We start from the raw sequence: 67,472 nt of genomic DNA, 5'->3' as shown, positions 1-67,472 counted from the left end.
TCTTATAGGATGTAAGTTTTTTACCGCCGTTCTGATGATAGGATGTGATTTTGGTAAGCCCGTCATGTTTTTTGGATCTGATTTTTTTAAATCCGTCCTGTTAGTGGGATGTGATTTTGATAAATCCGTCTTGTTGAGAGGATGTGATTTTGTTAACTCTTCCGCGAGAACTGGGTGTGATTTTCTTAACACATCAGTGAAAATATTGTGTGAAAGGCCAACGGCAACAGTGTGTTGCTTTTTGTTGTCAGATAAGAAACGATCACCTTCGCCGCTGTAGGCATTTTGAAAATGCTTATGGTTTCTGCTCAGAAATGCATACCATATGCTTGAAGATATAACTGCTATCATCATCAGCCATGTGAGGCATTTAAGCTTCTTCAGCTGCATCGTTCTCGGTGTCTTGTATGTGGTCTCTCCTTGACACAGGTTCCCCTGCTGTGCCTACAGTAAAAAAGAGGCCATTATGTTAAACTATTCCAAAACAATATTTTATTGATTTCTGCAAAACAGCTTTTCTCTTACCGACATTTGAAGACATATTATCAAAATGCATTTATAATAAAACCGTTGCTACCGTCAGTTATCCACTTACCTCACCCTTCATCTCAGTTTCAGTTTATGTACAAAGGACTATGCCACTCTACCAATATACTCTCCACAAAAACAAAAGCATAATGAAAAAAAATGCAATGCCATGTAGCAATTAATTAGAACGTAATTCATTTTTTATAAAAAACGCTTGCTCTGTTTGAGTACTGTGTTTTTTATGTCTTGAAACATCACAACAAGACGCACCTTCTGTAAAATACCCGTATTTATCACCATGGTTTTCAATTACGGCGTGTAGTGTCACAGAATACACATTTCACATGCGATGACCGTGAAAGTTGGGGATCAAATGGGGATCGCTGTCTGTCGATTATTGATTGTATTTGGAATATTGTTGAAGAACGTAAATGGCACGTCTAAGTGAATCCAACCATCATATTGCCATTGGTATCGTTGAAGGTGAGCAGTGTCAACGTGCAGTTGCCCGATACATGAATATTCACCAAAACACCATTTCACAGCTCTGGTAGAGATATCGCCGGAAGAAATCGGTAGCAATTCCGACTCGCAGTGGGCGACCAAATTTTGACAACTACATCGTCGACATCGAGTTCAGTGTTGCACCAACGTTCAGGCCTGGAACCTACCGAATCGGTGTAGAATCTGGTTCAGTGACGAATCACTATTTCTGCTGGAACGACGAGATGGAAGAATAGTGGTGTACAGACGTCGACGTGGACGTTTCACCGACGCTTCCGTTCCCTACAGTTTCGTTTGAGGCGGTGTTATGATGTGGGGATCGAAAGATCACCTGCCGTTAGTAGGGGAAGTGACTTGGGGATGATCCAGGGCAACCTGACAGCTCAAAGGTACAGTGAAGACATCCAACTCCCTCCTTCGCCAGAGGGAGTTTTTTCAACAGGACAATGCCTGGCCCCACACAGCACTTCAGACTAGAGACTTCCTCCGGAATCACAATTTCAATGTGCTCTCCTGGCCCACTAGATCAGACACTTCAGCAACTTCAGCCCCAGACACTTCAGCAACTCGCACAGGCACTACAGGCAGAGTGGGCTGCAATTGGCCAACACGAGATTCTAAGACGTATTCGTTAGATGCCGAGGCAATGCCCACGATGGTCACACTAGGCATTGACTTCAGAGTCACCACACGTCTCCATGTGACACTCAAACTGGCTTTCCTCGACTTTGTGCCAAAGACGTATCAGACTGCATTCCCAGTGTCCAATTGCGCTATATTTCATTGAGTCATTTAGCCTACAGGATGTTTCAAAATATATTAGATAAAAATACAGTTGAAATATGCTTTTCATTTTTCGGGGAGAGTATATATCAAAATGCAAAGAAGTGTCCTTACAACAGGTGACAGAGTCTTACATATTTTACATGAGTATACAGTAAATCTGAAAATGGTGTCTGGTGAATATCAAACTGAAGAAGGGAGTGTTTTAGTTGTTTCTAATCATTGGAACACCATTTTAACTATATTTCTTGATTCTGTGTGGAAGGATGTGGCCACAATCATTTGAGTGTCTTATTCCGACCTTGCACACACATACGTGTAACATACTTTCAATATAGTGTATCTACCAGATCTACAAGATTAACTAGATGAAAACAAATTGTTTTTGAAGAGGAGAGAATGTATACATGTCTATATTGCTTACAACGCCTGTACAGCAACATCCTCTATACATTGGATTTCTCAAGAATCAGTTTTTGAAAGGTCATTACAAACGTGGTTGTGAACAGTTATTCAGTAAAATCACAGGTTACCTGCATGCAGCACCACGCGTCCTTTTCCATTGTTTACAGGGACACCTGCTCATGATGGTCATTTAGAGATTTTATGTGTGCCTCGAGACGTGCTCACGAGATCATTGACCGACAGAGTGGTTGACCGAAAGATATGACTGATATGACAATGTGAACATTATGGTTGCAAAATACATTTTGGTAGAAATCTGGAAACTTACCAGAAGCGGCAGAGGGCTATCTTTGCGGTTGTTCGGCTAGTATTAGGATTTGTTTTTCTCTTTTTTTCTTTTTGGGTGTCCTTTTTCTTTTGCTTCGGGGGTTTATGAGTAAGACTTTGAATGTTTGTTTATTATTGGACTTAAGAGTGTTTGTTGTGTTAGATAAGTTTGTGTTAATGATTAATATTATTTGGATCATCACAAAACACTAGTCCGTCTAGCCACCGGGCAAACTGCTCAGAATCAAGTAACAAAGCACATACAGTTAGCAGAATTTTGTTGTGTCAATCTGAGGTGTAAATATAGACTCATACACTGCGAGAAGCATGAAGCATGAAATCCATGAAGGCGACACGTGTTTCTATTGAGTATTGTAGCACACCAACATAGACCCTTGAACACCATTTTCAGCTGTTTAATTAGTACTATATTATATTGTAACTAACAGTGAGCAAAAGGGCGTGGCAGAAACTGTCATCATTCCTTCCGTTGCGTCTTTCACGGTGAAAAGAAGAGTTATATAGACCTCTGCGTGAACCCGCGAGGGTACCGGTGCATTACCCAAAACTTCTGTGTCACTGTATTTTATATAGTTATATCCTAGTAGTCACGGGGACGTGAATTGTGTCGCTTAGAAAAGGTGTTAGAAAGACACAGATGTATATACCCTACCCTAGTACTATATGAAAGGAAACAGATGTAACGATGAAACCATCCCCTCATCAATCAAAGTTAGATTTCACAACGGAAATATCGTTAAGGCCCCACCAAGGCCAAAGGATCAGAAGTCAAATGATTCCCCTACAACATCAGCTATAGCTAGTCACAATCTAGCACCTACGTAGGATTAGACTTGATTGGCAACATTGTATTGTAACATCTAAATATAATTTCCCCGACAGTAAGCAGGCATTTGTTCCCAAATCATCGGCAGTTTTACTTACTAGTCGGCCATAGATGGCCTTGACATTCATGTGATCTGAGGGGATCCGCACTTTTTTGGACCATCCGACTGGTGGAAAAAATAATACAATGTATTTTCAGGAAATGATATTGCTAAACCTTTAACCGTTGAAATTATTCTTACCAATTTACTGTCACTTGAATATCATGGTCATCTATGTCCGACAAGAGAGTATGGTTGTCAATGGTTGTGGACAAAACGCCAGTGTACTGATAGTCGTTTGAATGAAGGTCTTACAACCTACATAAAGTCGACATTCTTGAGAAAAGTAGACGGTGCGAGTATCCTTGATGCTACAAGTTGGAGACCCACCAGTTCACAGCATTGTCCTCATGATATTCTATGTTGAGATGGGATTATGTGATGAACATATTTGGGAACTGGTGAGAATGGTTAATGAATAAAATTTTAATGTATTATCAGTGTATTAATATCGATTGCAAACCCTTTCAAATGATATTATTGACATAAAAATGTATGTCGCCAATAACAATGAATTCAGAGTCAGTTGTCAAGGTGCATTTACGTACTTTCTGCTATTCAGTGCACGCACGGTAATTGGTACATACGATGACAGACGCTTTAGAATTTTGCTCGGAAAACCTTGACATCGTATATACTTATTGACAGTGGTGGGTGACCTCGTCTGGACGGATTCTGCAAGACCACCTGTCGCTCATTTGCCGATGACTCATGACCACGTCGTCCTTCAGGCAGAGAGTTTACAATAGTCATCACATCATGGAACTGACTCACTCGAATAGCTTTGACCGATGATGAACGCCGACAATACAACGTCAGTACCTATAATATTGACAGACATCACCTAGACGAACATAAGCATGGCGGCTGTAGTCATGTGCAATGTTCCAACAGACATCATGAAGCTATGGGCTGTGATCAGCAGTGTGAAGGACATCTTCTGCTTGCCCAGGTCTACATATCTATTTTCCAATATACGAATGCTAATTTTAGTGGGAGAGTATTCTCTTCAATGGGTTTCCCTCCTTGCAAAAAAAACACATTTGCTCTGTATCGCCGGGACACATGCCAGTTGTCTGTTTTATCCTACAAACCTTCGGCCCAACCCCTTTCTGTAATCCAAAGATTTCAGCCTATAAGCCCACTGGTTCTGAATCTTTGATCTGACTCGTGATATTTCAGTATATATGGAGTTATATATTTCTATCACACTTTTCAGAGACTTGGGCTTTGTATAATGTGGCAGGAACCTGTAATTATGGATCCAAACATGCCCCACATATGCGTATTGGTTTTTCAAGAGCATATCTATGTTTCCAAATTTCTCTCACATTACACAGCTGCTGTTAGAGCCAATATACAACGTACACGCTCTGTATGCTTTTTATCGTATTGGGTTGTATGTGAGTGTTCTTGGTTTTTTTTGTTTGGTTGGGTTTTTTTTTTTTTTTTCATTTGTATGGACTCGGATGTGTAAGATGATATCCATCTAAGCAGGTTTCACTCACCATTTTCTAACTGACACAGAAGCAGTAACACAGAAATAATCTTTGTTTGTACCATAACGTTCCTTTGAAGACTTCTTGTTGTCGTTCTCCTTATTGGTGATATGACAATCCCAATCATCCCAATCACTATACATTGGAATCGGACAACTCTGTGCAATCCGGTTACCTCCATAATGCGGACTACTCTCTCAGTCTCGACAAGACTGTTCTTATAAAAGCTTATTTTACTATCCGGGCTCTATCAGTTGTATTTAATCATGGGTATGTTTTAATACTGTTTGCACTACAAACCAATCAACATGTACATGCATGATGGGCATTTCATTCACTAACTGACTCTCTTCAAGTGATGTGACTGAATCAGAAAAAAACATAGTTGTGGACAAGATTATTTTTAATTTGTAAAGTTCAACTCATATTTTTTTTCATCAAATGCCCTTTCTATGAAAACTGACCAAAATATTTTGCGATCATACATCTAATGTTATTGTCCACCATTGTTAGCCATGGTCTGACCTACTAGTTTGATGAATATTGATCAATCCAATCCAGAGTTATTAAATAAAATCATCCAGCTATCATTTAAAATATTACATAATATTAGCTAACGTGACACGTTGCAAATTAAAAGTACCGCTGCATGATAGTCACCCATGGTACCCGATGACAACCAATTAAAGTTAAATTAAAGTATCGCTAAATGATTGTCCTCCTGAGAAGGCGCATAAGTCCTACCTACATTCAAATTAGATATAAAACTACAAATTTTGTAATTATAGAATATGTGTCATGGCCTTATGTGTGTTCAGTCACCGGTCACCAAACACCCGTACAGCTTTTGAAGCTAACGCTGAGGTGAAATTAGTGAATCGTTTGAACTCCGGTTTCGCAGATGCTTTTTCATCGCGTTGTTATTAAACATGATAATCTGAATTTACTTTATTAATTAATTAATTTATTACTTTACTTTAATAATGTTACCTTAAGTCCATATCGAAAGGTATTTTTGTGTTTTACGATGCAGGTGACCTTTCATCAAAATTTCACTTTATGCGATTAAAACACCTTGCCGTATGTGTCTTGATACCTAAAGATCGGGTTTTGTGGTATCAGTTAACATTTCATGATATCTTAAGATATATTTGCATGCATATATTTCATGTCTTTGTATAAAAGGATGGCATACACCATATGGGAAATAATGGAATAGATGATAAAATCTATCCCTTGATTTTGTCAGTGTAATACGACTGTGCGCTGATTATAATGTTGGTTGCTGGGCAAGCAATGAAATAGAGCGTAACACAAAATACAGATATACTGATTTTTCTTCAGAGAAATATCACTGCTAACTACTATTGTAGAAAGGTGCAAAGAATATTTCCAAGGCCTAAACCATTTATTTTGTCAACAATAACATACCGACGTTAATTCCTTCTACAAATTGTTTTATGAGATCCGAGAACATATCGCGCGTGGACATGGCACTAATTGTGATTGATGTCCTTTTCTGAGATAAATACTAGTGTCATAAGAATGTAATAGAGCTGATTCAAAATAGTGTAAAACGCATAAAAATAAGTTTAAAAAAGAAACAGATGATAACGTCCTGACACTTTCACCCTCCGCAAACCATTATGCAGTTTAATATGACGCTCTTTTTCCAAATAACCATCAACAAAACATTTCTGAATCCGATGTTTCAAAGCTAAGTCACAAAGTTGCAATATTAAATGGGCAAGTATCACATGATGAAATACTTCTAGCTCTTGAAAATACACACAAAAAATGGCAAAAGCCCAGGCCAGGATGGCTTTACAGTAGATTTTATCAAATTCATATGGAACGATTTAGAGAAGATCTGGGGAAAAATCATATAACTATGGATACAGATATTGAAAAAGGTTTTTTGTCATCTTTCCATGCTTTCTTTGTGGCTTAAAACCCAGCCCATCTTTTCTTTGATCTGTTTATGAACATTACAAACAAATTTAACCATACCTATATGTCTTTATCAACGCTAATATCTTTCTACTTATAAGTGTTTCTACGTTTACTCGACTATCGTACTGATTATGAAATGAGACGTGATTTATGTACCGTGTCTACAAGTTGAAAAACGATACGAAGATAATCTTAGCCCTTCCACTTTTATTACTGCACCGTTCCCAGTGTGTTTAGACATGCCGCGGGGCTTCATAGCTGGCACATACAAATAAGAGTTCACGACAATTTTGAAGATGCACTTGAAACGACTTTCATACAGAAGAAACAAAATCAATATCGTAATCTCAGTTTACAACAAACATCAAAAGCAACAACAATGATATTTTACAATATGCTCATATCGTTTGTGTGTTCCAGGTAAAGCAATGTAGTCTGAGGACGAACGCCTTCGCTTACCTATCGTCATCTACTTTGACTTACGCCGTGCCTTTTCGAATCCTATGTCTGCAGCAGCTCAGCCTCCTATAAACTCTGCCAGCAACAATGGCTTGATGGTCGATTTAAAAGCCATTTAAACATTAGCAATCGAATAATTTGTGACGACCACAGACGTGACCTATTTTTACTCTATTTATTGGTGTGAACAGTATGTTTTCGATTTCCCTCGTTTTACCCGTTTGTCACATTTACATGTGGTAGGCAGACTTTGGTCGCGTTTGTGCAAACGTCTGTTACGAGGATTATTTCACAGCAAAACATCTGTAGGCATAACTCTAGTACTTGCAAATTGGCCTCAGCGGAGATTTCATGTAACCTTTGAAGTGTTTTCATCGCACTGCTTAACGTAATGCATCACAGATACGATGCAAAAGCCATTAGGTGCAATTATAACATGTCTTATGCTTGCTTTGTATAAAGTCAACACCCTTATTTCTAAGGAGTGGTAGACTGATTATTGTTTAACACAAGTCGTGCAGCTGTTAACGAAATGATCATGGTTCCCAATTTCTGTTGTCCATAAGTAATATTCAAAGTAATATTCATACTGCTAGATGACATAATGCAATCTGATTTTACATAATTTGCTATGGTAGGAAAATTCCTCCGCGGTAAAGTTTGCATTGGGCAGGGCTCCAAGTGGGCAAAGCGTTACTTGGCAAGGTTTCTCTGTGGATAAATTTCTCAAATATAGGGTGCACCTCAGTACCAACAGACGCTTGGACTGTTAGACGCACAACTAGTTGAAACCTACGACCGGTCAGTGTGCTAAAGTTATTACCCACACGTATTGCAAGAGACATACAATGTACCCATATAGCTCTTCAACGGATAAACTAATCAGTTGCATATAGGATGCCTGCACAGTATCATTATGGCATTATCTAATGGCTGAGACGTCACCATGCTATTACACCAGTTACAATGACGCAATATGAACACAAGGCTAGTTAGATACCAAAAATCATTGGTACAACATTTTGATGATAACGCTACAGTACAATATCAACTGCAATTATTGCAGAAATACTAAAACTCATTTTAATGCTGAAATTCCTTCAATCTATATAAGACATAGTAGATGTTTCTTACTCAGGAAGCGAGTGACTTCACCTGAGCAGAGTTTCATATTCTGTGTATGGGTTGATGGCGATGGAAAGTTTCACACTTGATGCGGTGTACACGTTCAGCCAGTCAGTGAATAAACAGGAGAGACGAGATTCCGGATGCCGTTTTGGAGAGCCTTACCTATTTTACTGTCAGTTGGGCGGTCTTTGTTGTGCCGAAATGCAGAATAGACTCTTTACACCCTGCACTGATAACAGGTTGGCGCTACAACGTCACACAAAATGTGCCAACTCACTACACTTCAAACACTTGGACAGTTGGGGGCCCAATGTTTGGAAATGTAGGATCACGCTTAAGATAGGGTCTTTGCTATGATTTGTTAATTGAAACAGGTAGATATATTGGTGTAAACAAAGATAAAATATGTACAAACGTGTGATTTGAATCCAGTTTAAGGTGATTATCACGTTCTTTGTGTCTTCTAGCCTACCACACTTAGAGAAATAAGTATTTAAAGAAATACTTACTTTGTACATCATAATGAATTTTATTTATAAAGTTATATCTCTATCAATAAAAAGCCACTTCGTCGCTGGTGCCTTGGAGACACTGGCATCAGGCCCGGGGGAGGTTTGGATTAGCAGGTGTCACCCTGATTATGCAGCGATCTTCCGGGCAGATCTTAACAGATAAGTACATAAAAGATTCTATGTGTAGTTATGTGAGACAGTTGTCCTGAATAGTGAAAGAACAACGGTTATTTATGAACACTGGCAGAGTATTCACTCCCAACTGCGACCCCAGGAACGTACGAGCACCATCATTTCTGACCAGGTGTTACAATCTAGTACATCTTTCTGCAATGGTCAGGATGCCTTCATGTAGGAATGACAGGAATACATCATCTTCTTCCGTCCACATTTAAACAAAGATGTCTACGTCAAGAACGTCAAAGATTCTTTCAAACAGAGAATTTATTTCTATAAAGTTATGCTGCTGGTTAGGTGCCCACTTCATTTCCCCACGGTGAATACATATTTCTTCAAAGTACCCTAACTTATAAAATGAATACTATTTTACATGTATCGCGATGTAATATATGCTTGTGAAAAAAACATCCGCTAAACATTTCATGTTTTCAGAACGTTTTATTGAAATGAATTTATATGGTTCAAGATGCAGTGTGTTCTATGAATTTGGTTTTACAATTCAGTAACCAACAAAAAGGCTTTTGAAAAGGTTATATTCATGTGAATGTTTACGGTTTAGGAAACCATGTAATATAACATATTCTGTCAAAATGCTGGTTTACATTTTCAGTTAAACTCTAATCATTACGAGGTTGCATGCCCCTGGGAAATGGACATTCTTGCTCTTAACAGTGAAATAAAACAAAAAGAACGAAAAGAATGGCAGACATGAATCAACACTCTTTATATTTTTTCTCAAAAGACCCGTAAACTTTTCGAGAGTATTTCAGAATCTCCTCTTTGTCTTGATCCATTTTCCTGAAATACAGAAAGAATGTATACCAAATGACTAAGTGAATTAAGTCAACACAAGAGACCATAATCAGTTCAGTTGTGCCTCATAATCACCTCATTTGTGCCTCATAATCACCTCAGTTGTGTTTATGCAGGTGTTGAACGCCTGAAAAGAATGGAAAAAATGGAATTGAGCGCAAATCCTTGAATGTTTAATTTGGTAACAGTATCAGATCACACTGAATAACAATGACAACCCCATTATTTTGTTAGTCAGAGTGTAGTACAAATCCAATTTTGCAATGAAGAGCCAAAACGCCATCAGATGCACTTGCCTTTACTGATTCGCAGCTCCTGGATTATTTGATGTAATCCTCAATAAATCCGCCACTTCTGTTTCTTACAGATGGGATATATGTGTCTCATTTGTGCCTTTTCTGCAACTAAAATAACAATGTTCAACGCTTTAACAAGTTATAAAATGGTCAAGCATATAATATTTTAGTTAGTCCGATGCTGAAATATGTTGTATAGTCAGCTATACTCAAGCACTCATTTACTTAACATAAGACATTTACTTGACCCTCCACCTAGTAAATTTTATAATCAATACTGTTTCATGAATAATCATAGAGCTCTAATACCGAATGAACATTCATCGCCAGCGCCGTTATAACGCAGGAAACACGTTTATTTCAGGCTCTCGATCAAGAATTAAACAATCAAACAATACACAATATATAAACCCTTTACTTCAATAATACGGATCTAGCCATTTATTGAAAATAATGTGGGAAAAACTCTAACATTGAACAATCATGCAAAAGATTAATATTGTTCCATTAACGTAGGGGTTTATCTTTCGTCGTGACACTAAAGCAACTTTTATCTAATCCCAGATTTCCTTGACACATAACAAAAAACAACAGATTATAATCCCTGCCTTAAGCTTGATCTCATCTGTATGCTCCATGCAGTAATCTGTGGGTCAGTTCATTATGCGAGACAGGCAAATACTGTGTTGTCTTAAGTAATTGTAGGGGTACTAGGGTGTAGGAGTAGTGGCATGTAGGGGTTTTGGGGTACAACCAACCGGAAGCGTTTGATTAGGAATGAATAACGTATCGCAAGATGTAATGGTCATTGTTAGAACAAACAATGAACAATAACACATATTGCATTTATCAGTGTTTTTCCTAAAACTGCGAAGTGTAAGCAGACCATGGACATGATTACAATATAATTTATAAAGAGTTTTTTTCTCAATGCCGCCATTGTCCAAACTTACATGCGGAGAAGACTTCATAGGTGTTGTTTTGGAGTGAGGCCTGTGAGAATAAAGTAGTAGAAATGGCAATCTCTATACTTGCTACACTTTCTTAAGACATATCTCACAATTGGAGCAGAGAACAGGGGAATTAGAGCGATTGCCAAGTAGATTTCAGATGAAACTGGAATCCATTTAATTTATTTAATGAACTCATTTGCATCGAATTAAACATTGTCGGTAGCAACGTTTGTTTTACAGTAATGGTTAGCTCGCATTTCGATTTCGCTCACGGTTATTAATGTGAACATTACACTTTGGAATAAAATCTGTAACAAACACCGTGACTGTAGATAATATCTGAACATTCAGTTAAGGTGTAACTATAAGACAAGTGTGCTTTCTTGATCTTCATTAAAAAATACCTGTACGCGGGGTCTGAAATAGTAATATGCAGCAAAGTAACGAGTATTGGTAAAATAAGTTGTTCACGATAATTAGGCGGAAATATTACCAACCGATATGTTATTCGACCGACCGACCGACCGATCCATTGATCCATCCATCCATCTGTTTTTGCACAAAAGGCCATTGGCCCATATACAATAGTGTTACATGTACTTCGGAACCTAAGAAACGTTTGGCCTAATATCTAATCACGGTGTATTTTTATTAGTGACACTGTGTTTTGAAAAGGGCTTACGGGACGGTACATACTTTCAAAATACCATGTGACGAATTTATTACTCTTAAGATGTTTTAATTTAGTTATTTAAGGATAACTTCTGACACACAGAATGTTTCACCATGATATTTGAACGGTCATAAAGGGAGATAACTTGGGATGTCTTAACTTAAGATTGAAAAGATAGAATTTGAGGTTTTGTTAAACGACAAGTGAAATATAGAAACATTTTATTGTTGATACATTTATTGACGCAAACAAACCAGACATTTTGGCAACAATTGTATTACATAATTGTACACAACTCTAAAATTTCAACTCTAACATTCAATCAAAGGTCAAAGTCATTCGTACAACCTGTATAGTGTGTCACGTGACAGATGTGACGAGGTTTATGGTTCATATACCCTGGCAAATCCGCTTACATGGTTCCGTGTGTTTTGTGAACACTGCTGCAGTGTTGTCATACCTACGTTGTAGGTAGAAAAGATGTTACAGTAGCATCTGATATTTTACACTGATAATATGATTACTTTTTTCTTCTAGGATGCAAACGTAGAAACTGCCTTGCAGAAAAGCTGTAAAGTTTGATTTGATCGACGACTTGTAAGCGTGTAACAAGACGAGGAGGCTTATATCATCACTGATGTCATGTGTTGTAAACGCCTCGGCAAGTGTCGCACGGGACTTACAAAGGTGTTTGTTCTTTTATCTGGTTTGTGCTGGTGGTAGAAGGAGAAGCACGATTCTGTCCCCCACCTTGTCTCACAGTATTTCCAGTGTTCTCCACGCTACACTTAAATAACTCATGGCTCCGATGTGTAGTTAACAGGTATTTTCAGACATTGACGAATCTTTCTTCCAGTGACTACCATCCAAGCTTCCCAAGTTTCCCAATCGAAGCTTAGTATTTTAGGGGTAGTTGTGTACTTTGTTGTGTTCTTGTTCCGTAACACCAAGACCGAATTCTGCGGTAAAATATGTTTCAAGTCATTCCTTTCATTTCTTGATTACACACAAGCTTTGATCAAGATTCTTACTTTAGTGTTTTCTTCAGTGCGTGTGGAAAAGCAATTTTAGATGCTCTACGATTGCTTGTGTGTGAAAAAATGTGAAATGATGTGTGATGCTCAACTTCAGATCGGAAAGCAATGCCCACGTACTTATATTTTTGTTTCATGAACCAGCTCCATGTAAATGTAGAAAAAACACGCATTGTATTAAGCAAAGGAAAAGAACTATTTATCCCAAACAGTTAATGTACACATGGTCATCAGCACACATGACCAGTCGGACATTCAGAGCAAGTGAAACACAGATTATACAAATTACACATATACGAAATGCCAGAAGAAGCGTTACCCGTCTGCCTTTATGAATTACTTAAAAAGCTATCAAAGATATGTTAGAAGATGTTACTTAACAAGAAAGCTATTTTGACCAAGCCATAATAAAACAATAACAGTGATTTAGATGTCCATAAGAAATGTTGAAATAAACTTTTGCTTTGAATCAAAGATAAACCACGTAAAGTCACCATGTTTCGACTTAGAAGATTTAAAAGAAGAAACAATTGTAGGATGTGAAATTGTACAAAGATTCATTCTGATATCTTTTAAAACATGTTCTACCGATTTTGCAGTAGTGAAATAAGTATAAAGCGTCTTTGATATTGTGAAAGGGGTTTAGGAGAATCTGAAGTTATCCTTGTTAACGCTTTTGTTTGCAAAGTAACATTTTCTTTGCATTTTTACACAGAGCAACAGCAATCGCCAAAACGTTGAATAACAGTTTCTTTATTTCCTCACAGTTTCTTGTACAGTTCTCAAACTGGGAATTTCTTAAGAAGTTGTTCATTATTAACAATTGCGTAATCAACTGTTTTGCACAAAATGGATCTTCATGAGATCCACTACTCCGGGGGTATAGTAGTAAGCATTTATTTCCTTTTTTGACAAATGTACATGTTCAGCTATAACAATAAAATATGGATTCTAGTGAACAAACCCACTTATACCTGCATTGGAAGCATCAAAGACCCGAACATGCTGCTAGAAGTATTGATTCTAGATACAATTTAGAATGATAATTTTCACTTTAAAGTGAAGAAACCAATTTAGCCCTTGTCCTGCTCTCAGAGTCATCAGAGGCTCGACCATAAAAACATAACTGTACATCAGATATCGCTACGGTTCCATGTAATCCTCTATCTTAAGTCCTTTAACACACCAGTTAATGTTAAGAACAATTTATTGAAAATGTATCTAAATTATTAATCTGAAAACCGCATACACTAACTGTTGCCAAGGTCCCCAGAGGCCCCGTCAGATCCCATCGACATATAAATTTAGCTATAGAATTGTCCATGTGGGTATTTCTACACATACCCTAAGGCAGTCTCTGTGAAGCGTTGACAGAAGAACAGCAGCACTTTGGGCTATTTTAGCAAGTCTACAAGAGCATGATGCTCATATGCAAATTTCTGAAGATAGGTGTTTCGACATTTACTATGTAGAAATAATTCTGATATTAAATCGACACCTTTTGACAGTGAACATTCTGTGTCTGATAAGAAAAAGATATGGGGATCAAGGGACTTTTTAACGAAAAAGATGGTAGCATCCGGTCTTTAAGTCCACCACCACACGGATGTGTTGCACAGACAAATATTTTGCATGGGCCACTGCAGAAAAGTTGTAAAGGTGGATCATGTTACAAATGAAGTTAATATGCTTCAGTTGTATATTTCAGAGGAAATGGTAAATGGTATTGATACATATACGAAGACTGAAGAAAATTTCTTGAGATGAATGAAAGCCAGAAACTGCATGGGACGTTACAGATGTTGATGAAATTCATGCCATTTTAGGGATTCTTATCACACGTGGCCAGAAAGACGTTCTGCTTAACTTCAATGACCGGCTCCATTTCACAAAGGTTGGCACCAAACCATTCCCTGTTCTTCCTTTCCCTCTTGCCAAAGGCTGGGATGGCGGTATCATTGACATCATCTCTGATCGTTTCACTCCGTTGTGGCGTCATGTTCTGGCAAGTCTTGCAGTATCTCTTTGACGACAGCTACAAATTCCGGTGTACGATCGAGCTCTCCTGTTCGTGCAGCGATAATGACCTTTAGCTTTGGAGTTGTTGTAGTCTGGTTTTGCTGCACCTGCACATGAGTCCCCCATTCTCCTCACTAGGCTCCAGGCACTGGTAGCTCAGGAGTACCCAGAGTCACACCGTGTCAGCTGTAGGAGAAGTGCGGTGGGAAGGGCAAGCCACTGTATCTAGATTTCATTGTCCTAACAACGTCTTCCTTTTTCAGCAGGATCTTTCAGATCAACTGCATGGTGGCTTCCTTCCACAAGGACATGAAGCGCACAGTTATGCTGGATGAGCCTTGGTCACACACCTCCATCTCCTCACATAATGAGAGGCCTTGCTGAGATTCCATGGACAGGTTTGCTCATGCCGGAGAAGAATGTGGACTCACGATCAGTTTGAAGAAGAAGTATGTCAGCAGAGGATGCAAGCCATCCATCAGCATCAACAACTACATCCTGGAAATGACAGAGGACTTCACATACCTTGGCTCGAACATCGCATCCAGCGTGTCATTTGACATAGGAATCAACCGCCGGATAAGAGAAGCTGCAGAAACCATGACCAAGCTGCCCAAAAGGATGTGACAAGAAGCTTACAGACAATAACAGGATGCGTGTCTATCAAGCCTGCGTCCTCTGCAGCGAAGCAAAACCCTTGCCTTAACACCTTCTACATGCGCTGCCTGATATACATTCTGGGCATCACCTGGCACTACAGACTATAACTTCCTGGCCCAGGCAGTTATGCCAAGCATGTTCACCATGATGATTCAAGAGACGTCTACAATTGTTCCGTCATGTAAGACAAATGGAAGACGGTGGTGGCGTCAAGTTGTGCAGAGAAGAGTCACACGAGCAGCAAATGGGGGAACCCGACAGGCGTCAGAGAAACGAACACATGGCAAACAGCGAGCAGCCCCTGCTTCTTACCAGTCATCCTGCTTCGTCTGCGCCAACTGCAACAAAGACTGACACTAGCTTATGGGGTTACAGTTGTCATTGGTAACAACACTGAGAAGAAAAATCTGATAACCTTTACACATGATATTTTACAGAATTAAGAAAATTAGTAAAATATACTCAGTCTGTGATTACTACCGTCGAGCACTAATTGTTGACTAGTGTGTCTGTTTTCTTTCTTCTCTCTTTGAGCTGGTAATTGCTGTAACCAGACCTTATTCAAAGAATGCTCAGGGAGTAAAACTTCCTAGACCCAAGAGTAATAGTTATCAGCAGGCAAAAATGGTAGCAGGACAAGTTTGAGATTGACAAGTAGGAAGGTGGTTTAAAATGTGTGTGTCTGAATATCGTCATGATAGCAAAACATGGCGTAACTGAAGATATATTGAGCCAGAATCCTTATAACATAAACATATAAGGAAAACGTTTCAGACTCGTATTACAATTTGTTATTTTCTGTTATTTTTCATAGATAGAATTGACATAAAACCAAACATATGTAGACCCAACATTAACTTTTGTAGTAACGATATGAATTAGCATTCTTCCTTTATTACCTCCTGCATCAGTGGCAAAGGCACATCATGACATGTTAGAACATCTTCTGATTTCAAAATACACGTGTTTTTCTTAAAGTCTCCAGTGTAGTGAAATGCTTGCTTGCACATGATGTTCACCCTTCCGAGGGCTTTAACACACATACCAAAATACACGTCTTCGAACTTCACGAACGGCACATTGCGTGATATGTTATGTACTTGTTTTGTAACGGCCATGCTTGTAACATAGCCAGACCGCAAAAGGTATTGTGGATAAAGAGTCAATGGATATTTGTTGAATGTAATGTACCACTTTGAGTTGTTGCCCCTATACGGTTTTCCACGTAGACACTTTCCTGCGACACCTGACTGCAAAACTAACCGATTCCGACTGACCAGCCGTAGTATTTGTGGCACATTAACCCACATGTCATCATCCGTTTTCATGACAAATTTGGCATTGTCACAAAATGAGGAGGCCCATTTCAAACCCATAATTGTTTTGTACGTCAGGCTGGAATATGAGTCTCTGAAGTCCTCCATCAACATGTCCTTGTAATGCAATGCCTCGATATTTACGTTTTCCATCAACTCATGACGAGGATGTGTGCTTAGTAAGAAGACGTAGCGAACATTTCCAGTCTTGTTCCTGGAGACTGAAGCCCACGTTGATCGTATGATATTCCTATTGTATATACAAGTGTGTCTTGTCAGGATGAGTATTATAAGATCAACTGCGTCCTTGTTTGTCTCGTTACATATGTCTTCATTCTGTATGAGATACAAGAAGTCGTGTCTGAAACAGTTGGTACACGTATTCTGACGAACGTGTCCGCTGTTTGCAGAAATGTGTTTATTTGTTAACTCCATTGCAATCATAGAGTTTGACTTTGTTAACTCCGTCCTCTTGCTAGTGTGTGATTTTGGTAAGTCCATGATGTTTGTAGGATCTGATTTTTTTATCTCTGTCCTGTTAGTGGGATGTGATTTTGTTAATTCCGTGATGTTGAGAGGATGTGATTCTGTTAACTCCTCGGCGAGAACTGGGTGTGATTTTCTTAACGCATCAGTGACAATATTGTGTGAAAGGCCAACGGCAACAGTGTGTTGCTTTTTGTTGTCAGATAAGAAACGATCGCCTTCGCCGCTGTATGCATTTTGAAAATGCTTATGGTTTCTGCTCAGAAATGCATACCAAATGGTTGAAGACATAACTGCTATCATCATCAGCCATTTGAGGCATTTAAGCTTCTTCAGCTGCATCCTTCTCGTTGTCTTGCATATGGTCTCTTCCTGACACAGGTTCCCCTGCAGTGCCTGCAATAAAAAAAACAAAAACAAAAAACAAACAAACAAAAATTATGTTAAACCATTCTAAAACAATATTTCATTGATTTATGCAAAATAACTTTTCTCTTTCCGACTTTTGAAGATGTATTATCAAAATGCATTTATAATAAAACCTTGTCAAAAACCGAGTATTTTCAGTTATCCTGACCATTCATCTCTGCTTCAATTTATTTACAAAGGAAAATACTACTCTACCGACATACTCTTCCAATAAGAATGAAAAATAATGGAACAAAATTGCTATGTCATGTAGCTATGAATTAAAACATGATTCATTTTGTTTAATTTTGTCTTTTAAAGAAACAAGAAAAACAAGCGTGCTCTGTTTTGAATCCTGTGCTCATTAAGTCTTGAAACATCACAACAAAACGCACCATCTGTAAAATGCCCGTATTTAACAGCTTGGTTTTCAATTTCGGCGTGTAGTGTCACAGAATGCACGTGAAAGTTGTGAATCAGATGGGCATCACTGTCTGTCGATTATTCGCTGTATTTGGAATATTGTTGACAAACCTAAAATGTCACGTCTGAGTGAAACCAACCGTCATGTTACCAATGATATCCTTGAAGATGGGCAATCTCAACGTGCAGTTGCCCGACGCATTAATGTTCACCAAAACACCATTTCACGGCTCCGGGAGAGTTGTTGCCGTCAGAATTCGGTAGCAGATGCCCCTTACAGTGGGCGACCTTATTTTGGTCCTGTACTTCTACAACAACATCACTGACATCGACTCCAGTGGTGCACCAACGTTCAGGCCTGGAACCTGCCGAATTGGTGTAGAATCTAGTTCAGTGATGAATCACGATTTCTACTAAAATGGAAGAATGGTGGTGTCGATGGCGTCGATGTGAACGTATCGCCGACGCTTGCATTCCCTAGGTGGACAGGTTCGGCCAAGGCGGAGTTCTGATGTGGGGATCGAAAGACAACCTGCTGTAGGAGAAGTGATTTGGTGAAGATCCAGGGCAACCTGACAGCTCAAAGGTACTGTGACGAAATCCTACACCCACACCACCTTGGGCAGAAGGAGTTTGTTTCAACAGGACACTGCCGTCACGCTAGAGACAACATCAATGTGCTCTCCTGGCCCACCAGATCACCGGGCTTAAACCCGATCCAACATCTGTGGTATGCCCTGTATGCGACGCTGTAACTCTCAGCCCAAGACACTTCAGTAACTCGCACAGGCACTACGGACAGAGTGTGCTGCAATTGGGCAACACGATATCCTAAGGCCTATTCGTTTGATACTGAAGCAATGCCGTGCAGTTCTGGATGCCCACGGTGGTCACAATAGGTATTGACTTCAGCGCCACCACATATCTCAATGTGACACTGAAACTGACTTTCCTCGAGTTTGTGCCAAATACATCTGCATTCCCAGTGTGCAGTTTGGCTATATCACATTGACTCTTATAGCCTAGAAGATGTTTCAAAACAAAAACATAAATACAGTTGAAATATGCGTTTCTTTTCTAGGACAGTTTATGTCAAAATATAAAGAAGTGTCCTTACAACAGGTAACTGAAAATGGTGTCTAATGAATGTCAAACTGAAGAAGGGAGTATATCAGGGATGAAACCAGCCCCTCGTCAATCAAAGTTAGCTTTCACCACGTAAAATACCGTTAAGGCCCCACAAAGACCAGGGGATCAAAAGTCAGATAATTTCCCTACAACATGAGCTACAAATAGTCACAATCGAATACTTATTCCATAGGGAATACGCCGCGGCTCATTGAAAACAGCTACCTCCGCAATTCCACTCCAAAATCACGGAACACCGGAACAAGACAGCAAAAAATCACCTTTTAAATTCGTTTATTAATTTTAACCCCGTTGACAGCACCTATGTAGGACTTACGTCTAAAAACTTATTGCAACATCTACATATAATTTCCTTGACAGTAAGCAGGTATTTTTATTCTCAAATCATCGGCAATCATACCTACTTAGTCGACCATTGATGGCCTTGACATTCATATGTTCTCAGGAGATCAGCACAAACTTATTTAGGCCATCCGATTGGTGGACAAAATAAAGTACTCTAAGATTTTGTCCGTGTACAATATTCCTTTTATTTTGGTTGTACTTAACTGTAAATTGAAAGAATAATGTTATAGTTTATAAAAATGCATTTTGAGGAAATAATATTTATAAACCTTTAACCGTTTAAATTATTCGTACCAATTTATTGTCACTTGAATGTCACACACTCATGTCACTTGAATGTCAGAGTCATCAAGAGAGTATGGTTGTCAATGGTTATGGCAAAAATGCCTGCGTACTGATAGTCGTCTGAATGAAGGTCTTACAACCTACAGGAAGTCGACATTCTTAAGAAAAGTAGACGGTGCGAGTATCCTTGGTGCTACAAGTTGGAGATCCACCTGTTCATAACGTTGTCCTGACGATACTCCATGGTGAGTTCGGATTATGTGATGAACTTTTAAACACTAACCATGTTAAAGTCCGACCACATCTATTACCTACTGGAGATGACTCCTTTAAAACGTAAATGCTACGCAAAACTCAAATTTGCAGATTCTGATACCTTTAGGTATGAACTTACAGCAACAAATTCTCAAACAAAATCCACAGTAACTCGTTACATAAAAGATACATGTAGATTTGTGATTAGCGGTCACTGTAACAGACAAAACGCAATGTCTGTTTTATTTACACCTGCAATACACAATATCAATCACTGACCACATGCAGTTTGAACGTTACACTCTCAGGTTGTACGCCATAAACAAAGAGCCCCAAGCGTATCGGCAAATAAACAAGCCAATACTCTTTGTTACACTCGAGTGCCCGTCTGTGCCGTCCACTTGTTTCGCTTTGCGATTGTATCAGCAATGTATATTGTATGTCAGGAATAAATAATTTGGATGGTTTAATTATGTTTAGGTTTTGGTTGCATCTAGGCTTTTGTCGATTTTTTTAAAAGGCATACAAAGTATTGCAGGAGACATTAAAAACCTTACACCTTTGCTGATAGGTTCTCTATTTGTTCAATGCAACTGACAACTAACCTCCTATCAACGAAATCATTTGTTGGCATTGTCATATCAGCACCACCAACAAAGACGTATTGAGAGACCGCCAAGACGTTTTGCTGATTATGGAACTCGATATTGTCTCCAAAATGAAGGAACAAGGTGGGATGTACGTAAAACTTGTCACTATTCGTAAAAAACAACGCGACATTACAAACCAGCACCAACACATATTTGTTTTCATACCTCAGTCTGTCTGCTCCTAAATCGATAAAGGCTTGTAATTAGTAAAAACATTCATACAAAATATTAGTTTTCCTGAAGCCAAGCAGTTTATCCAAAGATCCGAAGTAAATAAGCGCATGTTTCCAAAACCAGAACACCATGATACAACCATTAACATTACTTACTCACGTATTCACTTGGGTGAAAACCGATTTTCCACGGATTTGCACATTTAAAATATCCACTCCGACTGCTGTGCCAATTCCTAACATGTACTAACGTCAGTCAGAGCCAGCTTCTGATCATGATTCATCATCTCACTCAACCACAAGATTTCAATCGTTATCTAACAAACTATCTAACAGGAATCTAACCAAATTCCTGAAGGAGAATATAAACCCAACACCAAAGAGTCAGAGCCCTAACAAGGCCCGAACATAAAATTAATTTTTATAGCAAGTATGGATAAATCGATAAATATAAATATATCATACAGTGGGATTGCAGAGAACTACGGAATGACCACGATGATTTACAGTTATTGTTCCATCAGCATTCTGTCCGCATGAGACATATCTAAAACAAATAGATGCTGTTTGTTTGTTGTTGTTTTTCCACCTACGCCATTTCAATATAAATATAAATCATTATTTCTCATTCCTGGGTGATAGAGCCACTTGATGATCTTCAGTCCTCATCAAACAGAATGTTATTCATAGCCCCATAACACTTACTCCTATTCTTCAGTAATTTGCACTTACGTTACATGTTACGTTTACAGTATATGCTAATTGTGTATCGCAACGCCCTTAACCCTTAGAAGACTGATCTTCACACTCTACATGACCAACTACAAAACCCTGTATTATTATATGGGAGACTTAAACGGGCACAACATACTCTTAGGTGTTACAATTCCCGATGCTTAAGGTAAACAATATGAAGAGTTGTGTTCAGACAATGATTTGTGCACATATAATGACGTTTCCGACCCATATTTACATCCTGGAAGTGATATTAACACCCGCGAACCCATGAAATACTACCATATTCTCTACAAGGAACGTACTGGCTCTTTTATCAAATTCTGTTTTGTAGCAGACTTGAACTTGTTAGACCTGAACGTTTTATAGAGGTTTTTGATGCCACAAAGGATTTCTCTGGTGAACAAAATAATACAGCTAATGAGTGTATCCCACTCGGGAATCTGCGGCAAGTTCAACGATCAGTGTAAACAGGCTAGGGAGGCTGGGAAGAAAGCTGACCATTATTTCCGTTGCCATCCTGTGGTCCATAACCTCGATAATTTAAACAGTTTCAAGCAACGATGAATTTGATGTTTCTTGCCGTGGCAAAAGTATGTATACTATTGAAAAACAGCTACTGTATAAATATAATCAACATATGGTGCTTAAAACAGATTTAAATTTTCAAACTCAAAAGCGTATTTTAAACCACGTTTGTTAAAACTTTACTGGACCCAGTATTAAATTTAGATGCTACACCTATTAAAATTGTTAAAGAGGCCAAGTTCCTATGTATAATTTTCGATCAACATTTGACCTTTTGGCTACATCTAAAATATCTGAAATTAAATGCCAGAAGACATTAGACGTATTGAGAGTAGATTCCAAATCAAAGTTAGGAGGTGACCAGAAGACACCGTTCCAACTGTACACAGCACTGGTGGCTTCAAAACTCGATTATGGCTAAGACTATGTCTTGGATTATTCAGAACTGCACCTACTGACGTTTTTTAAGTCGAGGTCGATGATCTATCTTTAAAATAACGCGGTATCAAAATATCTTTACAGTATATGACACAGCTACATTAGAATGAATCTAACCCTTAGTACATATCTGTATTTACTCCTCTTTCTGGGGACATGTACAGTACAAAACCTTCACTTGTTCAACCTCTTGGGATACGAAATTCATCTAAACCATTCATTTCTGATCCTGATATTTAGGTGGGAATCATATTTCCTTTCTGTCTTCCTTTTCACCTCATTGGATATTAGTGAGACTCGAAGGAGACCTTACCTTGGTCACATTAATGAATCCCATTATCAACGAGAATATAATCAATTAAAAGGGAAATGCGTAATACATGCAACTTTTACTTTTTTTTGGGTGGTGGGTGGGGGTGCTTCTACGGGCAGTAGTGCGCTGGCATCTGCCTCTGTCATTGGGGCCAGGAACGTATCTTCTAGGTTACCTGGCAGTTGTTATATTTCCAAAGCCGAAGCAAATGCCATATAAACAGCGTTTTAATATATTGAAAAAAGCATCATAAAAATAGATGGGACGTAATGTTAACTCATGAGTATTTACTGAAAGCTGAAGATCCTCCGTTTTGTATCCCTTGTGATGAAAGAATCACTGTCAGGTATGGCAGTTAATCATTTTCAGCTAAACAATGAACTGAATGCAAAAGGTTTGAACGATGGAATAAAAAGAAAGTGAATATGTGATGAAGTTCTGGCAAACGACAGGGGTGTGATATTTCTCAATCAGGAATCATTTAGCTTTGATGTAAAGCCGGTTGTCATTACCGACCGTGCATGACTATCATGCATCCTTTTAAGTGCCACATGTCACGTAAGTTAGTTATTTTGACTGATAGGAAGATGTTATATGGATTAGACGATTTTTATCACAATAGTAGTTTTGGAATGATCAGATCATGATTGTTCATAATGATGATCATCGCAAAACTATTTTAGTAAGATCAAGGTAAACAGAATTATATTGATAGAATGACATTTGATGAGAGTATATTTTCTATCTAAAGAAAATATTTTCTTTCTAAAGTCATGTTCATCTGACAGAGCTATATGATTTGTAAGGTTATATATACCTTTAATTGGCATTATATTCACGGAAACAAAGGCAGCTACTTTGTACTTATATCAGCAAACATTACATAATGTCTGGTCAGCATTAACAACTGCATCCTTTATGTAGAATCAGGGAGCCTACTTAGAGGGGAGAAGAAGCTCCCCGAAAGCCGCTCAACGTATGTCTCGGGTTGTTACGTAACCAGTGTAGCCAAAATAGTGGCAGCGTAGTATTTAAGATTGAGCCCGGTTTATTTTCAACAGCTGATTAAATTCGTTGAGTGTTGTAACAACTGAAATCCTACACGTAGAAGATAGGTTAACTATACTGTCACTGGTTTAAGTGAAATATTTGGTATTAGTGTCCGTATTAGGACAGTAGATTTATAGTAAAGTTTCAAGTCTGTATCTTATAGGTCACTGGCTTCTATTCTCGATTCACAGCGAAGAGAGACTAAACTGTGCCGATACAAACCTCTTTCACACATTCGTTTAATTTTTCGAAGGAAAACATACCTTTAGTGGAAATGTGTTTGCAAGTAATAGTGATCGTTTCATAATCTAAAACAAACTGTTAAGGTGTGTTTGAGGTGTGTGAAAAATATGACATATCACCGATCTGATCTGATTTGCCATTGATGCTTATAGTTCAATAACTTCTTTCTTTCTTGTTGATGTTATTATTTGACAAAACTGGAAAGGTGTTTTAGAACGCTTTGTGACAGTTTTACACTTTATTTTGAGGGCAGTGTGACAGTGTCAGTTAACATGTTGTTAGTGCCCATTCCATTCCCCACATGCAAAAAGATATCTGAATTAATTATTAATGTAAACAATAATGTCTCAAAGTAGATTGTTTTGGAAGGGCAGCTGATGTTACGTGTTCACGAGATACATTTGCGTTCTTTAACATGTTTTGGGAGGGAAGGCCTCATTTATTCTTTTATTCATTCACATATGTATTTCTTTCTTTTTATTTTTTTTCTTTCTTTCTTTCATTCATTCACATAATTCTTGTCCTTAATTCTTGCTATAATTCATTCATTCATTCATTGTAAAATTCCGACTGATGCAATAAACTCTGTTAAACACAACTGAAGCTGCACCGGGAACGAGCCAAGTCACTGTGTGCATTGGAGCATGACGAAGCACACGTGAATTAGTACAAATGGTAAAGAAAGCAAGCGAGTGACCTATCTCTGTTGTAGATTATCCCTGGTAGAATGAACGATAATAAAATCTGTCGAAGATACTGTTGGACTATCATTAAAATTATACAACATAACAGACAGCTCTTAAATGTATAATTCTGTTATTCAAGATGTCTTTCTGAGAATGCTGAGTGAGTCATGTCATAACGCAAGCAACATTTCCTTCATATCATTTTTCCTCCACATCTTCCTATTAGTCGCAATGCATTCCCAGTTGACATGTTAGTCAATGTAAAAAACATTCCAGATCACGTTAACATGTTTTTAAGTCCACGAACGCATACTGAAGTACACAAGTTCAACGTTTTAGTGCTACAGCCTACTGCTTAGATTTGAAATAAAAGAAGGTCCACGTGAACGACACAGTCTTAACGTATTTGCATTGTCATCACAGAGGGATATTTGAAGAAGATCTATAACGACAGAAACTTATCGTTTCATATACAAAACATTAAGTGCTTACTTTTACAGACAAATCGGAGGCACTCAACACATACATATCTTTCTTCTATTCTAACGTTCATAACTATATGAAAGTCTCTGATTTAGTCATATGTTATGATATACACAAAAGAGTTACGCATATCAAGGTCATGACACTATGAGCGTCGATCCTTGCAATTAGGATACGATGGTATGCCTCAAACAAGCATAGACCAGGTAAGAAAGACCACCCGATCACATTTGTTCCCTCTTGAGACAACAGGGGTCGTTGAAAATATCCGTTTTGACCCAGCATATTTGGGAACTGGCGAGAATGCTTAATGAATAAATGGATTATCCGGGTATTAATATCGATTGTGGACCCTTTCAAGTGATATTATTGACACAAAAATGTATGTTGCCAATAACAACTGGTCTCTACATAAGGAATACCTCTCAGAGCCAGTTGTCAAGTTATTCAGTACAGTAATTGGTACATACGATGACAGACGCTTTAGAATTTTGCTCGGGAAACCTTGACATCGTATATACATACTGACAGTAGTGGGTGACGTCGTCTGGACGGATTCTGCAAGACCACCTGTCGTTCATTTGCCGATGACGCATGACCACGTTGTCCTTCAAGCAGAGAGTTCACAATAGTCATCGCATCATGGAACTGGCACACGTGAATCGCTTCGACCGATGATGAAAGCCGACAGTACAACGTCAGTACCTATAATATTGACAGACATCACCTGGACGAACATTAGCATGGCAGCTGTAGTGACGTCCATTGTGCCAACAGATATTGTGAAGCCTCCGGCTGTGATCAGCAGAGTGAAGGACATGTTCTGCTTGCCCAGGTCTAAATATCTATTTTCCAATATACGAATGCTAATATTAGTGGGAGAGTATGTTTGCAATGCGTTTCCCTCCTTGTAAAAACACATTCGCCCTGTATCGCCGGGACACATGCCAGTTGTCTGTTTCATTCTTCAAACCTTCGGCCCAACCCTTCCTGTAGTGCAAAAGTCTAAAATGACCTCAGCCTATAAGCCCACTGGTTCTGAATCTTTGAGCTCCCTGGGACTATTTCAGTATATATGGAGACATTTCTATCAAACTTTTCACAGACTTGGGCTTTGTATAACGTGGCGGACACCGGTAATTATGGATCCAAACATGCCCTACATATGCGTATTGGTGTTTCAAGACCATATCTATGCTTCTATATTTCTCTCACATTACACAACTGCTGTTAGATCCAATATACAACGTGCACGCTCTTTATCCTTTTGTCGTATTGGATTGTATGTGAGTGTTCTTGTTTATGTTACATTTGCATGGACTGGGGATATTTAAGATGAAATTCATCTAAGCAGGTTTAATTGATTATTTTCTCACTAACACAGCAGTAGTAATACAGAAATATTCTTTGTACCATAATCCCTCGCTTTCCCCAGATGTGTGCGCGTGCGTATGTGTGTGTGCGTGTGTGTCTGTGTGACAGGCACTGAAGGTAGGGCATAACCTGCTAACCTTGTCAGCAAACACAGTTCTTTCGAAGACTTCTTGTTCATGTTCTCCTTATTGGTGAACTGACATCCCAATCACCATACAGTGGAATCGGACAACTCTGTGCAATACGGTTACCTCCATAATGCGGACTACTCTCTCATGTTCCAAATAGCCATCAACAAAATATTTCATTTTCTGCATTCGATGTTTTAAAGCTAAGTGACAAAGTTGCAATATCAAATGAGCAATTAACATATGATGAAATACTTCTAGCTTTTGAAAATACGAAAATGGCCCAGATGGGTTTACAGTAGATTTTATCACATTCCTATAGAACGATTTAGGGATATACTGGATAAATTCACATAAGTACGGATGCAAATATTGAAAAGGTTTTTGGGTCATTTTTCCATGCTCTCTTTGTTGTAGTTTAAAACCCAGCCTTCCAATTTGGCAGCAGAACACTTTTGTCTATTACATTAATCGTCTTAATAGCTGACTATCATTCTCTCACCGGCAGCGGAGGTTGATAGACGCTCTTGGAGGGTCACTGTTTGAGACAACAGTTAAAGTTTTCAGTGCATAAGCTAAATACAATGTCTACTCTACCACTAATAAATATAACCGTTTTGAGAGTAATTTCTTACGTTGCGTCAGGCCAATCGTTTTGTGATTTCATAAGTGTGAGCTGTCTCCCTATGAAACTTAATATATGTCCACTGCCACTAACAATACCACTAACAGTAACCATAAAACTAACACAGATTAATAAACCATTCTGCAAATAAGAGTTCACGACTATAAGATGCACTCGAAAGGACTTTCATACGTAAGATTTATGCCAACAGAATATCAGTTTACAACAAACATCAAAAGCTACAACAATGATATTTTACAATATGCTCATATCGTTTGTGCGTTCTAGGTAAAGCAATGTAGTCTGAGGACGAACGCCTTCGCTTACCTATCGTCATCTACTTTGACTTACGCCGTGCCTTTTCGAATCCCGTGTCTGCAGCAGCTCAGCCACAATGGCTTGATGGTAAATTTAAAAGCCATTTAAACATTAGCAATCGAATAATTTGTGACGACCACAGAAGTGACCTATTTTTACTTCATTTGTTGGTGTGAACAGTATGTTTTCGATTTCCCTCGTTTTACCCGTTTTGTCACATTTACATGTGGTAGGCAGACTTTGGTCGCCTTTGTGCAAACGTCTGTTACGATGACTATTTCACGGCAACACCTTTGTCGGCATAACTTTTGTAGTTGCAAATGGCTTCACCTGAGATTCCATGTAGCCTTTTCATCGCACTGCTTAACGTAACTTTAATCATATCATGCATCACAGATACTTTGGATGAATTTAACACCCTAATGTCTAAGGAGTGGCAGACTGATTGTTGTTTAACACAAGTCCAGCAGTTGTTAACAGCTGTTGTCCCTCAGATATAATCATGGTTCCCAAGTTCAATGAGTAAAGTACAGACGGATATATCTTATTAACTGCCCTCGTTATTGATGAAATGTCACACACCTATTCCCTTCAATTAATTATGAGACCGTGAATATCAGGTTAGAGTTGACCCTTAGTGGCCCATGTTTATCATAAGATGTGACTTAAGATGTGATCATAAGATGTGATCGAGATCGAATATTCAGGCTCGTAGATTTGGTTATCACATGTCACTGTATCTGTATCTGTCTGTCCATAGGTAATTATCAAAGTAATATTCATACTTCTCGATAACATGATACAATCTGATTTTACATAATTAGGTATGGTGGGGAAATTTCCTCTCTGGTAAACATTGCGCTGGGCTGAGCTCCAAGTGGACAAAGCGTTCGTGGGCAAGGTTCCCAAACCTCAGTATCAAGAGAAGCTTGGATTCGTGGACGCACGGCTCTCTGAAACCTACGATCGCTCAGTGTGCTAAAGTTTTTACCCACATGTAATGTATACCCATGTATCCATATAGCCCATTAAAGGATAAACTTATTAGCTGCATGTTGGACGCATGCACAATATCATTATGACATTATCTAATGGCTCAGATGTCACTATGTTATTACTACAGTTACAATGCCGCAATATGTACACCAGGCTTGTTAGATACCAAAGATCATTGGTACAACATTTTGATGATAACACTATCGTACAATATCAACTGCAATTATTGCAGAAATACTAAAACTCATTTTGATGCTGAAATGTACAATATTGTCTCTATGAAGTGAAGGATTGTCATGATATGGACAACCTACACGTGTTAGATCTTGATGTCGGAACAATTCAGGTTTTGACATTTACTTATTTGCAATCTAAATCCTGACCGGAGAATCCGAACTTACATGTTTCAAAACTTTTAAAGTATCAGGTGACAACTGACCAGGCAATGCATAAACAACATCTATAAATGTGTTTGTGTGCTTGTGAGGATTTAAAGTTGAGGTAATCATAATTAAAATTTATTCCAAAACATATACCAAGTACTTGATTCATGTTATGTGTGCAATCTTGGTTACTAGACTCCTTCAATCTATATCAGAGATAGTAGATGTTTCTTACTCAGGAAGCGAGTGACTTCACCTGAGCAGAGTTTCATATTCTGTGTATGCGTTGATGGCGACAGCAAGTTTCACACTTGATGCTGTGTACACGTTCAGCCAATCTGTGAATAAACAGGAGAGACGAGATACCGGGTGCCGTTTTAGAGAGCGTTAACTATTGTACTGTCAGTTGGGCGGTCTTTGTTGTGCCGAAATGCAGACTGATGCCGATTAGAGAGCGTTTAAGTGATGATACATTAGCTAGCTTGTGACGGAACCAAATTCTAGTGTCGATATTGAGAACTTGCCGGATTGGAGGGCCGTTCGTTTTGAGACCTTCCATTCCACATATAAACAATTGTATATACAACAAAACCAACCAAATTCGTAGGCAAATATCCACATCAAACGACGCACAACCATTAGAATAATAACTGTTGTAGGGTGTGAGTAGATAAGTAGATACCGGTATTTAGCTCTCCTGTCGCAGATGGTAGGAATCCTTTCGCTCGTGACACATCGGTACCCGAGAACAAGTTACCATCTAGTTTTCATATCTACCCTTTCGCCGCAACACTTCGGACTCCTCTCTGTGGGTAAAGCCATTTATTCGTCCCACACACCCTCAGAATCATCCGGATTCCTCTTTGTATCCGACACTGATAACAGGTTGGCTCTACAACGTCTCACATAGTGTGCCAACTCACCACACTTGAAACACTTGGCTCCGGGACAGTTGGGGGCCCAATGTTTGGAAGTGTAGGATCACGCTTTGGATAGGATCGTTGCAATTATTGTTTACTGGAATAAGGTAGATATATTGGCGTAAAATATGTAAAACGTGTGATTTTAATCCAATTTAACGTGAATATCATGCCCTTTGTGTAGTCTAGCCTACCACGCTTTGTGAAATAAGTATATCAAGAAATACTCACTTTGTACATCATTTTTTGTTTATAAAGTTATATCTCTATCAATAAAAGGCCACGTCGCATCGCCGGCGCCTTGGAGACACTGTCCTGAGAGGGTACGTAAGTCCTCAAACATTCAAAGTAAATTCAAACTCTCCACTATTTTGATCGTAGTATATGTGTCCTTTTAAGTGTATGGCTAAATGTGCCTAAATTGCTAACGACTGAGGGGATGGTGTAAATCCAGCTAGGGTCCATGCAGGTAGCAAAAGTAATGTAAGTCCCCATGGTCTCTAGTGTGGTGATCTACCGTCAGTTGTTGGCAATCTAGAGCCCATTTTTATGTGATATTGTCCTCTATAGTTATCCTGTTTTAGATCTGATTACTATTCTTAAATGGATATCTGTTATATATGCTAGTGGTTTTACTGTTTCTTCAGCAACAGGTTTTTACTTTCTTATATTCTTGATCTACTATGTCACTATTACTTGCTCTCGTCACGAATTGGCTGCAATATTGCCGATGTGACGAAACATATTAACTCACTCACTCACTGGAAAGACTGGTATCATGATGGGGAAGGTTTGTATTAGCAAGAGTCGCCATGATTATGTTCCGGGCAGGTCCTCAGATAGTTGTCCTGGATTGCTGCAGGGTAGGACACTGCATGTCCATCACGTGTCCGTCCGAGCGAGGATCCAACCCTGATCACACAATAGCGACCTATTAAGTGCCCCGTGTTTGGCTAAAGGGCCACATCAACCGTGTGTCCGTTCGCGCGAGGAGACAACTCTGATCACACATTATCTCGACTTGTACAACAATGTCGGCTTCCCATTGATCAAAACCGGTCACGTGCTGTAGGTATATTATTTTCTATGTTAAACTGGACCCTAGTAACAACATATCGCCAACAGTCATCTTCCTTGTTTGCGTTGCTTGTAAACAAACAGTAGACGACGCAATTTGGATTTGCAACAATCCAGTTGGAGTCAATACTCTCCACCCCGTGCAATCACCAAGCAAGAGTTTTAATCTATCCACAGTGTACAAAAATCACACTATCCGTGTCACTTGGGCCAGTGTACTTACTCTCTCTCTCTCTTGCGGACATAAACAATCACACCATGTACCACTCAGGTCTTTCACGAGAAAACACCCTGAAGTGTCAGCCACAAATACCGTACATGAGTGTCTGTACAATGCCGTTAGAGAGAGGGTACACAACCTACCCAGCGAGCTTACCGTTCCTCGGGGCGCACTTTTAGGGTGTCGCACTAATGGCGTCCAATCACACAAACGTGGTAGGGAGGGTGCAAAGAACTATGGTACGCGGACGCATGTTTCTTGTACCCATATTTGGGTAAGAGGGGCCCCTCACAATCCCTCATAAGACACATTACTCGAAGTGGATGGTCTCGTCAAATGTAACATACTCCCACCTCATCGACTGTGTTACCCCATCACGCTAATGGTAAGCTTTACTTATGTATGCACGTATCCACGTGGCCACCATCTGGTCCTATACCAACGGATTCGTGGGTTCTTGTAAGTGCACGGGGTACACTAGGGGTTGTGACAACACTGAAAGAGTCTGCACAAAATCTTGACTCGAAGTTTTCGAATACGAAACATCCCTTTTTCCAATACACAACCCGCACCACAGAGACAATCCATACCAGTCACATTTGGGCTGGTATACGTCAATTTCTCCGTGTACCCTGTTAAACCGGTTGCAACACACTCTAAATTCGTCCTGTATCTACCGCGTTAAATCGACCAGTTATAGGCGCGAGGTTGTGATCTAACCTGGCCGTAAACGTACTGATCCGGGAATATTTGCCAACCTAAATGTTCTGTCTGACCATCTAAGCAAATCCTATTCGTCCTCCTTGGTCAAATCACCAACGACTAACGTATTATACCTGGAAGCGTCGACATAGCCTACTGCATCATCTCTGATCTTTTTGCCGAAGTAAATCTCAATACACATGTCACTTTTAAAGCGCGTATTTTTGGCTGCCTTTCGCTATAGATACACAATATCACGTCATGTTTTCCTTTTTTTAATTAATTTGTTTTATTTTTTTTATAGTGAAGACAATGGGCCATCAATACCACTTTCTAGCATGTCCTTCACAAATGTGGTCTTACATTAGGTCCTCCTTTCAAGAGTTTGAATATCTTTGGGTATTGCAAATGGGATCTCTCACTCACTCAGAAAAATCAAATCTATAGCCTATATTTACAATGTATTGTCAATTATAGTGAACATGTTTCGGAGTTCATCACTGGGTTTTCATTGAAATATGTAATAAAATAGTTATTTTGTTCTCCTTCATAGACAGGGTTTTACAAATAACTTTTATCCATTATGAACTTGTAACTTGCTTTTAGTCACGATGTGACTTAATGTTTTAAAACACCCACCCACTCATTACTGACAGTAGTCATATTTACACATGTACGTAATTAATCGCTTAAACAATTTGAATCCTTAAGCAAACGGGCAATCATAGTCCAACATAATGCGAAGCATACGTACATTACGTGTTTCACACAATGACTCAATAAAGACAATAATGCAAACAAACGTCAGTATTCCGCCACACTTCAAACCACGTCTTGATCTTGAGAGCACGACATCGACAATAAAAGTCCTAACCTGGCCGCTTCCGTCTAGGCCGTAATGCTCAGTCCCTCCACTTCAACTTCAACTTGAACTGTCCAAGTCTCCATTATAAAAGCTCGCATGTCAGATCTTTTCCAACTTGGGAATAGCAACGTGGATATCAACAATTACTTCCAAGATTACAGTTAGCGGAGAATAAACTTAACGAGATCGCCGCTTGAATAAGGGCGAGTCGATTGTCATATAGCAGAGTAGAGTAATAACTCGTTTGATAAAAATCAAATAATTGTACTTGCTCAAAGTATAAACTGTATGTTTGTAATCTATTTAGGCTGTTTGTTACAATCACAAGCATAGTGGTTCCTGAAATTTAGCTTCTTTGTTGTTTAAAATGTCTTATTTTGTACATGACACAACCTTTTCTCAGCTGAAAGATTCTAAGCAATTTCCATGAAAATGGCCCCTACAAGCCTTGTGTCCGGTTTTAAAACGCTTAACGGTCTTGCCAGAATGACGTTAAGTTTACTCTGTTTTCACTTTTGAAGAATAGGTTCCATTTTTAAATTATATTTAGTGGTCATAAATCAAGAATAAAGGGCCGTAAATTTGAAAACAGAGTGTCTCTAACTGGCGTGTTACAAGTTCAGGAAATCCTGAAGATGTTTCCTATACACCAAGTAGTCCGTGACCGTCAATGCTTTAAATGCTTCCCAGTTGGCCTTGGTTTGGAGTTTCTGTTGCAGACTGTCGTCAGATGGAATTGGCTGGATCTGAAGAAAATAATGTTCAATACTAGTACCTAAACATGAGCGTGCAGATACAGGTGCACGCACCCAGGTATTTCAGAAACGCTGTCAACTGTTGATAAGTGAACACAGTTTTGCTAATTATAATGCTAATTATTGATAAACTGTGGTCCCTGTTTATATATATGGCTCTCCCGATAGATACATAGATAGATAAGTAGATAGATTTGTCATGCAAGGTGAATGGATTGTTTCTTCTGTTTCTTCTAGTGAAATTGGATGCAATGTTAAAAGTATTTTTGGATTTATTTTGGAATATTTGTTAGATGTGGTGTGGAAACCCCGAATTCCCACATGTTTAGACGCTTACCAACTTAACCTGGCAAGCTGCTAGTAGCATTGATATGGTGCTGGCATACATTTGAGTTATTGGTTTGGCAATTCCTGTGGTACCAACCATTCTCCGCATCCTCTTCGCGGTACTTTCAGAAAGGTGATGCAGGAAGAACTTCCGGTTGATGAGCACGCATTCGGCGCCATCAGAAACGAGGCTGGTGTTTGTAGTAGTGCCCATCATACTAAATACAGCCTGCTCTAAGCCCTGAAGTAAAGAGCATATTTGAGGAAGTTCATCATCAGTCCATATTTCGCTATACCTATATGGTAAGTACTATATTGGAAGAACTCCGGTTATACTGGTTTGTAAGTTCAATAACGACAATGTCCAGGTGGCGAAGGTTCACAAAATATGCTTGAAATTCACACGTTTCTTTTAGTTTTAAGTCTACAGTTTCATAGCATCTTATACTGCTCTGACATGTTTCTGCCTGTATTACACAGTTTTCGAAGTAGTGCACATACGTATATTTCTTTGGGGCCAAGTTTTTGTATCTGGACAAATACTTTTTCTTGACCATCGCTGTTGGATGAAGATTTCTTCCTCGGTGGAATCTGAAACAAATTGTTGTCTAATGACTCAAGGTTGTCATTGGGGTGATCTCCGCTGTGGTTTCTATGAGCATGCATCTTAAGGAAAACTAAAACAGTGCCACAGTATTATTGGCCAACTGACTATTGCCCTCTGTTCCACGACCATCAATCAAACAATGATCATATGAAACAAGCGCCTATGTCACTCTTAACCGAATGTCTTGCAATGGTCACTATCCAGGCTATGTATGAAATCATAATGTGCGACTTTCAGTGCCGTTGTTGTTTGCATCGAGTTACACTCTGTAGTGACTGTGTCGCTCTTGAAAACGGTACAACATCATATCGATTGTAATACGCATCTTCAGTAACATGTTTTATGATATAACTGAGAGAAATGACTATTGGACGTGCTGGACGCTAATTGTTGTGATTCGATATTGTCATCTTGGTGTGTGTCTTACCTCATTAAACAAGTCTATAAGGGAGTCGTTCTTCAGTATCTGATCCAACTCGCGAACATGATCCTCAGCAGACTTTTCCACTGAGAATACAATGGAGATAGCTGCAGCTTATCTTGTACACATACGCCATTCCTGATAATACATTCATTTGAGACCACCTCGTTTTCTTGTCAAAATTATTTTCTGTTAATGGCTTAATTAGTTTTTTTCAGTTTGTTAATCCGTAATTTACAATATTCAACAGAGCGCAATCACAAAATAATTCGCTTTTTATTGGAATATCTTTTTCATTCGTTTTCCTTTTTTTTCAATTTTCAGTTTTCTTTGCGTTCGTGCAAGTAATGGAGTTTTGATTATCTAACTTGGTTGATGAATAATAGGTAGGGCAGCTAAACACTGCTTCATACATATGCTTCCCTACAGCTGAACCCAGGGGAACTAAAAGTTCTACACTACCCAACACTTACAATCTTCTTGACTGCGGGCTGTGATGACAGGAAGACACGTGACTGCTTGTCGTCTTCTTCCTGTCTTCTTCTCGTTCCTCCTGCGGTGACGAGACTTGGCGAGACTGCGGGGCACACATTCTTCAGGAGTGTTGCGGGAAGACAGCGGAAGGGACACACTTCCAAACCCTGCAGTAATCGCCCACCTTTGTCATTTTCTACTGTACATACAGGAGTGGATCACTTATGTGTAGATACGTCGTGTGGCTGTGCGTGTGTTCCGGTGCATAGAGCCAAGGTTACACAACAGTTAAGTAACGTTGCTGCTCGGCTGCTTTACTCTTGAGACTTTCTGGGACTTCAGTCCTGTCCCACAACGAAGCACACATGTGGTCTCAGTTTAGGTAATTTGTTCACGAGTTGCCTTTGTTCACCAAGCGATGGATGGGTACCCGACGGGATAAGTCATATGAGTGTGAACCTTCTAGCGCCTCAGAGACAGCTTGGATTAACCAGGGTAATGAGCATGCAGAAGTGCCTAGATACATGCGGTTTATGAGCCACTATATTGTGAACATTATATACTATCTATAAATGCTACAGATTGATATGAGTATTTGTGTTATGTATAGTTTTCTGTTATCCTGTATATAAAATAGCATTACGAACTCTTCTTAATTAAGAGGCTTTTAGCACTGACACAAACGTTAGGTATGTGTCCTTATCGGTGATAAGAGTACATACTCGTGTTAAGGCCGCTACTTTGTATTCAGGAAGAATATAGTTGACTTACTTGCGCAATCTGTGTTGATTTTATTCTTTTCGGTGTAGTCGTTCTTCTCGTAAGTGGGCTTGGTGGCATATAGAGATTTCAGCACTCGACAGGAGCCGGTGAGGATGACGTAGATCCAGTCAGTGGCGTTGCTCTCTTTGCAGAGGAGGACGCCACGCCTGCCAAAATATTGAGAGCACAACGCACATCACTGAATGTGTGCACGATCTAGCAAATGTAGGAGCCATTACTTGCGAAACATTGTCATTTTACTTCTGGTTGCTAGAGATAATGGGGTGGGGGTATATAACCTTGACATTTATCCCGAGTCGGTTTTCACATATTTGATAGGGAGTATTGCTATTTGTGCAAAAAATGGGGTGTATTGATACTGTCCAAGCCGGAATTCTGACATATACTCTGTGTGCGAAATAGGTTCCAAATGCTGCTAGTCAGCCAATTTCACTAGCCCACAAAATAATTCAGTAGCCGAACAGTTGAATAAAGAAATTATTGAAAGTCACGAAAAGTTAAAATGCCATCAAAAGCAAATACGAAAACACATGTCTGGATTTCTGAGGCATTTTGTTTAAGCTCAAATAAGTTAAAGCACGTATGCAACACATAAACAACTGTGAAGATTCTGATACCTTTCGGTATGGGCTTACAGTAACAAATTATCAAACAAGCATTGTACATCCCCCCAAAATTGGCTTCAAACAATTCACCAAGAGGGTAAGATTCTATATGGATAACAACTTCGTTATTACATATGATGCGACGTTTCGTTATGGATCCTAATATCGTTGCCCACCTCAACCAACAGCACCCCCGGGTCCAGTTCACCTTAGAAACAGAAACAAATGGTCAGCTTCCATTTCTAGATGTCCTTGTAACGAGAGAACCCGAACAACAAGATAGAAACCAGTGTCTAGAGAAAGCCAACCCACTCTGACCAATACATTCATTTCGACTCCAACCATCCCCTGAAAACCAAAACTGGAATCACCTCTACCCTCACCAGACGGGCCATAAACCTCTCCTCCAACAGTCCCAGTGCAGAAATAGAACACCTCCACCATGTTTTTACCAAGTTCAACCACTACCCACCAAAGCTAGTTGATAAAATCATCAGATCCACGCTCCACCCAACAAGAAAAGAGGCCACCAACAAACCTGAACCAGCACCTATCCGCATCGCTTTGCCCTTCATTGGAAAAACCTCCTACCACATCAGCCATCTCCTAAAGCAACAACCAGGCATTGAAACCTACTTTACCAGCTCTACATCGCTGAAAACCCTGCTCAAAGCGAATGGCAGGAACACCTCTAAACAACATCAGCTACCGAAAGGTGTCGTCTACAAAATCAACCGCGACTGTGGCATATGTAGGTGAAACCTCCCGGCCCGTAAACATCAGAATCAAAGAACACTTATCATCCACAACCAAATCAGATCGGAAATATGCTATATCCGACCACATCATCAAATGTCCCAATCACAGCATAATTTGGGACAATGTAGAGATATTTTCCAAAAACCACAAAGACTTCACCCAAGGAAAACTGGGAGAAGCAGTTCAAATCAGGAGACACAAGCCCTCAATCAACAGAGATCAGGGATATCACATCCCAACTGCATACAATGAACTGATAAAAATAACAGATCAGAGCTCACCAGCCATCATTACTAATTACCCTATCAGCCATGTATACTTTGTTACAGCTACAGGTACTATTGGCTTCCCCTCATTGTCACACCATTACTACCACCAATTGTTGTTGTTGTTAATCCCCCGCCTTTGATTTATACCTACATGTTGTTATTGCTTTATCCCTGTCCATGTATATAAGTCTGTTCTGTGATATATTACTCCACTCTTACTTGACAACGGTATAAGGATCCATACCGAAACGTCGCATCGTATGTAATAAAGAAATTGTTATCCATAAAGAATCTTACCCTCTTATCACTCACCAGCTTGTAATAATGCCAATCAAACAAAACAATTCACTAAGGTTAAAAAGTGGTTTCAACATTGCATGCGCAATGATTAGGTACGCACGGCTTGCCTGGATAGTTTATTCCCGTACGTAAGGGGTGCTTGCAAGAATTATTACTGTAAAATACGCTGTATGAATGTTGAAATAGTCAATAAACGTAAACACCAGCGTATAAAAATCACTAAATATTTACATTTACGCTATGTCAAAATAACACTGTGTAATTACCCAAAGCCTTCAAATTATGTTGCGTATCGTATCAATTAAAGCTGATCGAAATTAAAGTTTTTCAATCTCTAAATATTCGTTATTAATAAAAAAAATGAAAAATTCTAAAAGCAATTAAACTGTGCTACAGAAATTGATTTCTAATCGTGGTTTATCAACCCTTAACTGATTGGTCCATATGTACATAGTGTCCAATGAAATAGCTGTTTTCTGTCTGTAAACAAACCGAAAATGGTGAGCAAATATGATCGGAATCTTCCACATGCACAAAACGAACTGCCTTCGTTTTTTTTTACACTTTGCAAACAGAAAACAATTTCATTAGAGTACTGCTAGATGCATTAATAGGCATGTATTGTGTTTCACTATCCGAATCATATGCCGGTGACATTTTAAATGAACTTTAATATTAGCTATTCGCGTTTGGAAAGTGAAACAACAGGATGTGAAAAAGGTTTCGAAAACAACAAACTGTTAGAGGGAAGACATGGCTGTTTTATCACCTAATAGATATGTTGGTGTCTCGTGTAACCCCAATATGGATGTAGAGTAGGAGTGCTGTTATTTCGTACAGCACGTGAAGATAAAGCTGTATTAGTTATAATTTGGCATTGTGGGTGGATTTGGTATTATTACTATAAAATGTTGCACCTGTTATACTTATCCGAAGTGAATATCCGGATTTAAAAAACAAAGATGTTGGATATCTAAGATTATAGATACCCACTTGAAATTGGAAATAGTATGGGTATCATACCCGCACGGCTAAAAGCAATTAGGTTATCTGGAGCTCTGGAATTAACTGGATCGAACGCATGTGCAGAAACCCAACATCCCTATAGCCAGGGAGACGAATCGGCAAATGAACCAGCCTTTGAAAGTCTTCGGTACACTTACGCCAATCCACTCTGGCTCGTGTCAAGATTCAAAACTTAAGTCGAACAAAATGGGGATCGTGATTATGGAACATATTAATTTGCTTCAGGTTTACAGATAATATATCATGTCATACAAATTGTAATGCGTCATGTATTACAATGATTGCGTTTTTATAATTATGTATTTGGTAGTGGTTCATATGCATGTGCTCACGGTATAGTCGGAACTGCCCTGTCGAATCTGCATCCAGCACATACCTTTCAAGAATACAGAGCTGTGTTACCCATGTTATTATGACTTAATATCCAAGTAAAATCACGATTATTCAAACACGCATGGCATAACTTCATTGTTACACGCATCAGCAACTTACAGTTTAGTATAGTTGAAGAAAACCAAATGCAACAGTTACGCACTGCACATCTCTAAGAAATTAGAATTTAAAACGCAAAACGTCAACAAGATGTGTAAAACACGTTTTAAGTACTTATTTTCGTCAGCGATGGTGGGATACCGCGTTAGCACGATTACACTGAGCATTAAAACACTCCACATGTGCTTCCAACGCTAACCGTGAAGTGGATAATTATCTCCAGTATGTTGTGGGGAAATGTAACATGGCGCATTACAATTTGTATTATCTGTACACCGGAAGCAAATTGGTTTAAATATGTTCCATCCTCACGATCCCCATTTTGTTTGACTTTTGAATCGTGATAACCCCGCAAAACGCAAGACATGCAATAAATGTATCATAAACTTCAGGAAATATAATAATAATAATAATAATAATAATGCACATTTATAATGCGCCTTTTCCACGCCCTTAGGTATGCTCAAAGCGCTACAGAAATAAACAGAAATATGTACAAAGATGAAGATGGGTTAAATTATGTGAAGTATACTGAGAAAAGGTGGGTTTTCAGTTTTGCTTTGAAACTGTCAAAACTTTCAGAGTCTTTGATATCACATGGAAGAGCATTCCAGAGGACTGGTGCTGTGTAGGAGAAGCTGCGGTGTCCGAAAGATTTCAGTCTGTAGGTGGGTATCACAAGAATATTCTGAGAGTTGGAACGGAGGGTGCGGGCTGGTACATATGGGTGAAGCAGGTTAGACAGGTAGGAAGGGGCCAAGCCACGAAGACATTTATATGTCAGGCAGAGTATTTTGAAGTCAATTCTTGCTTTGACTGGTAGCCAGTGGAGTTCTTTCAGGATAGGAGTGATGTGGGCACATTTGGAAGTTCTACTGATAATGCGGGCAGAGGTGTTTTGTATCCTCTGCAGTTTAACAGCCAGATTGGAGTTAATGCCAGAAAGAACACTGTTGCAATAGTCGAGCCTGGATGTTACCAGAGCTCGAACCAGGGCTTGAGTTGCTGCAGAAGTCAAGTACTGGCGAATGTTGCTGATCGACCGGAGATGGAAGAAGCATACTTTGCTCACTTGGTTGACATGGGCATTCAACGTCAAAGAAGAATCAATGTGAACGCCAAGATTCCTCACAACATCTGATGGGCAGATATCCGCATCGGCAACTTTGAGGATGACAGCTTCCACCTTGCTTAGTTGTTGTCTTGTGCCTACAAGGAGAGCTTCGGTTTTCGTGTCGTTCAGCTTGAGCTTATTTGTAGTCATCCACGACTTTATGTCTAGTGTACAGTCAGCGATGCGTTGAAGAGACTCATTCAACTCTGATGGGTGAAAGGATTCCAGAAGCTGTGTGTCATCAGCATAAACATGATGAGACATGCCGTGATCACTGACAATGTTTCCAACATGCCCTGTGTACAGTACAAACAGAACCGGACCAAGAACCGATCCTTGGGGCACCCCACAGGAGACAGCCACAGCAGGAGAGCGCTCTCTGCCCACAAGGACCGATTGATGCCGGTCTGTCAAGTAAGAGGAAACCCACTGAAGGACAAGGTCACACAGTCCATAATGATGCTTCAATCTAGTCAGGAGTTTAGGGTGGTCAACGGTATCGAAAGCCGCGGATAAGTCCAACATGACGAGAGCTGAAATCTTACCCTCATCAGTAGCACGTTGAAGTTTGTCTGTTACCTGGAGCAATGCTGTCTCTGTACTGTAGTACTGCCGGTAGGCAGACTGGAAAGAATCAAGGAGATCATGGCTTAATAGATGTTCTTTGAGACAGGAGTGAACTGCTTTCTCAATGATTTTAGATATGAAAGGCAAGTTTGAGACAGGTCGAAAGTTTTTCAGGTCCTGAGGATCCAGGCCAGACTTTTTCAATAGTGGTCTGACCACCGCCCCCTTGAAACTGTTTGGGAACACACCATTCTGAAGACTTGTATTAACAATCATAGTGATGGGGGAGATCAGCAGGTCCAGGTGCTTTATCAGAAGTTTGGTTGGAATTGGATCAGAGTCACAAGAAGTGGGTTTTGACGAACGAATGAGTTGTACAATATCCTGGGGACTAAATGTTCTGAAATGCGACAGGGGGCTACCTACAAACACTGGTTCACTGAAATCGCCATTACAAGTAAGACCATGACGAATTTTCTCTATTTTTGAGATAAAGAAGGAGTTGAATGAGTTTGCCAGTTCCTTCTGTTCCTCTGCTGGAGTCTGAGTATCTTGGTCTCGTCCCTTTCCAAGCAGTTTGCCCATGAACCGATATAGGGATGCTGGCTTACCCATGCTGTCGGCTATGCTCTGGAGACAATAGTTCCTTTTGGCTGAAATAATCAGGTGTCTGGTATCATTGCAACACTGCCGATATAAATATAATATGCAAGAAACAATCTCTGTGTTAGGCTTAAACGTTGAATGGAATAAAGGCACTCTACTTCTGAATGTAGAAAGAGAAGCACTGAAGTTTCTTGGATTTAAAGAAGTAATAGGGTAGGGTAGACAACTCTGCTGGGTTTGTCCTAGTGTTTGTTTTACGCGCGCTTCATTAGTGTATTCCAGTCAACACAGGCGAAGGGCGAGAAAGGTTTTACGCTGAAGCAAACAGAATATCAACTTGGCATCAGAAGTTCAACGCGTCTGAAATAACAGTGCTTATCATGATTATATTGATGAGAAACATAGAATGTACATATGAGAGATCGACGTTTACAATTTCAACGACCAAAACACGAAGATGTGTGAACTAGCAAGTGCTAACCTCAAGCCACAACAATGTCAACGTATACTGTAATGTGTCCTGTGTGATGCTATTAACGATGGCATACCTGAAATAGGTGTAGATACAGGTCTTCGGGTCGTTATAAGGAAGAACCTCCAAAGGCCATCCACGCAAGGTGTCGACTGAGCGTAGAAAGGTGATATGTTCTGGTTCTTTATTTGTCTCCACGTTCATGAAAATGTCGATGAAGTCCTGTCTCCCCACCGCAAGAAGTTCCACATCGTTTTTGCACGTAACTGTTGCACTCCGTCGTGATCCGTGCATCAGAGCCAGCTCCTGTGGGGGTAAGACAGGGAGATGTCATACATGCAATGCACCTTGGATTTTAGTGCATTTACTCACTTCAACTCACCATCTCAGCATTGTAATAACTGATTAAACTGTGATGAGTTTCTGTGATGTGAAGTTCCTGGAAGGGGCGTGTCATGTAGTTTGGTAATTTCCGTTTACTAGTTAACAACTGAAAACGACAATTATGTGAGTTCAGACACACCTGACACTTCTGAATATATATTTACAGGTAAAAGGACACTACCCTTTCACCAACTCACGCTCTGAATTTGCGATGGGAATGTCGCTAAATTGTGCACAGGTAGCTATTCTCTCACTAATCAGAGGCTCGGTATTTTGAGAGTACTTGGAAGATCTTTACATGCTTAACTATGCATGTAAATCCAGAGGTCGATTTCTATGTAACGAGAAACGAAAAGCGAATCGTTGATCGCAGTATGTCATTGTTTACGGTATGAGATAGTTACGTAATTTGATAGACCTCCATCTTTCACATTAGGAAGAATATAAACAAACACTTGTGTGACGGTTAAGGTGGAATTTATATGATATGTAAGCAAGTCGGTGATGTGAAAATATCACACAGCCTAAGGCTGACCTACAATGCTATAAACACCACGGACACGAAGTTAAAACCGACAAGGAAGAGACGGTACGCTGTGCTCAGGTGTGGACACGTGTAAAATTCAACCTATTATAAATCATAATCATTCTCCATTTCAACACACACTTAGCATCCCTGGGAGATGGCCTTCTCCATGCATGGTGCCGGGGAGACCATGATACCCGAATATATGGCTGAGTGTTGCCTAAAAGCATTAAGCTCCAGTTTGGTGACGTTGATATGTGGAGCACCGCAAACAATGTAGTGGTGTATTTGTATTTTGTTAAAAGCTGATGTGTGAGTCGTAGACGTATGAGTGCATAAAACGTTGCGTGAAGTATTTTTTTTCCGAATGGTGATCACATTTTGCTTCTAATAATTTATTAGAAACTTCCGATTCGTCGCTATGGTTACGTTTGTTCTCATACAATGCATGTAACCCCTACCGCGATAGGAATTTATTTGATTCCAATGAAGGAGATCTTCCCAGGTGGACATCGACAAACGCAGTCGGTTTAAAATTCTGACGGATTCCACATTTCGATGAATAGTGCTGTATGCTATATTCATGTTGTGCCCCTGTGATGAGGTTGAATGAAAGGTTGTTTTAGCACCCAGTGAATCTAGTGAATCAATAAGTCTTCGTGACGTGGGCAACGATCTATATCATGGAAGTATAGCGACTCGCAGTGAAATGGAACATTATTTCAGACAGATTTATCTTTGCTAAAGGATCAGTTATGGCGCGCTGAGACCGCCACTGGTCTTGATTCTCGCGTTGCTGAAATTAACATATATCTTACCCCAAAACTGTTCCCCTTCTTTAGCATGGCGACTGTGTGTCCATACTGTTCCCGAGTCTGTTTGTTAGTCTCCAGTATAGTGACAACCGCTGATGAAAAGGAAAAAGACACGACTTTATTTAGATGCAGTAAAACAAGGACATGACTGATAAAGGAACCGGAACTCCATCCTGAGAAATACTTTGGGTATTTCCGCCTTCCTAAAGCACAGTTTCATGATATCCCGTCAAACTGAAGATGACATCACACGAGAAGGGCATTTCTCAACCATATTTTTGAGATATTCAGTATCTAATATTGTCGGGCGTGATCTCTTCACACTCATGACGTCTGATGACATAACACTATGAACTATATAAACTGTCTGGTCTAAAACGAAACAAGCGCAAATTATGGTAACATCAGATGGTTTATTGTAAAGAGTATGAATGTATCCAAGAAGAAAAATGACAAAGATCGTGATCTAATAGCACATGAATGACATTGTGGTGCATTATCCAGTATTCCACACCAACTGCAGAATCGACTGAGAGCTTTAACAACTTCTTGGCAGCAGTGGTGCAAGCTTGAATCCGTGGTCGAATCGAGCAGGCGAGTATTTGACGTCTTGATTAAGGATCCGACGCCATTCATCATGTACGACAGCCGCCAAAGCGTTTCTCATGTAAGGCTGTTTTCGGCGTTTACAAATACGACGTCCCAATTGGTCGCAAAGGTGCTCAACTGGAGACAGATCTTGAAGAGCTGGGTGATGCTTTCGTCACTAAAGAGCACGGTTTGCCAGTGTGGCACAGTCCAGGTCTATCTCAGCCTGGCAAGCTGGTGCTGGCACGTCAGTGTCGTGCCCTTGAAAGGAGACGTTGATGGCAGATTCTTCTGGTCACAATCTGTTTGCTGACCGGATGTCAAAGGCTGTTGGAGCTTGATGAAGTCAAACTGTTCGTCAGGTGAAACACCCTTAAATACCTATTTGCTTGGTGGGCAGTAACCTTCGGTAAAACCACTCTGTGGCCTTTCTGCCAGTCTGTCGTAGACGTGTGACACGTCTGGCGATGGTGGATTTGCAGCATCCCATCGTCCTAGCCACAGTTGCTTGCATCTGTAGCATACCGATTGCTCCCTCCCTCTGCTCTATAGTAAACGGGTCAGGGTCCTGGTTGCCAGTCGGTTAACATGACGCAAGGGAATAAACCTGATCATCTCTTAGGCCCTAATTTGATAGGATAACAATTTTCATTTTACGCGTGTAAATTCTGTTGTTGTCTTTCTTTCTTTTTTTTTTTCTTTTTAAGTTGTTTGGTTTTTTTCACAGAATACTAAATACAAGCACAAGTGTTCATTTTGAATAGACGTACTGTGTTTAAGGGGTGTCTTTTTAGCTGTTTTCAAAGACAATGACGATTATTTTGACAATTTACAATCACTTTTGCTTTTATTTTGTTGGCGTTTCTTTCGGACGCTTGTTTATTTATTCACTAAGTGTATCAAATGAAATGCGCTAATGTCAATAGAAACTTAGATATGAACTCCAAAACAGCACGTGCCTGATAGCATCCTCGAGGTGGGGAAACACCCTTCATCACGTGTATATATATTACATCATCAAGGGAACTGCCATGCGTTTTCAAATGCGATGCGTCCATAGTAGGTGCAGGACCTATTTTCATCGCATTACAAAGCAAAGCACTCACAATTCTGACCTGTAAATCATGTAAATGCCATATGATAAACAAAAAGAAATGCGATGCCCCAACAAAGAACGATGGTGGCTTTTGCTACGAATGGCGTGATCTTAACTTACATTAAATATCAGGTCGAGATTTGTGATTTTATTTTCCATGTAAGACTCACACAGGTTATGTTGTTCATGCAGCGAAATCAATCGGAACACATACTTGGAAAGGCGCTTATCTCACATGCGATGACGCTGTGTTTCTGATGAGAGGACCAGCATTGGATAAAGGGAAGTACTTGTTGATACTTACCAGTACCAGAGAGAATAAAGTAGAAATTTTCAGCAACGTGGCCTTGTCGAATAATAACTCTCTTTCTTTCGAAACTGGAAGCAAGATGAATATTGTGTGAGTGGGTGAGGCTAGCTTTACGCCGCACTCTGCAATATTCCAGCTATATGGCGGCGGTCTGTAAATAATCGAGTCTGGACCAGAAAATCCAGTGATCAACAACATGAGCATCGATCTGCGGAATTGGGAACCGAAGACATGTGTCAACCAAGTCAGCGAACCTAAATCCCATTAGTCGCCTCTTAAGACAAGCATAGTCGCCTTTATTGCAAGCGTGGGTTGCTGAAGGCCTATTCTACCCCGGCAACTTCACGGACAATTGTTGTGTGGATATATGAGCTGCATAAAGTAAATATTATATATGATGTATTGTATGATAAGAAATCAATATTATCATATCCTGAACAGCAAATGAAACGAAATTTATGAAAAAAAATAAATATTAATAAAAGTAATGTCTTATGTTTGAAATCGTAGTGAACCGCCAAAGTTGCTTTCATTTTGCTGTTCGGTATAATTGTCACAAAAATGGAACTACTTGACCGTGGTCACATTAACCCTATCCATCGTTTCTCAAAAGTCGGCAGGCACGAACCGTCACCATCACGACCATTTTCTAAATTGATACCACCGGTTCCCAATTGGTTTGTCGTTCAGTTGATATGTTATCAAAATCTAGTTTTATTAACGCAAGAAAATCGAAACAAAAAAAACCCACTTTCTGTGAGTAGCTTGTGGTGCTTGCAATAAGTTAGTTTTCGTGATACGTGTAGCCCCGAATAGCACAGAGTGTGTTCAAAAGAGATTATACAATATTACCTGTGTTGAATAAAAAAATACGATTGAGTTTGATTTTGTATGGCTTATCTTGAAACAATCTTGACGCTGTCAAGCGCCTTGCAACCGTGCATTCTTGCGAGTGACAAAAGGAATGCTGTTTATCGCCATTTTCATAAACTTCCAAGCTCCATCATGAATTCAAAACAATCGAATTTGCCTCGATCAATTCTATTGTTCGTGGCTGTATTCATTTGAGAAGGGATCGATGGGGGTAGTCAAGTTGGTAAAACGTTCCATCGTCACGCCAAACACCCGGGTTCGATGCTCCTGCATTACGAAGCCCATGTTCGGTGTCCTCCACCGTGATATTCACTCGCTCACTCACTCATAAAGATACACAGTCAAACATAAGGTTCACAAGAGACACTGGATTCACTATTACGGTATGATAGAATGACGGTATGACGACATGACGGAGCACTCACTGTTCATACCACCCAACCCTGACCAGAGATCGCTGCATCTTGATAGGGAACTCGCCGAAAGCGTCCACGGCCTGTTTGAGAGATGCAAGAGCGAGATGAAGCTGCTCTTCTGACCTGTCCCCAGGGTCCATGGACAGGATAGCTTTGGCTTCCGTACTTAGTTGAGCCTGCGAGGCAGGTAAAGTCTTGTTTCATATATTTGTCATCACAATTTGTTACCATTCAAACTTGGTTCAACATATCTCATATTTGGGATTTAACTTTCTAAGTAAAGTATAAATTCTAGTACTTTGGGGGTTGAGTCCCATCCGGGATTTGAACCCTCACCCTTAGAGTCAGGCACCTAATCGCCAGCACACAAAGTCAGACACCTAGCCCGCTCAGCCACAGTGAAAGTCACGAAGGCTGCGCAGGCTAGGTGGCTGACTGGTTCGAATCCCGGATGGGACTGAACCAAAAAAGTACTAATATTTGTACTTTGGTTAAAAGGTTAAATCCCATATATGACATAAGTTGCATTTGACAACTTTCTAAATGGCATCGTGTAATCGAAACTGGTTTCCACACAATGTCTTACAGAGAGATCAAGAAATAAATCCAATGAATCAGCACCTATTGGTGACATACACAAAACTTCCACATACCCGAGTGATACCTAATTTCTCTTAGATGAGATTCTCCATCGCCCTTACTGAACTGCGGAATTGTAACCCAGATGAAGTTCATTTATCACTGTTAACAGTATACATGTATCGTTGATTAACATATAATGGCGTGTACTGGTAACAGTATACATGTACCGTTGATTAACATATAATGGCGTGTACTGGTAACAGTATACATGTATCGTTGATTAACATATATTGTAAACCAAAAGTTACTGTGTTCTGTAATCTGATTGGTTGAAAAACATGATTAAATGGTATTAGATTCCCGGAAACTGAAAGACTATTCACTGCGTATTGACACGTAAACAATTGTTTTGTTGTGTCATCAACAGTGGTGACGTCATTCAAATCATATTGTGACGTAAAGTTAGAATGACGTCACAAATGAGCAACTCCAGACGCTACCATGGGAACAAGCTGAAACGGCCAGCTGATGGCACTTCACTGCTGTGTCCGTATTCGATGTAAACGAGTGCAGACACTAAACCCCTTTGGTTTACTTGTGTGTTTACAATGTCGATAAACATCATGTGTTGGCCAATTTTCGGGTGTTATTGAGTATTTCAAGCACGGGAACATTTCACGCCGTCGGTTCCAAATGCATTCCCGTGCTTCAAATACTCAATAACACCCGGAAATTGGCCAACACATGATGTTTATCTCCTAAATGGCGTGTACTGGTAACAGTATACATGTATCGTTGATTAACATATAATGGCGCGTACTGGTAACAGTATACACGTATCGTTGATTAACATATAATAGCGTGTACTGGTAACAGTATACATGTATCGTTGATTAACATATAATGGCGTGTACTGGTAACAGTATACATGTATCGTTGATTAACATATAATGGCGTGTACATGAACTGTCACTATGGGCGTCACGTTGATCATCGACAAGACAAATACGAAACACTTCCTGCTCGTTAATATGAACAAACCAACAGGCTATAAAACTCTCTCACTTCAACCTTACATACCTCCCTGTTGGCTCGAAAGACGCTAGGGTCAAAGGTGAGTCCAAATCGTTCATACGCTCGTCTTGATGTACCTACGTCATCATGGACCTGGGTCCACGACATGGCTTGACGTTCACTCCGCTGCGGTGTTTGACTGTGGGGTGAAGGTAGGTAGGTAGGTATCACAATGAGTGAGGGTGTACATTGCGTAAACGTGCAATGATCACGTACTATGTATTTAGGGCAGACCGACACATAGACGATAGTTCCTGTATGAATGTTTTTCACTCTACTACTGTGTCTGATGACTGACAGATAAGGTGTAAGTGTTAAACCCGTGAGTGAGTGAGTTTAGGTTTACGCCGCACTCAGCAATGTTACATCTATGTGCGGGTGATCTGTAAATATTCGAGTCAGGACTGGACAACCCAGTGATCAAAAGCATGACCACTGATGTACGAACTCGGATACCATGACGGGTGTCAATAAAGCTTGATCACCCCATACCGTCAGTCGCCTTGTAAGACAAGAACGGGATACAGAAGATCAATTCTAACACGGATCTTCACGATACTAACACAGGGCATACCGAATCGCACATCCGAAACGTCGAAACTTAAAATAGTGAGAAAAAAACTATTTTAGAAAAAAGTATACAATACTTGCCTCGAACAAAATCAGTTACAGCATGTAAATCATAATTAAGTTTGAATAATGTGCACGGATCTGCAGTGTTGTAGATAAGAGTAGCATGTGTACTTAGTGTTTATTAACTACATGGCTGTTATTAAGTGGGTTTTTAATTTCGCATGTTCATAATTATATGAGGCAGCATAGTTAGTTATATCAAAGAAACGTTAAACAGTAGTGAGCGGAACGCTATTAAACGCTTTTGCGACAGAACACAACGAACATTTCAAACATAGATTATAGGAGATCAAGTCGGTGGAACTAAACGTGAATACACCAGATCGTGGTCAGTGCCTTCACCGAGACTGGTAACAACTCTACCGTGGCTAAGCTGATTATTATATTCCTGCAAAATAATGACGCCGCAGCCTTTGAGGGGTCGAGGCACATTTTTGTCAAAGGAATGGAGCTTTACGAGCGTTACCCTGCATAAATTACAGTCAAAGTATTGGTAATTTTATCAGCCAAAGGTAAGACAAAAAGCACGAACTATCAGTGTCTTACAATTGAAACTGGTACACGTCACTCCATTCTTGAAGAATAATTATGCGAGCAGACAATGGAATGACGTCACAAATGTAAACACAAACAGGGCTTACCGTATATTGTAGCGATATTTCCTACGTCAGAATTGGACTCAGAGTAAGTCTTGGGTAACTTGCCGTCGATGAAATAGTGAAAACTGACTTTATCTATCAGTCCTTGTGTTATTTTCAATGATCGCCCATCCGTTGTAACCCTGCAGTGTTCTACGCACTTCGATTTAAATATGAAGCGAGTGTCTTAGACCAAAACTGCTGTTCGATCGTGTTCGATATATAACAAGTTCGATACAAACGACATGTACGTAGTTTACTGTATTTACCTGCTGGACACGGTAGCCTTCATCAAGACAATAACCGTCCGGACAGCTCGTCTGAATTTGTACAGCGGCTGAAAACAATGACAGTAAGATAAGTACAAATGTATGTGCGCGCAATCTCTGATTATCGAAGGTTGTATAGTACATTTTGACTATACCAGCACAGGCAAATTGCATAATCAAACCATCAGCAGTAGACTATTGTTTTGAAATGGGATAAGGATACTTGTTGTGGATCACTGTTGTCTGAGAAAGTATAATATACATGGGGATGTTTCTTTTGCAAGTGAGTATACATGCAATAAATAGAGATTAATACACGAGCGAGTGTGTCATATTGTTTTTACAAAACGAGTGTCAGAAACTCCATATTTAAGGAGCGAGAGCGAGGGAAATATGGATTTTTTCTGACACGAGTTTCGTAAAAACAATATGACACACTCGCTCGTGTGTTAATTTCTTTATTATCCATTTGTATCTGACTTTTTGTTTCTAAACAACAAAGTCCACGTAAAATGAAATCAGCTGTTGCCGCTTGACGTAAAGGTCAAGGTCGTGTAAGAATACAGTGATACGGCACTAGGGACGTACACTCTCTGTATAATGCTACTAAGAAAAGAGCACTACATATTGACTAGCTACTCTTGCACGAAGACAAAAAATACAAACACATTTTGAATTGAAATTTAATCTTTGTCAACTTAAGTAACTGTAAGAAGTGTATAACTTGAAACATTGTTAATGGAAAAGTTATTCGTCGTCAGAAGAGTGAGAGGAGAGCGAGCAACACGGCGACGGTTTGTAACGTCTCGGTCTCATTCACTGCCCTAGAAGACTTGTCAATTTTGATGTGGAATGCCCCCTGTATATTGGAACTCCGATGATAGTGTGAACAATATAGCTAGACAAGGCTTTGCTTGTGTATGTGTACGACATGCATTGGGATGTTAGATTTATTTATTTATTTATTTATGGCAGGCTGATTTCTGGTCGAAGACAACAGATTTCCCACTTCCCCGGTGTTGTGCAGCAGAAAGTTGTGATTAATTGTTCACATTCTCTACATTCTTATGTCCAGACACTTGCATGATTTGCGCTGGAGCTACGTTATTGTCTTGGAACTTCTGAATCAAATGTTTGCGGGCACTGTGATTAGTTAGCCGTTTGTCGCCAGTGACGTGTGCTCCACATGTCGTAATCGAGCCGAATTTATTTTTACCTTTTCTTGAAATCTCATATCAATAAACACGGTGTGTGAAAAATTGTTTGTTTGTAATGTTTTGTATTTGATAGCATTTCATTGGTTTGTTCTCGTAGTAGCGAGACTGAACATTCGTAGTAAATTTGTAGTAAACAGTTGTGAATGTAGTTCCACATTCCAATGGGGTCATGGTCGGATAACCAATGAAATTCGTTTTAGGGTTTGTTACACGTGTGCAACATATGATTTTTATGTACTCGGTCATGTTTGACTGTATGGATAATAAACCTTCTTATCCGACTGGTCAGTCACCAAATATAGACGTAGAGTTGATTATTTCGGCACTATGCTCTGTTTGAGATAAAGATAAAAAGAAATAATAGAAAATGTCGTAAAATCCCATTTTAATCAAACCCGAGCTTTCATCGAGTCTGAACCCGACAATCCAGGGATCAACAACATGAGCATCTTCGAGAATACTGAATAGGCTGTTGAACCACCTATCTACTTCTCCATAAAATAAAAAAACGCTGTTTGGAATTCAATGAACGTACACACAGGCTTTTTCAGGTTGGGGAAACCTACGGATCTACCTAAAACAGGCCAAAAGGGACATATATAATATACGCACCAGTTGTTTCGTACACTCGGACAATGATCACGTAATAAAATACTACGTTTATCCAGCTCCAATTATACCGTGACTAACCACTCCAGTTAATTACCTGTAGTCATAATACCCCCGTTGTAAGTCTTCATAACGAACCATTTGAGTATAGATACACCTAATCAATTGACTGGTGTTTGTTTCAAATTTACAAGTAAACTCTTTGACTTATATGTCGAGGTAACGTTATATGCAGATCCAAGTACTGTACACTTTGAACATGTCACACAAGAGATGACAATGTCATCTTGACAAAGAAAATTTACTGTAAATTAAATTACAGTACACACTGCATGTGCTTGAGAAAATATGAATCAAATCAAGGGTGGAACTAAAACCAGGTTGGCCAGTTATTCCAACAAATAAGGTGATTGGGCTGATGTTTCCTGGTTATGAGCCTTGAATGACTTAATCTCGGTGCCCAAAGTTGCGCTGCATGTGACATTTTGTTGTTATCCTATCTGGGATTACAAGAATCTGAGTATTGTCAATTAACCCATTAAGGTTTGTATACTGTATGCAGCCTTTGTAATAACCAGGGAAAATCACGTTTGCTCGAAGAAACATTGACACATTGCATTATATCCAGAGAGGCATTATAACCACAGTATTACATAAGCAGGAGATCCTTTCTAAAACATGGAATTATATCCAGGCTGCACCTAGTTTCTTTTGCCATGAAGACACGCACTACACCTGAGCATCCAAGATCGGCTTAGAAATGACGGCAGCGTGTTACGTGTCCAGTTTAACCGATATACAGTGGCACAAATGCATAATCGACCCATGAGGTGATTAGCTCAGGAAATTACCAGTAGCTCTATCGTTCGTTGAGTAATGCTATCCTTAAACTATCAGTGGCATAGCCTTGAGGAACCTCAGAAGAAAGGTTTGTTTCTGTGCAGTTAATACGTTAACTAATTCAGTTCCCGTAATACTCTTATTTGTAACAAAGTTGGTCTGGCTGAGTAGGTGTGTTGTGGTTGGGAGGTATAGACTTTGAATTATGAAACAATTCAGTAATATGACAATTATGCCAATGATGACGCGATAGAACCTGTTGCAAATATTTTGAACAGCCAAATGAAAACTTAGGCCTTTGAGACTCAGGCACCATACCCTCGTTGGTAGATTTGGAGGGGAGTATTTTAATAATAATAATAATAAATCATCTAAATCAACGTATGTCATCACAAGCTAATAACTAGCAAATCACCTCTATGAGTTGCCCACCTAAACGGTATGTCTTTGAAAGCCTTGAATATTTCAAACATTGTTGTTTAAGCCACACGGTACCACAATCCAGCTACGTCAAAATTGTAAATGCTTACTTGGTAATTATAAACGTATTTTCAAATAAAGAGACTTCCATGCTTAACACATATAGAAACGAAGAACTAACTCAAAAGGCATAGATGATTCGTCAAGCGGTTACGAACAGAGAGGGGGTAAATCTGCACTTTATGTTGCCCGGACCTTTTCGAAGGAGCAAAACAGGCAAATGATGCTTGCTGGTGTGAAATGAAGATTTTTATCAAGTGGCATCTCTCACCTTTGACAAAGGTTTGCCATCACCCTTATTAAAATCTAACATTCATAGTCATTACCTACCTGTTTTACCTTCGAGACTTGTTCCTCCTTTACTTTGATATCACTGTTTTCCTTTACATCTGTCTCCTTAACAGGCGGTTGAAAGGGAAACACCTCCTCTCTCTTCCTTCTTATGAAAACGAGTCTCATTCCTTGCCGTACAAAGAATCCTATAGTAGCCATTTCTATCTCCAGACACACACAGTTATACCATAGCCTGTCTACTGTTACATAATCTCAACGAAGCATAATTCCAAATACAGCGTTGCACTGACGAGATTCAGATATCTCAGATATTTGCTTAGGCAGGACATTTTGTGAGAAAATACGGGTGGCCGGGTGGCAGAGGTTCGATACTATCGCGAGAAGATTCATAACTCTTTAGAATATGTAGCAATAGAAATGCAAAATACCACACCTGCACAATTGCATCCTCACAGATATCTGATCTTATCTATGAATCGGTGTGATTTTAGGTTGGGGAGGTAATTTATGACCGGCGTTAAACGCCGCACCTTTATTTCGCTAATCACCATGCCTCTCCACACGCACAGTGCCAAGCGAATTGATTAACTTCTAGATGTGAGTAATGAAAGATTCATGTGATTTTGTCTCGGATGGAAATTAAAAGGACTCGGTTGACTATTGGCCCTTATATTTACCTTCAGTCGTCACCAGAAACAACACGTAAACGAGCAGGTGGGTTACTCTAACGCCGGGCTAGACAAGGGGGAATTGGCAGTTTATGGATATGATTGACTATGTTGTAAACACACACATAGTTGGCGGTTGTCAGTTGTCAGATCTGACAAACCAGCTGCTGATATTATGAGCGACATCTCGGTCATTTTGATACAAGGATATGCAAACACCTAAGTCACAAAGTCTGACAGCCTGAAACCTGGGATCATCACTGACATCAAGTGGATGTGGGCTGGCGGTGTGTATGTGTGTGTGTATGAGTGTTTGTCTGTCAGTGTCACTCTAGCTGTCTTTGTGTATGTTTCTGTCTCTGTTTCTGTCTGTCGTCTGTCTTTATCTGTGTCTGTCTCTGTCCATGTGTGTATCAGTCTGTGTATGTCTGTCTCAGTGTGTGTCTGTGTTGTGGCTGTCTCTACTAGTGTCTACTTGTGTCTATCTCCGTTCGCGTGTATCTGTGTCTGTGTGTATGTGTCTGTGTGTGCTCCATGTGTTCAACGCTATCATATCAAACACGGATATTCGACAGCAAAATACTGCATCAGTTAATCGCAGCACGTGACTGGTACAATCCTGCTATAAATAGCATTCAACATCTGTCTATATTCGCCTATATGTCGTCACGTAGACACTTACGTTCATGGGAGCTGGTAATTCAGATTGTAGACTGGAGTTTCCGGAAATTGAACACAGTTCGTGGGATCTTTTCATGATAAGCCCTTTGATCGGTTTTTGTCCATATGGGAGAACACATACAAATCGCGATATCATCACAACAGATATACAGAGAATTGTCTTTTAGATACATCTGCGGATCAACCCGGTGCGGAGCAGATAGGCAGCTGATAAAGGATTCAGATGTAACTACGCTATGTTGGGGAATACACTTTCGAAGTAGGCCACAGATTATAGTAGTTAATGTTCATAGTGTTGGATTTAATACGTATTGAGAAAGAACAACATTTTGTAGTTTGCTGGCAGCATGTAGCGCAAAGGACTTGAGGACGGTGCTACATGTCTGTGATGACAAGGGGCTCAAGTCATTTTGTTTTACGATTGCAGATCAAAGACATATACTGATACACGCCTTTGGTTACCCGTGCAGTCACAAGGTGTCACCCATTGAGACCCATAGTATGTCGTATATCGTGTAGCTTTCCTTCCGTCCTTCTGCAAGTGGATATATATATTATATGCTGGACAAAATCTTTCCCTACGCCATCGGTGAAGATACACACACACACACACACACACACACACACACACACACACACACACACACACACACACACACACACACACACACGCACGCACACACACACGCACATATATATGCTTAAATATTGCTTAAATGTTTTAACTTTAAAGACCACAAATGCCCACGGTTGTAGAAAGACATGGACTCATTCTCGTATTAGACGTTAATTAGAAGTGGCTGGGTATCAAATCTTCCACAGTAGGCATTCTGATGTAATCAAGATATTGATCACTGCTGTGTAAAGGTAGACTTTCCACTTAGTCTGCGATATGGACGGTGTTACACGAGACTGGGTATTCGCACTTTGACGTACCAACACACCTACTGTACTTAATATCATACATGCAGCTATGAAGCTTCAATACCAGAGAACAACATGATTTAGAAACAGATTTCACTGGACGTAAGAGTTAAAATAGAGGTAGGAATGTTATGGTTGAAACCATTGATGTCATCGTGAAACTTGTGTGAATTAGTGTTATTGTCTAGAAACAAGAAATGTCAAACCTAAGAAATAGAAACGTAAACGCGGACATGCTGCATGGCAGACGTATTGCAGCATAGTCTAAGTAAACTTAGTCCCAAATGAATGTTATTCGTTACACTGCACCACTGAGCCTAACAAACCCTAGTAGAAGCTCACGTCAGGTAACCTTTGAGCGACCAATGACCGTCCAATAAATGCGAGACGGTTAAATACCATTAACCAATCAGACAATGGCTACTATTTAGGGATCGGAGGGACTTGGTTACCATTAGCTAATATTCTCGGAAGATGACATCTTTGAATATTGCCCAAAGCATTATTTTCAACGACTGATTACTCGCCGTTGTCATGGTTGTAACGTCACCCGGAAGCGATCGCACGTTAAATAGCATTCGGAATCGTTCGGGTACGAACCTTTTCGAGATAAAATTTTCAAAAGGTATGTGCGAATGTCCACTTTTGCGATTTGGTAAGCTGAGTTCTGAGTGTTCAATGTCTAAGGTTACCTGACGCAACCTCCCATAAGGTTTAGTTTGACTCAGCAGTGGAGTGTAATGAACAGTACTGAGGCTAAATTTACTTAAGCTGTATCACAGCATAGACGTACTCATACAGACAACACTTCTTGGTTGCGTCGGTTTACACAGCGGCTTGACTATTTTCAGATTCAAGCATAAATTGGCAAACGGCGATCTCGGATCAGAGAAACCGGCGTTTTACGCGTATCTTCACTCCTGCAGACAGAGGCTCCAGCACGAAGTTCTATCGACAATATGCGGATACGGATGATACAGAATAATACGGATCGATTTATATACCTCATTTATGCCCACTTCATTTGTTTTGTTATTGTTTAACGCCTCACGCCAGGTGTGTGCCAACGCTCTTATAAAACCAGGGTCTGGGCCAGTGGGTTACGATGGCATCCATCAGTCATGACACAGACTGAATACACCCGTTCTCGTTAGTCGCCTCTTACGCCAAGCTAGTCTATGCGGGATCGTAATGTTGCATTCCCTTCCAATTAAACGTCCAGTAGCTTTCTGCCGAGGCAACTATAACATAAGTGGAACACCTCAGACAATATACACATGACGTCATCCACACAAACAATGTACGTCATCACTATCAGTGTTGAGCATTGAAGAAGCTCACAACATTGATCATGTACATCGGTGCTCATACCATCGATCACTGGTTTGCCTGGTTCAGACTAGATTATTTACAGGCCATCCTTATATCGATGGCAAATTGCTGAGTGTGGCGTTAATCAGCCAACCAACAAATCTAATAAATGCATGTTCCTAACTTGTGAGTGAGTTAACACTAATTATCACTAAGATACTATAGATAACAATACATCATTAAAACAGGCTACATATTGCCATCAACTGAAGGTAGATCACTATATCAAGGACAATGGGGACTTGCAGTGCTCTTGCTTCCTGCACGGACTCTAACTGGATTTACACAATCTATTCAGTCGTTAGCAATCTAGTTAAATCTGGCCTCACATTAAATTACATATATTACACACACACACACACACACACACACACACACACACACACACACACACACATATATATATATATATAATAGTTTTATTCATAACTTGTCATGATGTTTAAAGCGGTGCAGGTATACATTCAATTTGAGATATAGGTAATGATGCTCGAATTTGGTCCATTGGGGAGTCAGTATTAAAAGACCAAGCCCTGTGATTGGTTTGTTTCTTGAGCGATACGAATGGTCGCTTATGACAAGCGTGGTGTTGTGTGTGTATACAACCTAAATAAAACGATAGCATATTAATATACATTTTTCGCGTAAGACTATGGTATTTTTAATGCATATCCATTCGTAGTGAAGATTCGGATAAGACATATTGTAATACTTACACGAAATGTACGAAATTCATATTTCTCATTGACATCGCCGTATGAACGGACTCTCCGCAATGTTTTCTGCTTCCTGGCAGCCACTGCGTCCACTTGTTCCTTGTTGGCAGCACGAACATTCTGTTGAAGCAGATTATGATAGGACTTTCCATACCTCAGTTTTCGAAAACTACGAAATCGTGCCGTCTTTTTGTCCCAAGTGACTCGAGCCGCTCTTTCCTGATATGCGTCTAAGGTAGTACGCAGACTTTCGCACGACGTTGACACGTTTTCGTCCACTGTTGGGAATATAGCACCTGCTCCTTGTTTCTGTATGTCTAAGCGATCTACGGACCCAGTGTAGTCGGAATCAGATATTTCCGACGTGCTTTCGAAGCCCCTAGGTTCGTCCTGAAAACAAGGTTGACTCGAAGTAACCGTAATCAATCGGCCGCGACCAATTCCTTTGTCCCGGGTTTGTTCGCTGGTAATTGACGTACACGATGTATGACTGCCGGTCGAAGGAATACCTACAGATGGTATTTCTATTTCCAAAATATTTGCTTTCTGTTCTGTTGAAGTCACACCATGAACTGTTCTTCTCCGTTTGATGATGGCCGGTTTGTTCTGGAGAAGGTCGAGGCTGAAAGAGCTCGTGTTTTTACTTGTGTCCTTGGACACTACAGACACATCTTCTAATGTTGTTGTGCTGTTCGTATTGTCAATTCGATGCTGAATTCTTCTTGCCACCTTCAATAAATATTTAGTCTTCTTATCGTTCTTCCGGTGTGAAGCCATCGGCGGCCATAAGTCAGAATCTGTTGTGGCTGGTCTGAGTCCAGTTCTTCGTGTAAACTCCGGAATGAATTTTACATGTCCACTTGTATCATACAGTTGGATTTTACACTTATTCGTGGATTCCGGTATTGCATTGAAAGACACAAGTTTCTGATGAGGTGTTAATGTACCACGAACTTTGAATACTTCCATGTTAGTAAAACTGGTATTATGCAGCACCAACATATACAAACTTCTTATTGACACCGACGTTTTGCTCAACGCGCCCTTATCCTTATCGCTGCAGCGGTATCAATACTATGGTAAATGATTTCCTTTGCCGCCCTTAACATGGATCCCGTCCTTAGCAGTTAAGAGACAATTACCTGGAGATTATACTCCATCATTGTATCCCATGGCGGTGTGATCCGGAACAAACCCTTTAAACATGCACACCCTGTCTTCAAGGCAATCGTTCAATATCAGACACATATTGACTATGATGGAGGAGAAATTGGCACGCAGCTTACCCCCTATCAGGTTTGTACCTACAGGCACGTCCTGACTGAGATAATGATTCAACCCCATTGCCTGTCTTGTAAAATTCATCAGTCTAATTGGGCGATAGTATCAATTAGTTAATCATTCCCTCGTCTCGACTCTGGAAATGAGGACATTAATAATACATTGAACAGATTCGAATTGCAGAACATCCTAACTGCTTGAAAAAGGACATGTCTATCCGGGCGCCATGATTACACTTGTTGGGATCCTGTGTGAATTGTTTGTTTCATCCTCACACAACAGATTTCCGAAATTTTTCACGATGACGTGAACACTTTTATCTTTCCAAGATATGGGGTAGATGATACATTCATTGATATTCTTCAACACCTCCTACTGGTCTCACTTCAGTACCACCCATGGTTGTACATATCCATGAAAACAAGGCTGTCCAAGTTTTGAAGCTATGAACCAAATGCCAGTCTGACACCCTCCCTAAGAGTTTCTCTGTTTTTCGTTTAACATCACAGGCGTTATTAGTAATATCGGTGATTAATACTAGGCTCTTTACAGGGTATTAGGGTATCCAAGCGAACTGCCATGAGACCAGAGCAAACAACGACCGATATCAATAACACTCCATTGTTCTCTGTATCAGCCTATATATCACAGCTCGAACTGATTAGGAACAGAAACACCCACCACTAACACTTTCAAACCACTGCCTCGTAATAACTGTTATATCTGCTGCCTTAATTATGACGAATGGGTTTATGTTGGACTGCCCGGTTATTAATTTTCTTGGGACAAAAGCTTCCCAATAAAAATATCGCGGAACCCCTCTTCCATTGAGTTCTAGCTTCCTATTTTGTATCAATATTTTCATCCATCGTTATCTGGAGGATAGTGCAAACCATAATCGATCTGAATGTGTCAACCCAAGTTGAAAATATGGCACTTCATCCATTTCCGGTTCCTAAAAGATATTCCATGTTCTGCAGTTATCACCCTTGTAATAATTGCGTTCACATGTATGCTCGTAATAAGTTACTCGTACCAGAGATTTGCAAAGTCAAACGTTATATAATGGACATACCTTCAACATCATGGCTGTTTGATGTTGATGCTGTTTACTGATCGCGAGTGAACTGCGTCATATTACAGCTCCAACAAAGTGCTTGACGTTAGTGGTTATTTAACGTACATTTGTATTTCTTACCAATACATGTGAACTACAAACTGCTCATCGGCGCACTGCCATTACAGACGACAAAGTGCTGAATTGCTATGTGTTTGCCATCGTAAAATCTTGAATATAATACTTGACCTCTTAAGGACAGTTATAATTACGCTACTGTCTTTGATATGTCAACAACATACTCAACGTCAAAAGTTTCATCGCAGCTAAAGACGCTTAAACCAATCGACGAATTATCGACCATTGTACTGCATGAAGCACAAGGACTTCCTAACGGTTACTTCGTCAAAGTGTGCAAATTATTCATTTGATTGGTGCACAGTCCTAAATGTATGTATCATTAAAAGCAAGGTCATCTACTCCGACTCAAAACCGAAATACCGAAGGACAATTGTTGATCAAAAAGGTTGTTCAGAATATAATGTCCATAGCAATGATCACCCCTGTATGCACAGCCAGTTACAAGAACGTGCTGGTTACGGATTCAAATCCATGGCCCCATTGGCATTTTGATCCTGGCATCATAGATCAAATAGTGGGTATAACTGACACAGTCAGGAGTATTCTGGTCATCTTGAGGACATGTCAATAACTAGTGTTTAACCTGGTTGCCAGTGACAACCTCCGATACAGAGGACGGAGTCATTTTAATGCTACGAGCAAGAGTGCAACTGCATCGTACATACTTAATTAAGTCCAAATAAACCAAACCACTGACACAAAGCGTTAATACGGGGCCAGGTCGTTATGATTATAGTACCGGCGACATCATACATTCTGACCAACCGATCCACAGAATGAATACACAATGCTATTTCACCCACAGCAATTGACTCTCACGCCAAGCATGAATAGCGCATCCTGACCGGAAACAAAAGCGCCCCAGAAGAGGAAACTGACCAAGCTTACACATGAAAGGTGCGTGATCAATAATAAGAATAACACCATTACTGTAAAACGGCCAAAACAAAAACGGGGCAGTCTCATATGAAAATTACATATGAAAGGTGCGTGATCAATAATAAGAAAAACATCATTACTGTAAAACGGCCCAAACGATAATGGAGGAGTCACAAAATCCATAGCGACAAGGTTTGTGTTGGGCGTTGCATACAGGTATTCGTATATGCTGCACAGACTACATCAGGTAAACACGTCCCGCTTTGTCTCAACGTATGTCTGCCTGACGCTGAGACTGTCACATACCCTTCTCACGCAAACAGAGTTACCTTGACTCTGACAATCAATAACCCAGCCTATACTGATTGTTTTAAAGGTGACTAGGGATTGGCTTCATGGCTTGATATGGATGAAAGTCAGGCAAGAGTTTAAAAGCACCTGCGTGCGTGACACGTTGCATTAGGAACACATCATGCAATAAGTGTACAACGTCCAATTGCACAGTCACATAAATTGAAAACGCATATAAACATGGATGGTAGTTTCGACATATGTGCCGTGTGTAGCTTTTACTGCGTTTGTGTTTATTCTATATGAGTTTAGTTATGGGCGGAAACTGCAGAGTGTTAATCAATATAACAGTGAAGTGTAATCATGCTGCTGACCGGGATCAATGAAATTGAACTCAACTATTACACAGAGATCAGACAAATCAAGATAGTCGCGTAATGTGAGCCCGCAAACGTTACTAATATCGTACAAGAAATTGTACGCCGAAATTGTTCATATTTCGTCACAGATACTCGACTCGTATCTATGATATCTGAGTGAGTAGGTTTGGTTTTACGCCACTCTTTGCAATATTCCAGCAATATATATCACGGCGGGGGACATCAGCAATAGGCTTCACGCATTGTACCTATGTTGGGAATCAAACCCATGTCTTCAACGTGACGAGTGATATGGTATTTGAAAAAACGAAATATGATATTTGAAAAAAGGTAGTATTCTTACAATTTATGTCAACCTCTGAACAGCAATTGAGGCCAGTATAACCCCAGTTTTTTACGCATGTCAGTCTGGAAAAGGGCGATTCAATACTTGAAGAATGCATGACCTTTATCATGCTAGACCTCTAACTAGAGCATGTGCCTGCTAAAGAGATCACAATCACCGTGTTCTGTAATGATCAACGCTGCATAAGATATGCCATACCCCAGTCAATGATGCGCGACCGAAGACGTTTGCTTAGAATAGTGGCCATAGAACACGTCCATCGATCATTCATGACCGACTACATTTATTAGTTAACCTTACTTGAAGTGAGTCCAATGGTCATGTAAATGAATGGATGGATGTCCTAGTATTAAATCATGGAACTTCCATTGAAGTCCTTTCCTTCAAAGGAAACAAACTATCTTCATGTGTCACAGAATATATTTCTTGTACATGAACTTCTGAGATCTAGTCATGCCCCATTAACCATGTACATGCACATATTGCCCTCTATATATTGTACGATAAATCGTCATTATAGCTAAACATTACCTACTTACTAGCAATGTGTAAGTATATATACCCCCAAACACATGATCTGCGTCACAGTAAGAGTGAACGAATGAATATAGTTTCACGCCGCTTTCAGCTATATTGCAGTAATATCAAGGCGGGATACACCAGAAATAGGCTTCGTGCGTTGTATTCATATGGGGAATCGAATACGGGTCTTAAGCATCACGAACAAACGCCTAAACCACTGGACTACCCCCACAGTCCGTTTGACTTCATTTGAAACCACGCAAGTAGTTTGTTGTGAAACAAAATAATGATCGTTTGTTAAACAACTTTTATATTTGGGTTTCCACAATTAAGAGACAAATCCTCAAAGTAGGTCTGTCGATTTTATGTGACTGAGCAAAACAAATTTGTTGCAATTATTACATTTTGTGTTAGTGTTCAATTCATCGGTTTCAAATGGAATCAAACGGACTGTAGGTCAGGCGAATTTCATTACCACGATATGTGACTAGGCTATCATGCCAAGCTTTCAATGTTACAAATAAACTACTGAGATAGTATTATTTTTAAGTCCGACAATCAAGGGTCTTAAAATACCACATGCTTGACAAAGCTAACTCAACATCATATCATCGGAAATGTGGTTAAAAAGGACACAATCTAAGATTTCTCCGTGTGAGCATATTTTTATAATCTGTAATTCGATCATATTCTATTTAAAGTTTTCGATTAATTTTATCTACATTTTAACTTTACTTTTTACTTTATGAGAAAAGCACATGTGTGTCGAGGTTCGAACAAAAACAAAATCACTGCGTCAATTTCGGTTCAAGGTTGGAACTAGTTGAAATAAGCCGTTATAATGAAGGCGATTCCACTGAGTCGCATACTGAAAATTTTGAGCGATTGGCCGCTTTGTAAAATGAAAAGTTTTGTCTTTGTTTTTTGGGGGTTTTATTTTCCATGATGCAGGTTTACCTTAATGGTTCTTTCCAAGACTGGCCGCCGAATCAAGCCCCAGCTAAATCCATCTTCATCCGACTCTTCATCCCACCCTGCTTCATCTGATGATACGACATTTTTGTCTAAGAGACGTGAAATGTTAAGCTTTCTTTGGCGTAGTCTTGGAGACAGAAACTGACGTTCAAGTCTTTCCAAACGCGATGTCTCAAACGAGCCCTGGCTCTGTTTCGGTTTCAACATTGTATCTGGCAATCCGTTACACTACGTGCTCAGTGTATAGGTGACAAAATCACAGGCAACAAATGAATGTCATTCCGATATGACGGCTGACGTTACATGAATCCGACGCACAAACCACGATGCCTTTGTCCTCGATATTTACCTCATTCCTTTGACAATGAGAATTAATTAAAGCTGTCATAAATATCCAGTACCGTGTTCATACCGTTGAGACTGTTTCCATCTCATCATGACATCAAACGATGGAACAGAGGGATTCCATTCAAGAATCCTTCTTAGAGGCACAACAATGGAGGACAAAAATCCTTTTGCCCTCAGTACTAACGGCGAGAAACTTTAGAGAAATGGAATAAAAGCCTTGACTAATTGCCACTTGATCCAAAGCAAATTTGGCACTTGAAGCACATCCTCTCAGACAGGAACACCTTACTTTCTTTAAATGAAGTATAATCCAGCTATTGATATCTTAGACAAGACACTTAACTTATGCTATAAGTGTAGATTCTTATTCACGCCGGTAAGTCGTGACGTGGTTTAGCCCCAACTAAGCTATTCAGACCAAGTGAGCAATTGATATACTGCTTTGTGTATAGTCACGGGCGAGGACAACCTTCTATGTCAATTCATTTTATACAGTCTGGCTACAACAAATATGTTTCTTTAACCCTCAACTCTGTTAATCATGTGCGTGTGAGGGTTTATTAAGATTCACACAAATGTCACCAATAGCGACTGACAACTGCCATTTGTATTGACCCGCGCAACTAACACTGTTGCGAGTAACGACAGAAAATGAAATGAAATCCTTTAATGTATTGTCAGTCTGAAATCGAAACGAATATATTTGAGCAGCCTATTTAGATTTCACATTGACATATGCTAAGGGTGAATTAGCAGTCATGGGGATGACTGCTTGTTCTTCTTCACATATCAAATAACACAAGCACGTATGAGACGAAATACTCAAACAGAAAACATCAAACAGTGATTTGGTATGTAACACAGCTTTTAACTTATCTCAAACTTTGCTTCTGACCAAACAGAACAGTAATAAGAATTTGAAGAAATTAAGTAACAGAAACAACAAAGAAAATAAATTCAAGCAGCCTGTTCGTGTCCTTAATTCTGTTTTCTGCCTTAACCCCTAATCTTAATTAAACTGCCTTGTGAATTTAACAGCATCGATCTACGTAACTGGGATACAATGACATGCATTAGCCAAAACAGCGAGTATGATCACGTGATCCCCATTGTCGCTCCTTTGAACACACAAGGATAGCTCTGGGGCTGATCTAGCAGAAAAGTCTTTTGGTTTCTTTCCATATCCTATCAGACACGCAGTAAATTAACAAAGTTGCGGAATTCACATTCAGGTTGTGTCTTTTATAATATCAAACGAATACAAACTAATTATTAGGTGAATAAGGTTGTACGCGTTTGTCAGTCATGCCACGTGGATGAACGCCAGAAGTTGGCTTCACACATTGTACCCACGTCGGGAATTGAACCTGGGTGATAAACCGATGACGAACGACGCTTCAACCACAATGTCACCCCAGTATTGTATGTGGACCAGTGTAGTAAATAGCTGTAAATCAATGCACCGGAGGAAAAAAAATCAAAATGTGTGTGCGATCTTCATTGAGCAGGTTAATAAAATATGTACCCGTACGCTATGCACATGGTTACCACATGGACATACACAAACTGCAAAGCGCTTAACCCCAAAGTAAAGTCAGGCACAATGTAAGCATAACCCTGCCGTCCGCTGTTCAATACAGAGTTCAGATTTCACTGTGTGGCGATAATCTATTCTCAGTTATTGTTTAACGCCTCCAGTCACGAACAATGTCTTCTTGTCCACATAGAAGTATAATGTACCTTTATTACACCCAAACAGAAAGCACACTACAGATATGTCAGCAGCATGTGAACAACTGCAGGACATGCCATCGCCAGGTTAAACAAGACGTGCCTGTAAATGTATGTACGCAGTACAAAGTTACACAAACGATTTCAGAGTCACGACAGGTCAATGAAAAACGTTCACATGTCCCTATGGCAGGTTTTCTGGCGTCAAATGTAGGCATGTCATTGAAAACGCGAACTAACCACATATTTCAGAGTGGGTATCGGTTGACATATAAACAGCCGAGTTTTACATTCTCATTTTTTTTTGTTATCAGTCCCAACAAATAAGGGTAAACCTTGCTTTCAGCAATCTTTTTTTGTCTCAAGTGAAGGACTGAATTTAGTTTATCGTCGCACTCAACAGTATTGCAGCTATATCCAAGTGACCTGTGAAAATACAGTCATCAATAACATGAACATCGATCTACCCAATTTCGTTACGTATCAACGAAGTCAGCGAACCTGGCCACCCTATATCGTTAGTCGCCTCTTACGACAAGATGAGGTTACTGTAGATAATTTCTGTCCCGTTTCTTCACAGGCTGATTCTCATAAGAGGCAACTAAATGATTTATTATGGCATGTGTGACTTCTATGTGTTTCAGTGCATACACCTCAATAACCTACCAAGTATCACTAACTGTCCCTATTGGC

The 67,472-nt window shown here is 39.8% G+C and overlaps 3 protein-coding genes across 3 annotated transcripts in view; all 3 read right to left on the bottom strand.

The window, feature by feature from the left end:
* Positions 1–14,993, bottom strand: part of LOC137271954 (beta-1,3-galactosyltransferase 5-like) — a 16,241-nt gene extending 1,248 nt beyond the window's left edge. Inside the window, exons 1-4 of the mRNA XM_067804336.1 lie at positions 14,834–14,993; positions 3,493–3,560; positions 1,555–1,626; positions 323–444 (exon numbers count right to left, since the gene is read on the bottom strand). Coding sequence (XP_067660437.1) covers positions 323–444; positions 1,555–1,626; positions 3,493–3,560; positions 14,834–14,993 — 422 coding nt within the window. The remainder of the gene's footprint in view (positions 1–322; positions 445–1,554; positions 1,627–3,492; positions 3,561–14,833) is intronic.
* A 1,558-nt stretch (positions 14,994–16,551) lies between these two features.
* On the bottom strand, positions 16,552–23,323 carry LOC137271953 (beta-1,3-galactosyltransferase 5-like). Its single transcript, XM_067804335.1, has 3 exons — positions 23,258–23,323; positions 17,750–17,871; positions 16,552–17,389 (listed from the first exon to the last, which is right to left on the bottom strand). Exons 1-3 carry the CDS (start codon positions 23,321–23,323, stop codon positions 16,552–16,554), a joined length of 1,026 nt encoding a protein of 341 aa, XP_067660436.1.
* Positions 23,324–32,702: 9,379 nt separating this feature from the next.
* Positions 32,703–59,797, bottom strand: LOC137272787 (cyclic nucleotide-binding domain-containing protein 2-like). Its single transcript, XM_067805179.1, has 13 exons — positions 58,829–59,797; positions 51,029–51,096; positions 49,495–49,627; positions 47,842–48,008; positions 46,538–46,611; positions 44,553–44,641; positions 42,901–43,130; positions 36,603–36,760; positions 35,831–35,998; positions 35,364–35,443; positions 34,831–34,920; positions 34,427–34,570; positions 32,703–33,993 (listed from the first exon to the last, which is right to left on the bottom strand). Exons 1-13 carry the CDS (start codon positions 59,795–59,797, stop codon positions 33,859–33,861), a joined length of 2,505 nt encoding a protein of 834 aa, XP_067661280.1. The 3' UTR covers positions 32,703–33,858.
* Positions 59,798–67,472: the final 7,675 nt, after the last annotated feature.

Source organism: Haliotis asinina, chromosome 2 (assembly GCF_037392515.1).
Source record: "Haliotis asinina isolate JCU_RB_2024 chromosome 2, JCU_Hal_asi_v2, whole genome shotgun sequence".
NCBI lineage: Eukaryota > Metazoa > Mollusca > Gastropoda > Lepetellida > Haliotidae > Haliotis > Haliotis asinina.
This window is presented reverse-complemented; position numbering and strand designations above follow the sequence as displayed.

Bases quoted from the DNA above. Each gene is read 5' to 3' on its own strand.
- LOC137272787 (XM_067805179.1), bottom strand. From the start codon at position 59,797: ATGGAAGTATTCAAAGTTCGTGGTACATTAACACCTCATCAGAAACTT. The intron at 44,642-46,537 runs GTAAGTATCAAC...CCTTTTCATCAG, and splicing joins CTTTATTCTCTCTGGTACTG to CGGTTGTCACTATACTGGAG. The intron at 36,761-42,900 runs GTATGCCATCGT...ATATTTTGGCAG, and splicing joins TGTATCTACACCTATTTCAG to GCGTGGCGTCCTCCTCTGCA.
- LOC137271953 (XM_067804335.1), bottom strand. From the start codon at position 23,323: ATGACAGAGGCAGATGCCAGCGCACTACTGCCCGTAGAAGCACCCCCA. The intron at 17,872-23,257 runs GTAAAAGTTGCA...TTTTTATTGCAG, and splicing joins CACCCACCACCCAAAAAAAA to GCACTGCAGGGGAACCTGTG. The intron at 17,390-17,749 runs GTATGCATTTCT...TTCTGCAAACAG, and splicing joins GTTATGTCTTCAACCATTTG to CGGACACGTTCGTCAGAATA.